General features: G+C 35.2%; 4 protein-coding genes, 2 non-coding genes and 4 pseudogenes across 6 annotated transcripts; 4 read left to right on the forward strand and 6 right to left on the reverse strand.

The window, feature by feature from the left end:
- Positions 1 to 6,449: 6,449 nt before the first annotated feature.
- On the forward strand, positions 6,450 to 11,440 carry LOC120150938 (annotated as a pseudogene).
- Positions 11,441 to 16,353: 4,913 nt separating this feature from the next.
- Positions 16,354 to 18,960, reverse strand: LOC120150846 (annotated as a pseudogene).
- Positions 18,961 to 23,953: 4,993 nt separating this feature from the next.
- LOC120150844 (40S ribosomal protein S4-like) lies at positions 23,954 to 26,106 on the reverse strand. Its single transcript, XM_039163460.1, has 5 exons — positions 26,020 to 26,106; positions 25,309 to 25,386; positions 24,992 to 25,172; positions 24,588 to 24,685; positions 23,954 to 24,454 (listed from the first exon to the last, which is right to left on the reverse strand). The coding sequence occupies exons 1-5, from the start codon at positions 26,020 to 26,022 to the stop codon at positions 24,026 to 24,028; spliced, it is 789 nt and encodes a 262-aa protein (XP_039019391.1). The 5' UTR covers positions 26,023 to 26,106; the 3' UTR covers positions 23,954 to 24,025.
- A 1,685-nt stretch (positions 26,107 to 27,791) lies between these two features.
- On the reverse strand, positions 27,792 to 28,801 carry LOC120150845. Its single transcript, XM_039163461.1, has 2 exons — positions 28,079 to 28,801; positions 27,792 to 27,984 (listed from the first exon to the last, which is right to left on the reverse strand). Exons 1-2 carry the CDS (start codon positions 28,710 to 28,712, stop codon positions 27,926 to 27,928), a joined length of 693 nt encoding a protein of 230 aa, XP_039019392.1. The 5' UTR covers positions 28,713 to 28,801; the 3' UTR covers positions 27,792 to 27,925.
- Positions 28,802 to 29,580: 779 nt separating this feature from the next.
- Positions 29,581 to 32,727, reverse strand: LOC120150843 (protein TIC 56, chloroplastic-like). Its single transcript, XM_039163458.1, has 5 exons — positions 31,945 to 32,727; positions 31,572 to 31,769; positions 30,635 to 30,917; positions 30,297 to 30,459; positions 29,581 to 30,034 (listed from the first exon to the last, which is right to left on the reverse strand). Exons 1-5 carry the CDS (start codon positions 32,642 to 32,644, stop codon positions 29,837 to 29,839), a joined length of 1,542 nt encoding a protein of 513 aa, XP_039019389.1. The 5' UTR covers positions 32,645 to 32,727; the 3' UTR covers positions 29,581 to 29,836.
- A 4,060-nt stretch (positions 32,728 to 36,787) lies between these two features.
- On the forward strand, positions 36,788 to 38,077 carry LOC120150980 (annotated as a pseudogene).
- Positions 38,078 to 38,889: 812 nt separating this feature from the next.
- On the forward strand, positions 38,890 to 38,971 carry TRNAS-CGA. The gene has a single exon. It is a non-coding gene; the product is annotated as a tRNA-Ser (tRNA).
- A 304-nt stretch (positions 38,972 to 39,275) lies between these two features.
- On the forward strand, positions 39,276 to 39,357 carry TRNAS-UGA. Its single transcript has one exon. It is a non-coding gene; the product is annotated as a tRNA-Ser (tRNA).
- Positions 39,358 to 40,004: 647 nt separating this feature from the next.
- LOC120150939 lies at positions 40,005 to 41,808 on the reverse strand (annotated as a pseudogene).
- Positions 41,809 to 42,058: 250 nt separating this feature from the next.
- On the reverse strand, positions 42,059 to 46,076 carry LOC120151084 (importin subunit beta-1-like). The gene is made up of 3 exons (XM_039163626.1): positions 45,799 to 46,076; positions 42,529 to 44,958; positions 42,059 to 42,448 (listed from the first exon to the last, which is right to left on the reverse strand). The coding sequence occupies exons 2-3, from the start codon at positions 44,946 to 44,948 to the stop codon at positions 42,250 to 42,252; spliced, it is 2,619 nt and encodes an 872-aa protein (XP_039019557.1). The 5' UTR covers positions 44,949 to 44,958; positions 45,799 to 46,076; the 3' UTR covers positions 42,059 to 42,249.
- Between the last annotated feature and the right edge of the window lie 11,163 nt (positions 46,077 to 57,239).

Below are 57,239 nucleotides of genomic sequence, written 5' to 3' on the forward strand. Positions count from 1 at the left end.
TGCGGTCTTAGCCCAAAGGGTATTATCCATAATTGTTTCCGGTAGTTGTCTCCTCTCCACTTCAGATACCGGAAGGGTACTAGCCGGTAACTCATACGAGAGCCAACTCTCATCCATCATGTCCGGAACCGGTGGGGGTTTCTCAATACTTCGATATATTACCCCATGTGAATCGGACTCTGGAATGGTGGGAGGGACCTCTTCAACGATGACAGTGGCCCCTTGAACGGTGGGGGGGACTCTTGAGGGAGGATAGGGGCCTCTTGAACGATTGGAGATGACTATTGAGGGATGAAAGGTGAGTCGGGCTTCTTCTTGCGGAGTCTTCGCACCATTGGGGTGAACGGAGACTTAATAGCACATCCACGCCGTCTGATGCGTGAACTCCGTCGTGCAAGGAAAACCCGACGTAAAGCATCCACCTTATCGGGCCGCTAAAAAAAATTAATACATAAATCATTAAATAAACAGACATGATATTAAACAAAGACAAATATGTTTCAAACTAGCATTGTATTCACCCAAGTCATTATTCTATCATAGTTCACAAAATGCTCAGATAACATTTCAGAAGCAAGCACTTATATAAACATTTAAAAGGACAACATATATAAACATTCCAGAAGAAGAATAGTTTACTTTCGCAACACGAAACTTAAAATCGCAACGCGAAAATGACTATCGCAACGCGGAAATGGCTATCGCAATGCGAAATGAAAATCGCAACGACAAAATCGCAATGCGAAATGAAATCGCAACGACAAAATTTCGCATTGCGATTTTGTCGTTGCGATTTCATTTCGCATTGCGATTTTGTCGTTGCGATTTTCATTTCGCATTGCGATTTTGTCGTTGCGATTTTCATTTCGCATTGCGATAGCCATTTCCGCGTTGCGATAGTCATTTTCGTGTTGCGAAAGTAAACTATTCTTCTTCTGCAAATTGAAACTTGAATGGATTGCATTACTTCAACCAAAAGACAAAAACAAAACCAAAAACAAATACTAACAAAAACAGTTTAGTAGTATTGGCAGCAACCGAATGAATTACGAGTATGAAAAATCTTAAACTTACCTCGTTGCGTAGAGTATGAACCTCATTCTGCAACGATGCTACCATCTCACGTAGAGCGAATACCTCACCGCGTAATGTAGACACCTCAACACGCCATGCACCATCGTCTTTGCGTAAAGTATCGACCTCCTCACGCAAGGCATTGACCTCATCACGTAACTCCCCTAACTCATCCCGTTGAGGTGGAGGTGGAGAACAGGGAGATAAACGTCGTGGCATCTTTGCCGGTCGCCTATCTTGCGGTGATGGTGGAGAAGAGGCTCGATGATGTGACAGAATAGGTGATGGCTGTCGTTGTGGAGGTGTATAGTCGGGTCGATCAGATGATGGCTCTGGGTGAGGTGATAGCTCTGGGCGAGGTGATGGCTCCCGAAGTGGAGGCTGCTCGTCAACCGTTCCATCAAAAAAAAACGCTTACTAGCTTGCCACCAATCAGTGGCAAGCTCAGCTTCCGTGGGTGTCGGCCTCTGTAGAGGAGTGTTGGCCTCCTAACAATATAAAAGCTCAAACAAAGTTAAACGTGTACTAGTAATAACTTGTTTATAAACATATGGTAGTATTTATGTTAACTTACATTATTTATTGTCGTATACCGTAGTAAATCTTCCCATTGCAAGGTTCGTTTCCTCTTCCAGGAAATAGCCCTGGGAATATCATTTGAAGTTTTTATTGCATATGTCTTCATGGCGGGAAAGGCCTCAAATATCCAAATCTACAAACAATATAATAACAAACATTAGTAATTGTTAAATAATTACTTATAATTTTGGAAACATTATATAAAAATTCTTACCTTAAAGGCCCAAATAAAGCCTGTCAAAGTGTATTTGGAACCATCGCCATGCAAACTTTTTCGATCATCCAAGGCAGACGATAACTTATTCCATGTAGCTTTCCATAAATACGAGCCCCACGGAAACAGGTTCCACGCATTTAGGTCTTCTACCAATTTGATTAGATCATTTGGAATAGGTTGTCTGGCCTCTCTGCCTAAAAAGCCGGATGCAAAAGAATTAGAAGGCATACTCGGACAACGTCGACGTCATCCAGCCGAGTAAAACCATCTTTCTTATTCAACAATCTTGTCAGGTCTTCTACGTGTAGATTCGGCCTCTCCAGCTCAAGAAAAACCCGGGATAGCCATGATGGGCGGGTAATGTGTCTAGTGTACCGACCTACATCATCGTGTCCGAAGCGTAGACCGGTGATTAAGCAAAACTCCTCCCGCCCAAAACACGTATACGCCGGTGGAAAATCAAACCATATCTCTTCATCACGACGTTGTATAGTCTATGGTAGATCGCTAGTCATGGTTTGAAGAAACAGGTGTGTCAACATCGCATCTCCACCGGGATGTTGTACTTTCAGCCATGGCCCGAAGCATGTATCCTCAAACATTTTTCTTTGTGCAGGTGAAAGCTTCGACGCAATTGTTTTAGCCAGGCTGACTTTATTTCTTAAGGTCAATTGAGCCGAATAAAAGTTCTACAAAAACAATAAACATACTAAGTTAGATATACCAAAAACTACACTGTGAAGATATACCAAAAACAATAATAAACATAAAGAGTAGTAGTTTATTCTTCAAACTTAAATTTGCAACACTGTGAATTTCGTATTTGTCTTTGTTTTTTGGTTGAAGTAATGCAATTCATTCAAGTTTCAATTTGCAGAAGAAGAATAGTTTCTGAAAATGATAATCGAAACACGAAAATGACTATCGCAACGCGAATTTGACTATCGCAACGAGAGAATCGCAACGCGAAACTAAAATCGCGTTGCGATTTGCATTTCGCGTTGCGATTCTCGGTTGATTTAATAAGCAATCTAAGTGAAATGGTTAATCTATTATTGAAATTACCAGTAAACTTATCATCAATTTCAATATGAAAAACCTAATAATAATGCAAAATTTTCAAAAAGAAAAATAATTAAAAAAACTAACCCTCGTTGGTTGATTTGGTTGATTTTCCATTTCTGATTGTGAGGGTAGCTCTGAGAGATGGAGATAGACGGATTTCGCTGGAGATGGGGACGGATTTCGTCGGAGATGGGTGAGAGAGTGAGAGATGGAGATGGGAGTGAGTTGTGATTTTAGGTTTTAGGTTATGAGTTGCGATTACGGGATATACTGTGGACGGTTCAATGTTCCAATATATTAATATTCGTGTTTGGAATTTAAAAATAAAATACTTGGCCAGGATACTAATGGCGCTTTGAAAATCGCATTGCGATTATGTATTATCGCGTTGCGAAAGTCAGAATCGCGTTGCGAAAGTCAGTATCTCGTTGCGATTTTGTATTATCGCATTGCGATAGTAAGTATCACATTGTGATAGTCAGTATTGCATTGCGATTTTCCCAATTCGCGTTGCGATTTACTTATTCGCATTGCGAATTGGGAAAATCGCAACGACACTGTAGACCATCGCAATGCGATTTCCAACTATCGCAACGCGAAATGCAACGCGAATTTGCGATAATGGAGATTGCGTTGCGAATTAGCGATCGCATTGCGATTTTGTTGGTCATTTTGGCAAATCCGGAAAAAATTGGTTAAAATCGTATATTATATGGGAATTTTGGTCACTGAGGCGATTTTCTCCTACTGAAATCATCTTTCAAGCAAATAAGGTCCATCTTCAATTCAGAAAAAATAAGTTTCGGGAGTAATTTGATTGAAAATTTTGATGCAGTTGAAAGTTCTAGTGCTTGTGCATTAGCCGGCAATGTGCCTTCTCCCCAAAATTCTTCAAATTCAATCAATAGGCTTTCTGAGAAAAAAAAATTCAACTTACAATTCTTTGTCTAGCAGTTCTGGCTCACAGACTAATTTGCTTGGAAAGTCATTTGGTGGGCCATTGGCTGATATTTCAAATAACATTGTTACAACTCAAACAAATAACAAACAGAGGTTCACAGCTTCCTCTAAATATCCTTTTCGAGTGCAAAGAGTATATGTAAAGGAATATTTTGCCGTGCCTCCATCAGTCTGCAGCATGGTTCACAGCTTCTCATTACAATTGATTGCTTTTAAGAAATTGGTTAATTTCTCAAAAATGACACCTGTTTATATTCCTGAATTGATTTAGCTGAAGTGTTTATCAGTCGAAGGAAAACAGATCAAATCAGAGAATGCTCATGAGTATTCATTTATTGATAGGGAAGCGGTGGCGGATTGATGAACGTTGCTCTTGTTGAAGAATCAAACCTAGAAAAGATCTAGACTCGATGAAGAACAACAAGGGATGAATGGGGAAGGTGGCAGCAATAGATAGGGTTCTTTAGGGTTTCTTTTTGGTATTGGAAACAAGATAAAAAATAAGATTAAAACAAAATAAAGAAAAGATAAAGGAATTGCAAATAAAATAAGATAACTAAGAAATCAAAAGATCTCACTTATGAAAGTGAACGGTAAAGATGATTGATGACGTGGATGGATATGTGAAAAATCGATGGATAATGTCCTATCGAGCTCTCCTAGTCGCAATGAAAAGGCAAACACGATAATATGGCTCTAACCAACCCTTCTAGTCGCGATGAAAAGGCAAATTGGAGTGTGAAGATTAATCTCCCTCACAAGAACTTGAAAGAACTCAATGAGAAGAAGCTTCGAAGGCACAAAACAATCAACACTTATAAAAACGAACTCGTTGTATTATTAATCAAACAAATCTTGAATTAAAAAGTTGAATGAAGCCTCCTTTATATAGGGGCTGAGTTCTAAAGGCCTTAGATAACTAATGAATAAAATAATAATAAACTAAACATGGCTTAACTCTAATTCCTAATAAAATAATAATAACTAAAGATAATATTTTAACCCAACCTTAATTCCTAATAAAATAATAAATCTAATCCTAAAAGATAATGCATCATCCTATATTAAGTTATATTACAAATAATCAATAAAAATATTGAAAATTCGTAATATTTACAAAATTCCGTATTAATCCCGTATAAGATTTTCTGCATGCACCGTCTTCAGTAAAATGGCTATATCTTGAGTTCCCGATATCGGATTGATGCGATTCAAGAACCGTTGGAAAGATAAGGGACAGACGGTTGTATCTCCAGAAGACATGTTGACCAAATAAGATCAGGATCCCATTCAAAAAGTCGTCGCAAGTCTGCTGCTGTTCTGATCTTCTTTTCCAAAGCTTGGACGAGTGGATCATTTGGAAGAGTTATTACTTCTTCCTTTGATGTGAACCTTGTGATGCATGTATCATCCTCCCTTTCTTCAAAAAGATTCGACCTCGAATCTGAAACATTAAAGGGAGCAACATTAGAATAGTTTAATAATTCATTCACATTATGCTTACCGAATAGATATGCTTTGAATCTTCGAGACTTTGTTCTTCTAATAGGTTCGAGTAGAAACATTAGTCCAAAGAAGCATGTATTATGGACTCTGGTGCATGTATCATTTATGGATGAATCTGGCTTAACTCGAATCGGGGCAGAAGCTTTTTATCACATGTCTCGTTCTGGAGCTTCTATGCAATATATTTCTAAAGAGTAATCACCCTTTACCCTATTCATGCCTGCTTCAAATCTATAGCAGTTAAAACTCATTTCCATGATTTTCATGTTATACAGTAAATTATGAATACAGTGGTGCTGTTGGTTGCTTGCTCGCAGTTGGCTACCTCCGAGTATTGTTTAATGAATAGCAATTCTGAGCTCACTTTATATTTGACCTTTGCTTGTTTATATTGCTATATGCCTATATGTGCAATGTGTTCACCATCTGCATTCTGCAATGCATATTCGTTAAACATTCCTGTTTCCTTGCATGTCTAGGTGGGTTGTAAATCATTACAAGTGGATTTTTTGGAAACTTGCGTGCTATGAGAGGGGCTATTCTTCCAAATGTGCTGGAAAATTTTTGACAATTCACAATGTATTTGAGGAGTTAAAGTACAGGCATCCTATTACAGTCAGTAGCATTTTTGCTCTGAACTTTTTATTTGGCAAGATATATATACAAAGACAATTTATAATCCATCTTTTTAGATATGAGAGGGAAGTAAATCATGGTCACCGTTCTGCAATAAAGAAAATACTCGAAGGGGATGCTTCGCCTTCTTCAATGTTGGTGCTATGTGTTTCAAGAATTCAATCAAGTTCTGAACCGAAGATGGAGACCAATCTAGTGATAACAAATGGAGCTCATAATAGTGGTAATGCAAAAGTGGAACTAACAGATGGGTGGTAGGTAAATTCCAATTTTGTTGCTTATATTACATAGGAAATTTTGGTATGTAAAAGATGTCTACTTACAGGTATTCCATGAATGCTGTTTTGGATCTATTGCTCTCAAAGAAGCTTGCTGCTAGAAAATTGTTTGTGGGTCAGAAGCTGCGGGTAATATGTTCATTTATGTTTCAATTTCCCTTTTCAATTAGAGAGTTCTGGAAAAATTCCTCCGTTCTTATGTGCTAATTTGTCTTTTGAAGATACGGGGAGCAGGACTGTATGGTTGGCTTGGGCCAGTTTCACCCCTTGAGGTTCTTTCCGATTTCAAGTTTTACGAGGAAATTAAATTCTTGAAATGCATTTTTTCATTTCTTCTCCTTTCTTTGAATTTCAGGCATCCAGTGAAATTAATTTAGTTTTGAACATGAATGGGACTTTTAGAGCTCATTGGGCTGATCGACTTGGATTTTGTAAGAATTATTTAAATTTTTTTGCTAATTTAAAGTCTGTTTACTTTTTTTTATAGGAATTGAAGGCCTCGTTAAAAACCTCCTTCATGATTAAAGGAGCTTATAGAGAAGCTCCTTAATCAGCGGGGAGGAAAAGAGTGCCTTAAGATTTCATTAACCATAGAAAAAATACACGATACAACCAGGTAGCCACCCCAAAATAAACAAAACACCAAAAACAACCTCAAACAATCCTATCAGAATCAACCTAATCCAACAAAACAACAACAACAACCTAAAACAATAGACTGGCCAAACTAAAAGCCAAAACGTGGCCCGATAGACTCCCAAACAAAACAAAACAACAATAATAAAAGCCAAGGGAAACAGCTGACTAAAACCATAGAAGCCAACTTCTAACACAAAAGCCACCAAGCTTTCTCAAGATAAGAATACAAAAAAGCATGCACATAGCCACCTTTCCACCACATTAACTCGTCTTGTCGGCTAAGACCATCCAAACTTCCAGCTCCAAACAATAAGCATGATGCAGATCACCTGAAACTTCTACTCCTTCCCCGCCATAGTCTTCCGAAATCATATACACTATTGAGACATTAGACTCACAACCCAATTCTTTCCCAAATTGCAAGTAATCAATCGCATCCTTCTGTTGGGACTGCCCCAATGCTGGAAAGTCAGAATCATATATGAATCTGCCATCAATAACAGACACCTCTTCCTCCCACTGCACCTTATTCTGATGACTCTTGCTTCGGTAACCCCTATACTTTCTTTTGGGAGCTGTAAAATTCTCTTGAAAAATTTGGTTAGATCTATATTTGTTGCCAAAACCCTCCTTAGGTCTCATGTACTGTCTTGCGTTACCCTTTGGATTTTTGTATCCGCAGTTGTAAGAAAGGCCCTCATGAATCCCATCCTCCACCACCCTTAACTCAACTCGACCATCCAACATGGGGAAATCATTATAATAATCCTTCGAGCCCTCAAAAGCACACGCAGGCTCACTACTTTTCCTGTAAGCATCTTCTTTCTCCATCTCCGCGTGAACCAACAAATCCACTTTAACCTTTAGGCTCACATCTTCCAATTCCCTTGACACTAAGCGACCATCCAGGATGAGAAAATTAAATAAATAATCCTTACTCCCCTCATAACCACGTGCAGGCAAACAACTGTCCTTAAAGACATCCACTGCTTCTCTCTCCGCGTGCACCAGCAATGTCTCGTGTTCCCTCACTTCCTCAAGTTGTGAAAGAACCATCCCCTGACCCACAACGGCACTCCTCGAACCCATCATCAAATCCTCGCCTATGTTCCTGTCCTCCACACCCTCACCCGACAAGAAGTTGCCTCTAGCGCTACTCCCCAGACAACAGAAATTTTTTTCTTCTTTCTCAGAACACCTCTCGGCAGACTGCACCTCCGAAGAGTGCACGAATCTTCCTGCATCTTCAGCACCCACCTCCAGCTCAGGAAACTTAACTGGAGAGACACCAACGAGCTCCCCCACCTTGGATAATGGGGATGCGACTGCCTCTTCCAACGAAGATGACTCTACCCACTTAATTAAAAATCTGTACCATCCTACCAAGCTGTCTTTGAGAGTTGAGAGCTTACTCTCGTCAACAGAACCAACAATGGGAGCCTCCGTAGGACTAACATCCTCCACTACACTCTTTCCCTCGACTGAATATGGACCAGAGAACTTCTTCCTCCAGAAATTATCACAAGGATGATATCTCGCCATGAAAACTCTAACTTTGTTACCTTGAATCCAAGATCTATCAACACAGTTGATAGCCTTCCTCGCGTCCTCCAGTCCGGTGAAACGAACAAAACCAAACCTACTTCTTCCCTTGCTTCTTTTACTATTAATGTCTATAGGTAAAGGTTTTGGTTCTCCTCTGGCATTTAGGTGTATCAAGAGTGATGGGGTTCAGTCCCTTTGACTTTAGTTGGAGTTACTCGGATATACCCTGTTCTCTATAGGGAGAGGTAACTTTTAAGCGATTTGTCTGCAGTTTTAGGTAAAAATGGAACTGCATGGGATGCTTTAAGTTTAAATATGTTGTTCTTTTTCCTTCTAGGTTGAGAAATGGGGGATCAATTGTCAGATCTGAGAGGATGGAGAGTAGAATGGCGCAACAGCACAATCAAAGGTGACCATTATATTCAGCGCACGTTTTAAAATGTTAGAATCCGCCTTTTTAATTTGTAATTTCGTATCATAGTGGTGTGGAGCTTAGATGTAATGCATTGAATTGCTGCATTTTATCAATGCATGCACATGGTTTTCAGCAGTAAGCCTTTAGCCAGCGTTTTGGTGATCAACTTCAGTTTTTTTTGCTTTTACCAACTAATAGAGTTCTTTATTAGACTTAGTATTGTTTCCTTGATTTTTTTTTTGATAGAAAGTATTGTTTCCTTGATGAAAACTGTTTTTATAAGAAAGAATTGCTATGCCTTTCAACTTAATAATAATTCTTTCTTCACTAGACATATGGGTTTACTAGACATTTGGTTATTCTGATTCTATCAATGCTTGTGGCATAAAGGTCTATGATGTGCTCTTAAGAATATCAACTGGTTAATGCCACCGGTATGATTCTTCTTAATATCTTTAAGAATATCAACTGGTTAATGCTACCAATGTGAAATAATAGAACCGGTACTCTATCAGGAAATCTTTGAAGTTATGGTTTAAAGGTTGTGTACTTGTGAGTTCTTGTAGATCATGCTTGATCTTTTCCTGCTGCAGGTGTTCAGTTCTTGTAGATCATGTTATATCTGAGTATCAAAGAGGGGTAAATTGCTCTCTTATCCATAATGACAGTGAGAGTGAAGGAGCGAAAATCTTAAAAATTCTCGAGACATCTGCTGAGACAGAAGTCCTTATGGCAGAAATGAGTCCCGAGCTACTAACTTCCTTTGCTACATATAAATCAAAACTTGAGGTGCATTTAAGCTCTTTGCTTGAAAGAAGGATCTTATAATGGATTGATATTTAACCATGCAGATGTGAGTGTAGGCTACCAGACAGAGATGGAGAAATCAATTGAGAAAGCTCTAGAGCAGGCTGGCTTGAATGATCGAGATGTTGTCCCATTCATGAGGATAAGAGTTGTTGGATTAACTAACAGGAATTATCATGAAAAGGGATGACATAAAGAAGGAATAATAACCATTTGGAATCCAACAGAAAAGCAGGTGAATCTGAAACTGTATCTTGCTCTACTTTCTTCTTCATCTCCTTGTTCGTGCGGGCTGTCTCAGTTTCTGCTCTTACAAGCATTTGCTATACAATTTATTGAATAGTTTGATTATGAAGATAAGTATGACTGAAACAGGAAAGTGAGCTAGTTGAGGGGCAGGCATATGCCGTTTCTGGGCTTATACCAATGAACTCAGGTTCAGAAATCCTTTACTTACAAGCCCGAGGATCTACCACCAAATGGAAACCTCTATCTCCCCTGGCAATGGAAAGCTTTGAGTAAGTTTTCATCTGCATTCTGTTTACCACAATTGGTTCCTGGCTTCCAACTCATGTGTGTCCTAACAGGCCATTTTTCTGCCCGCAGAAGTCAATGAAATTGTCAAATTTAGGTGAAAGTTCTCTTTCCAGGTGAATCTCTCTCCTCTACTTCATGTTCAAATACCTAGCTATTTTCTTATGAAGATCTTGGTATCCTCACTCACGTTTCATTTATGTTATTCAGTGAGTTTGACATTGCGGCATATGTTGTTTATGTGGGAGAAGTCTACACAGCTTCTCATCAGAAGAAACAGTGGGTTTTTGTGACAGATGATTCCATTTCTGATTTACAATCAGGACTTTCAAATTCTTTACTTGCTATCAGCTTTTGCTCACCATCAATTGATGATGACTCATTTGCACCAATCAACTCTAACCTTGTAGGATCCATGGTGAGTTGTATTTGTTTTAAAATACAGAATGGGATTTGCTTTTTAAACCGATCAGATTTAAAAAAATGCAAAAAAATGTTGGTAGAAAATTAGAAATGCCAATTGATACACAAGGACTATTCGACCTAACTGCGTACTAGATAAATATTTTGATAACGATGCTTTATCTAACTGAGAACTTCAGGTAAATTAAGTTATGAGGTATGTACTCGTGCAAATCAATTATTAAGCCAATGCATTATTGGTTTGCCTTCTGACTGCAGCATTACAATCTACAAAAACATTCACTCTCCTCGTTTAAAGGCTACAGAAGTCATCATTCTTTCTTCTCCATTTCGACTTGTTTTGTTTAAATAGTGACTCTAATTGCAAAATCTTTGCAGGTAGGCTTCTGCAACCTTATTAAGAAACCAAAGGATCAAATGAATCATCTTTGGGTCGCAGAAGCAACAGAAAATTCTGCATATCATTTAAATTTTAATCCTTCAATTTCTCACCTTAAAAGTGCTGGTGCTTCTGTTCAGGCATGGGCAAAGACCTCTAACTCGGTACGCCCTATCGAATTTAGAAGTTATTTGACAGGCTTTATTCCTTGGTGCTGGTACTTTATTTAACTTTACTACTTGGCTTGTTCATGCAGATTATCAACGAACTCCGGAAAAAGGTTTTATTTGTTACTGGCAACTGTGAAGGCTAGCTAGCATGGGAAGGAGCTGATTTGGAATTTTGGACTGACCAACACCAACAGTAAGCACCCTTGCATATCAAATGGATGCTTAATCTTGGATTGTTTGACATCAAAGATGAAAGATGAGGTAGCTATATGTATTAGTCGTCTCTTTTCAGGGTTAACTTTAAATGCAGAAGGCTAGTTTATTTCCTTTTATCGGTTGTGTTCTCGAGAAATATTGGAAACTGATATGGGGTCCAGTTTATAAACTTTGATATCAGACACGTAGCTTGATTTTGTTAAAAATAGGGTAAAATACACCCTCAGGTCACTCAGTTATTAGTTTGGTTACAAATGGTTTTTTTCTTTCTAAAAGTTACAATTTAGTCATTGAATTAAATTATTATTACAAATAGATTATTGACAGTTAAATATTAGACAGAATGGTGATGTGGCTTGGTATAATAATAGTTTTGGTCCTTATACATTTTACCAATTTGGTTTTCTTTCAAAACAATTCAACAAATTTAACCCTTAATATTTTAAAAATCTATCAATTTAATCTTTGTTCTTCTAAATTGTTCTTCTCCTAGAAATGTTATATTACTTTCCTTTTACTTTCTTGGTATAATAAAAGTTTAACAGTAACTTGTTGCTTTACAATAGAATGTAGTTACCCAATTGCTGATTTGATTCTATGGGCTCGTTTGGTTTGAAAGTATCACAAAAAAGAACTAAATTAATGAACGATTGTATGCAGGTATTTTGTACAACACCCCAGCGAGAAAGCTGAATGCAATCCTTTTCAGTTTTGGGGTTGAAGAACTGAGTTGGCCTGATAGCAATGCAGACAGATCACAATGATGTTATGTTGCAGCAGCCGGTTCAATTTTGGTAGGACTATAAATTGCATTTTCCTTTTCCCATTCTCGAACCAAATCTATGGTTTCCCATAAATACAAATTTGGATGTAAAAGGAGAAAATAGGATAATTTATTTTTGTTAAAATTTGGGCTGTCAATCAACTGGGACTGCCTAGTGTTAGCCTTCAATTTTTGTACTCTTGGTCCATGCATACTCGTTGTAAAGGTACTACTTTGATTCCCTCGTTTTATTTTATTTTGTAGGAGTATTATATTACATATATTTTGATACCATTATATTATATTATGTATATATTTTTATTATATTATTTGTTAGGTAAATGTTTGGACTTTTTAACTATTATTTTATTTGTTTGACTCGATCTAGAAAATTAGTTAGAAATATGATCATGGTCTCTTTCGATCTATTTTTTTAATTAATCACTTGAGTTTGATCTATTGATCGACTAATTCAGATCGGATTTTATAGGAGCCCATTATAGGGCGACCCTTTCAACCTAATTTATTTCATTCAGAAATGCCAATGTTTGAATCCCTAACTTTGCTTAAAGAATCTTGTGTTTTATCTTATTAGATTAATTGATTGTTGGTTCTTCGATCTAATTTAATAAAAAAATTTAAAATAAAAATAATTAAATAAAATGTTGATTTATTCAAATTAATGACATAAAATCAAAGTAAAATTCGATATAATATCAAAATTCCAATATTTTATATGCTGTTTTTTTCTATTTTCCCTTAAACTCTAACTAATATGTACATAAAGATATCTTAAAGCCTTAGTTGCAGAGTGCAAACACAAGCATACTTTTTGACTAATATTTTATTTTTTTTTATTTTCACTTATCTAATAATTTTAAATTTATATAAAATTAAAAGAATTTTATATTATGTAATAAGATTTTATTTATATATATATATATATATATTATAAGATTATTACTTATGTGATTTTTCTGCAAAAATAAAATTTTACATTCTTTATATAAAATTATACGTTTATCTTTAATTACCAAATTACCGAGGATATTTGTCAATCAAAAACCGACGAAGATAACTGTACATGTAATAACCATGAAAGTGTTGCAGCAGAAACTTTCTTGTCACTAGGGCTGGGGCATTCCCATGATGTCGACTTGATGCTATCACTCTCCCTTCCTAATTTGTAAACTATGCATAAGCTTTAAAATATTATAATTGAGTCATTAAAATATTAAAATTATATCAATTTAATAATTCCTTATATTTTTAAAAAGAGGATTAATTTACCCATTTTCCAAATTGATAGAGAGTTGAGATATTTACACCGTCTGCATAATCTTAAGGTTTTTTTAAAGAATAAGTTACCGAATTCTAAGGTTGTTTAAGTATGAGAAAAATAATCTTTATCTTACTCGTGTATAGTTATTTTACGTTAAATTAATCAACATTCAATTGAACCTTAAATTTACCGTAAATACCTCATCATAAACTATTTAACTTTCAAATTATTTCCATCTTAATGCATCACTAGCAAACAATTCTAGTTTTTTTTAGCTTATCCTTCTAAAGCAAGATGGTAAGGTTTTCTTTGGTTGTATTTTCATTAGCGATGATTCTTTCAATTCAGTTTATAATAGGTTTAGAAGAGGACGAGGTTCAAAAAGAACTCCCCCATGAAGAAGAAAAAGTAATGTTCTTTATAGTTTTCGGAAACATTATTGAGAATTTAGTGAATGTTGGATTGGTAGATCATAGTGTTATGAAGAATAAAATTGTTGAACGTGAGTTCGATGAAGCCTATAAAAAGGCTAAAGAAAACAGAAATCCTTTGTCAGTTAAAGTATCCCTCGAAGATGAAAAACAACTTTTTTATGTAACTTTGGAGTACACCCTCGAAATGTTGACAAGCACTGGATTAATAAACAGCGATGTTGTGTACAAGAAACTCTATCCAGGGGAAGAAAAGGCTTTAGCACCCGAATTTGATTCATTGATCACCCAAGCCATTGAAAAGGCTCGAAGTGTTAATAAAGATAATGATGAGAGTTCAAAGGTTAGACATGTACTCTAATCGCAATAAGAGATTCTGGGTTCGAGCAGTTGCAGGATGTGAACATTATCGCTTAAAGGTATTCGTTCGGATTCGTCGTTGAATCTTTATGTAAATGCCTAAATATAATTTTTAGGTTTTCTTGATTTCTTCTTTGCATATGTTGCCTCTCCCTCCCTCTTTAGTGCTTGTCTTATTCTCCCCATCTATAGCTGTGTTCTTCTTCTTCTTCTTCTTCTTTTGTTTTTCTTTTTTTCCTAATATTGTATGCTCCTTATCTTTGGGGTATTTGTTCTTACTCTTTAAAACTTTTTTTCTTCCAGTTTCCCCCCTCATTTTATTATTTATTTGTTCCAATAACTGAAATATAAAGTTCAATGTTTTACATATTCTTTGTCCTATATTTCAGTCTTTTATAATAAAGTTTTATAATATTTTCTACATGATCCAGATATTCAATCGAATAAGAGATGTCACAAATTAACTATAAAACGATTTCAAATTCAATCTTGATAAAATTTAATCAATAAAACTCAATTATCATCATTGGGGGACCAAATTACATCATTTACAATCATACAAACACATTCAACAATATATATTTCTAATCCAAACAAACAATATTCTAAGAAAAACATCAAGAGTCAAGATTCAGTGATATTGATACCTGCAAGAAGGTATCAATACTAATAATATGATATTGATACCTTCTTGCTGGTATTAATATTTTTTCAAAATTCTAAAAAATACATGAAAAATAATGGATATCAATAATTTTCATGTAGATATTGATTCATAATCTTATATGTTGATACTCTATGCAAGTAACCAAGTTAAACAAGGTTACTGAATTTTTTGAGCTAAATAATTTAATAGAGTATCAATACCCTTTATGTAGATGTCGATACTCTACAATTGATGGGCCTAACTTAAACAGTTTGTGAGAGTTGATTAATTTAAACACTTGATATGTACCTTAATGATATGAGAAAACATGCTTGTAACATCAAATTTACCTTTAAAGTATGATTTAATCCCTTGTGTCCTTAGAATGCATTTTTATATAGGTATATTTTCAATTAATTTTTAGTTATTTGAGCAAGTATGCTTCTAAAGGGTACTTAATTCTTCCAAAATGCCTTGGCAAACCCTTGAATAAGTTTCAAATACATTAAAAGGTTTAATTGAACATTATAAAGCTTCATTGTTTCTGGGGATGGATTGAAGGAGGTGGGTGGAGGTAGTCATTCCTCTGAAAATTTCTAATTAGTATATATTTTAGATTTTTTTTTGTATTTTTAGTTGATAATCTATTTTCGACCCGCTAGAGTTTTAGAGGTTCTCCACCTTCTAAAATTTTAAAAAAGTTTGCCCTCTAGCATAAGAACTTGCGTTCGTCCCTGATTGCATCAATTAGATAAATTTAACTATGCAAACAATTTCATGCCGATCATGAGTTTATAATATATGATGCTTATTCATACATATATCATACTTTCATATTCAACCAAATTAACCTATAATGCATATGTATACATATCAGCATGATTCAATCATCATACTTATCATAACAATACATCTATCATGCTTTCTAAGCTAAAACTAACTACCACTTAGTCCATCCCTCATGTCATGCATCTATGATCCTTGATCACACTAGTATGCATCATAAATCATAAATATTAATACATAATTCATATAAACTAAACACATAAGTGCAAACAGAGACCCACAAAACATCAATAGAAGTGTTTTAAGACATCGATAAAGACACAAATATCTTATAACATGTCAACTATACCTAATAAGTTCCACTAATTTACAGAATCAGTTTATTAATTAAATTTAAAGTTCACGAGTTCATCATGTATTCATAGCTGCAGGGACGAACACAAAATTCAACACTAAGGGACAAATTTATAAAAGTTCAGTGGATGAATACAAAACATCAATAGAAGTATTTAAGTTCATGTTTTTTCCAGGGCGGATCTTTTGGGCTTGGAATTTTGAGTTTGATTTTGGGTTCGAGTTTATGTTATGTTTTAGTAATTGAATGGATATCTTCGATTTGAGGTAACCCGTAATTTTAATCATTTCATTCTCATTTTCATTTCCACGTCCAGTCAACCCAACCAAGGGAGCCGATCACAGTTATAATTAACAGACAAAATAAAATTTGATATTTACAAAAGATGGAACAGTAATTCATTCCACACATCAGGCACACCAGGTAAGCACCAGTGTATGCAGTCAGAGTAGCTTGCAGGGTTTCCCAATTGCTGCGGGCTCAGTGTCTCCCAGAATTTCCTATAGATGGAAGGGTGCCCATCTTTTCGATATTCCGAGAGCTGTGTGATGTTGATAACCGATACCTTTGAACCCAAACGGGAAACCAAGTTATCCACCATGCGCATGGTAGCCAAGTCCGGACCACTTCCCCAGTACCCCTCCCGATCGATAGGTCTCGTTCAGTTTCCTTCATTTCCAGCTTCCCACTCTCTTTTCCTAATCATGTCAAAATGTTAGTAAAAAACTCATATCAGATGCCGAGCACCAAATGGGATTCAAAAGCAAATATGATCCTCTGAGATTGCATAGTTTTCATGCAAGTAACAAATGTATACGTTGTCTCAAATCACAGCAGAAGCATACCATAGAGGCTTTATTTCTCACACAACTCTATGCGAGTACAGCCCGACGATAGTCGTGTTAACGTCTCTATGTGAGTACAGCTCGACTATTAATCTTAGAATTCCTCAATCTTTGCTTCAAATGCCTCTATGCTATGATTTATGGCATACAATAAGTTTGCAGGCTTTCACTAGATTACTTATCCGGGCAATAGTCCTTGTAGTGCCTCCATGATGCACTATTAGTCTTAGAATTCATCTATCTTTGCTTCAAATGTCTCTATGCTATGATTTATGGCACCCAATAAGTTTGCAGGCTTTCAATAGGTGATTTATGCAGATGATATAGATAAGCATAGAATAATTCAGTTTAGGGGTAAAGATCCATCCTCACCAGAAATGTGTCGGTGACATCGTAACGAAAAAGACACGTTTCTTGAGGGGAATGACCTTTGATGCTACCCAGTCTGCCCAAGCTCCAATGGCCAGTTCCATTGCTCCTAACCCGTTGAGCTCCTCGCTGGCTCCACTTTCCTCCTCACCACTCCACCTGCAAAAGTTGCAAGCATACTAGGGAATTCAACACATCTTCAAGTTATCTCCACCGTAATTAAACTAGAACCGATCAACCATCATACGTACAACAGCTTAACTGGGCCTTGTCTCCACCATAAGTATGAGTTAAAAACTAATATGTCTGCAATGCTCCCACTGTGCTGAATGCTTGAGTACTGAATCTGGACGGATAATTCGTTCAGCCAGTCTGTGTTTCACCGGATCATAAGAATTTGACTCGACCAGTAGCGGAGCCCAGAGAAATTCCACTGTCGCATTATATTCTGGCAAACGACACAAGAATAGAACAATCACCAACGATGTGCTGCGATATCAGATAACCAAGATCTATCACCTGCATTATATTCATTCTTTCCTAGCTTACCTCTGCTCTGAAAATTGTGAGCTGAGCATTAGGAGTCATTGATCTCTTATTTTCCGGGATCACCGACTGCAACATACACACCATTGAGATCCATTGGTTTCTATTCAGAGAATCTCCCACAAACATTAGTCTCTTCCCTCTCAACTTCTCCCACATTTCGATCGCATTCCATATGCACAAAGGAGGGAAAAATCACATCCCATTCTTCACATTGCATCAGTTGCTTATGTTGTTCTTGTTCGGACTCGGAGTCTACATTTTCTTGAAGTACAAACATGTCCGACACTCCAATACATGGATACAGGGATATGACCTCCGAGTATCCTCCGAAGAAACGAAAAAGCGTAGAAAAATCTACCTAATCCTTTGTCAAATACATAACCTTATCTGAGCTAGTATCCGAGTCCGAGTAACATAGTTAATTGCTGCCTACAATACACCCAGTTCACTAACAAAATACAAGCAACCGAAAGGGCATTTTACCTCTTCAAGTTGCAGCCATGAGGCTGCCATCTCCAGTGCTGATACTGCAAATCGGAACTCCCATGCTTATGACACGCCAACTGCTCCGACATGTACGGACACTCGGACTCTTCGTAAAGCGGGTACGATTGATTATCAAAAACCCACTTTCCGGAGAACAAATCACAGCTCACTTGGCTTACACTCCGCCGCCGACCCGATTCCCCATCCAGGTCGGCCCACCGGATTTTCTTCCCACTGAAGTTCCTAGTAGAGTTGCAGCCACTGAATCTATCCAAAACCTCTAAAACCCCACATAAATAAATACCCAAATCCCAGTTATTCTTCGATCAAAAGAAGAAGAAACAAAAGGTTGAAGATAGATAAAACACACCTGAAGCTCGTCGAGGAAGATTTTGTTTGACATAAGTAAATGGAGTTGGTTGACTGCTGGGAACATGATCCGTGCTTTCATGGATTCGTTGAATGCTGAATTCGTTGTAGAGAACTGAACAAGCTATGAAAACCAAAAGTACAGCGAGTAAAGGGAAGTGTGGTTTCTTTCTGCTCCATTTACTCGACATGGACATGGTTCGCGGCATAGCCATGGGATCAAGCAGATAGCAAGAAGGCTCTGCCACTCAAACAAAGATGTAATTACTCCTTTTGGTTACTAAAAATAAAAGGCTTTAAGTTAGGAGAATTCGAGTTTGATAATCATTACTTTTAATTAAAAAAAAGTTAATGGAATTTGGGTGGTTAATAGTTTCTTAATTAGCTGTAATTAAGGTTGGATTATTCATCTTTGTTCCCACATTGATTGGAGGTTGTGTCGTAATTATTTATTCGGGAATCATATATATATATATACTGATTTATTTTCATAGTTTAATTTCAAGTCTATGCAAAGTTGTTGGGCTAATTTGAATATTTCTACCAAATGATTGTTAGGTATAACTATTTCTTTGTTAATCTAGGTTTTTAAAATTGTTTATATTTTTGAAATTAAGTTTGTGTTAGGGATTATATTGAATATAATCTAAAATTTAATTAAATTAATTTAAATCATTTATACTAAACCTTTAAATTTATTTTTCACCTTTTTCAAACCTTAAATTTTTATTTTTATTTATTTATTTTGATTAATCGGGGTAAATACAATGTATTATATGTTCAAAGATAACTCTCAACTATTTAATATTAAATGCTCATACGCATGATATTCCTAGTACTCGAACCCGAAACCTCAAGAAATAACAATAATTTATTTATTGCCTAACTCACTTGATTCGTACTTATTTATTAAATTATAACAAAGGTAAGAAAAAGTAATATATTTATTTAATTATTTTATATATTTATCAATATTAAGTCATGTATTTTGTCTTTTAGTGTAAAATATAAAAAAAAGTTAAAAAGTGAAAATATTAACAAATTATATAAAATGAAATTTTGTTTAGCAAGTTATATATATATATATATATATATTGCAATTCCTTCATTTACCAAGATCATAGATTTTTTAAATTCATCTAAACTTCTAAAGTTTCATATCCTTAGCTGGTTGCGATCTTTGATATTATCATAATAAGCTCACATAATCAGTTGACAATCATGTCTATTATCTTATCAATCTACGAATAGTAATCATCATGATTCCTAGGTTGGGACTAACCGTAGAAACATATATATAAATTATCATGCAAGATTGAATTTCTCCCCCCACCACATCTTCATCTTCAACTCTCTTCTTCTATCAAGTAACTATTTATACTATCCGTTCAACCCGATAAGATGAACCTGTCAAAACCACCATAATCACATTCTTTACTTAAATGGTTGAAAGTGTACACAAATTAATAAAAGGATAAATTAGTTGATGTAAGCTTAACTGTTGTCATAAATTTTTATCGATTGATTGTAAAATACAAGAAAAAGATCCAAAAGTTCAAATAATTTTTTCTGAAAAGTTCGAGGATTAAAAGTATTTGGAGGTCTTCTATGGAAGCTGCTCTCAACCTAGTGTTGGGGGCAGCCTACTATCTTACCTCCCCTTACCCCATTACATATGGGAACAAGGGACAATCATTTTTCTTGAGCCGGACTAGATTAAGCTGACCAAACCAGCATAACTCGTCCAAGTGATGGACTCTCTTTCCTGTAATCTGATTACATTTGCTTTACGCTTTAGATCGAAATCGAGGCATAGGGCCAAATAAATGCAAGAATAAAATTACTTGCGGCAAAAGTTACTGTTGTTTGGTTGATGGTGTGTCTGGTATATTTGTTTCATCCTCAGCGAAGAAGCTTTAGTAGCTGTCCAGCTCAGTTGGTAGAGCACAAGGTTCTTAACCTTGAGGTCGTGGGGATCGAGTCCCACGGAGGGCATTTCATAATTCGGAGGTCTCTTACGGAAGCTGCCCTCAACCTGATGTTGGGGGTAGCCTACTATCTTACCTCCCCCTTACCCCATATATATGGGAAAAAGGGACAGCCACTGTGGAAACTTGATCCCCTGCCTCGATCTCATCGATGTTGCCGACTGTTGGAGTACCTTTCCGATTAAACAAGATATCCGATCATCTTTGTGTTCTTTCACTTCTGTAACTGAGAAGGTGGATATATAGTTGAAGTGCTTGATATTATTGAAATCAGATTGAAAGCCTCTCTATTTCTCTCTAATTATCGAGGGCAATTGCTCGGTTGGACTTGTAGGCGATCGAATGTTCTCCCCCACGATGGTGGTGCTGCATAATGAAGATATAAATGCTGTGTCTTTTCGTTGTTGTTGTTGTGCCTTGTGCTTCAAGGATGTTCTAGACATATATGTGAAGAATCGTGTGTTTAGGACCATATCCCAGTGAGGACAGTTGTCTAGGTTTGTCTAAGTTTTAACTGCAACGGAGAAAACCGAAAAATGTCACGACCCGTCCACCGGCAAGCTACTCTCATTTCTCCCTAACAAATTATGCTGATATAGTGCCCATAAGTCGATATCGTTCGCTTTGAATGCTCACCGGAACAAAGCCAGGACCTCCTACATATAGGAGTTCATTCGCACAACATCAGTATCACGAAAAGGGCTCCCAAGAAGATGTACTTTCAGGTGATAAGGCGCATAGGTGTTGGTGTGCACCCTAAGAGAACAACACCGGTTAGCGTTCACAACGCCGAGGCGATCACGTCCCAAGAAAATGAGTGACTTGCCGGTAGCCGGATTACGACAAAAGGGTTTTCATAAAAAAAACTTGATAGTTAGCTTGGCTTAAAACATAAACTGAATCTCCAATGAAAGGCCCTTTTGCTTCTTCTGGTTTTGTGAGCAGCTGATGACGGACGAGAAGAATGAATCATATTCCACATCACTTGTATATCTTCGTACTCGGCACAACACTCCAAGTCCTTGTAAAGCCCTAGCAGCCCCCGCCTTTTCTCTGTCATTATTGTCAATATTAGCATCAGAAATAGAATCCAACAGATTTGATTTGCACACTTTTAAGAGCCTAAACAGAAATCATAAGTACATTTACCTTCACCCTTGGGCCTCAGATGCATTTTGACCTTTAAAACTATACGTTTCGTCGGAAAAACAACGGACCGATTAAACCGAAGCCATCCTCTCCACTTCATCTTTAATTCTGCAAGTAGCTCCTTAGCTTCTCTAATTTCCAGCACCCTATATATAGAATACATATATTTGTGTGTGCTTCCATTCCTGAACTTCCCGTTACCCATTAAACTAATGCTGGTAAGCAAAACAACTATATGCATCCGACAGGCAAGAAAAGGACAATTATCAAGACAGAATACTCGAGTCATTGCCAACTTTAAAATTGTGCTGCAAAGTAACAACTGCTATACAATCAAGACATAGTTTTATCCTACGTAAATCACAAATAATTGGAGTAACAAACAAGTAAAGTTGTGAATTTAGATTAGGGTAAGCCACTCCAAAAACTCCCTAAACTTTAAGGTTTGTAATGATTTGTTACTAAACTTTGAAACGCTTTAATTTTAACATGAACTTTAAAAAGGTTTAATTTTGATAGGTACTTTGTTTTGTCTTCGATCTAGTATTGGGCCATTAAAGATTTAACGGTGAGATGAAATGGTCGTTTTCTTTCTGGTTAGTTTGTATACCGATTTTATCATTGAACTTTAAAATAGTGTTTTTAGGTATTAAATTTTAGTTTGTATATCATTTTGGTCCTATCGATAACCATCAACTATTCCAATCACCACTGCCAGTCAACCGTCATCTGTCAAGAGTAATTATTCGCAACAAGACCGATACCAATACATTCACATTTCATTCTTCTTTCTTCTCCTCATATTGGTTTTCCACGAAACTTGTCCAAAATCGATAAAAAGTCGTCAAAATGTTCAACGTTCTAATACTCTAATCTCTTTTGACATCAGTTCGATGAGACTAGTTTCGAAATACGTTGTTCCTCTTCTAGAAAGAATTTTTATCGCCGATTGGACTTTTGAACAAAAACTTTGAATCCCTCAAAATCTCAAAAATAATAGTTTTTATATTTAATTCCGTAAACTTTAAAGAGATTTCAAAAAAAAAAAATTGAATTGACAAAGTGAGAATACATTGAGATGAGTTCATTGATGTCTAGGATAGTCACACAAGAGTAAGAGAAAAGTGATTAAGACTACGACTAAAAATGAGTAAAAAACTCTCTAACTTTTATGAAGGAGATGATGAGTTAGAATTAAAAAGTTATTGTTTTAGCTTTCACGTTAGCACACGACACTATCATATAAGTACCAAACTACCATGTTAAAGGATTAGTATTTACAGTGAAGTCAAAACCAAAGTCAGAGTAAAAATTGAAAGATTTTAAAGTTTGATGATAAAGTCAATATAAATCTTAAAATTTAGTGACATTTAAAATAATTTACCCCTTGGATTAATAATGTATGGAAGGGTGTTTTGGACTTTGGTATTTCCCATGTATGCTTACAACCAAAGATTCCCAATTAAAAAATAGGGAAGGGAAGGAGGTGTTGGGGCCAATGCTCAGACGGTTTGTTGGATTTTCTTTCAATGCTTTGGCGTTTGTGTGGTCACTTTCAACATTTTTAGAGAAACTGTAGGCTTTTAAAAATAAGGGTGATGCCATAATGTATTAGCACTAAACACAACCAGAATCAAGCGAGGAGCTTCAATTAAGCTTTGGATTAAGCAGAGCGAAGAAGATTAGTTGGAAGGATGGTGTCATCATTGGCTCCTCTTGGCAATCGCCATCATTGTATGTTTTGGTTATTCTGCTTGGCATTATCCTAAGAAATAAGAGTGAAGCATGTGCTTTGCAAGCATTTAAGTTGAAGCAGTCTCTTAATTCCCATCCCCAGGGATGGATGAGATAATGGTGGGACGATTGCATTTCTGAAAATTTCAAATCTTTATATAATATAAATAGTACGTCCGTCCTACTTATCAACTTTAGTTTTTATTCCTCGCGTGCATTGTCCATTTTTGTTCTTTGATGAAATATTCTGTCTACGTTAACCACCAAAGCAAGTCTGCAGTTGGATGTAAATATTACTAGAAACTACTGATTAGTGCATCAATATTCAAGAAACATCCAAGTATATAGTAATTTAAAGCATGGGAAGTCAGTAAACAACACCCAACAGAAAGACTTAAAATTAAAACAATTCTAGCATCTCTAGAATAAGCTACTGCAGCAATACATATCTGGATATCTTATGCTGAAGTTTAAGCAGCATTTTGGGCAGCAAGCCTCTTCCTAGCTTCCTCAATGACGGATAACTTGATACCCTTGCCTTTAGGAAGAGACACCCATGGCTTTGTTCCTTTTCCAATAGTGAAAACATTACCGAGACGAGTTGCAAACTCATGCCCGGCAGCATCTTGAACGTGGATCGTCTCAAAGCTACCCTTGTGCTTCTCCCTATTCTTAATTACTCCAACTCGCCCTCTGTTCCTCCCTCCAGTGACCATGACAACATTCCCAACATCAAACTTGATGAAATCAACAATCTTGTTGCTTTCAAGGTCTAGCTTGATGGTGTCATTGGCCTTGATCAAAGGATCCGGGTAACGGATAGTACGCCCGTCATATGTATTTAGGTATGGGATACCTTTCTGGCCAAACTGGACAGACCGAACTTTGCAAAGCTTGAACTGCACAAAGCAAAAAGGAACACAGACGGTACTGTTATAACTAAAACGGTGAAGAATGTTGGAAAACTTGAGTACTATATTACAAATGTGACAAGAACTAACAGCATATAGAACAGAATATGAATATTCAAACCTTAGTTTCATCACCAGTGATAGCATGGAGACGGAAACGTCCTTTGGTGTCATAAAGAAGACGGAAGTCCTCGTTGGTTTTAGGAATGGACACAACATCTGGCAGAAGGTAGTAAAGCATGGTTAGGCAATATCGAAAGGTAATACTTTTAGAAAGGTAGAGAGAAAGGAAACAAATCCTGAAAATGTATCTTTTAAAGCTAACTAGGAACAGAACATTGCTCTACTACAAGATCTCAGCATGTATTCCATAAAATCAAAACAAGATTGTCAAACAACCCGACGTAATGTGAAAAACAAAGTAATCAAACCAAAGTATTGCATTCAACTAAATACTTTGTATAATGAGAATCCAGAAAAATTAAAACTGACAAAATCAGCTCAGGAAGTGAAGAATTTACATACCCATGAAACCAGCAGGATAGGTCTTATCTGTCCTAACCTTTCCATCAACCATAACATGCCTCTGCATGAGAATGGCAATGACTTCTCTATAGGTGAGAGCATACTTCAATCGGTTTCGCAGAATAAGGATTAATGGCAAGCATTCCCTGGATTTGTGGGGACCAGAAGATGGCTTGGGTGCCTACAAAGATGAAAAACGTAAACAAAATTAGAACCTTAATAGACGAATCAAGGTAAACTGTGTCAAAAAAGAGAACTGAAAAGGATAAAGAAAAACAGTAAAATATGGAGATGAAGGGATAAAGATGATCGCATACAAAAGCACCACCAAGCTTGTCAAGCATCCAATGCCTAGGGGCATTGAGCCTCTTCAAATGTTTCTTCAACCCTCTAGCCTGTAACACACCGCCAAAAAAAATGTTCGTAAACAAAACTCAAATGTACAAGATATCAAAAAACATATTGCAAACAAAACTGGACTGTACAAGATACTAAATTGTCAAGCCATTTCAAACATGGACCAACGCAAGATTTTACGTTAAGGGGAAAACTTGTAAAATTCTGTGTTCGGGGGGTGCGAAAAAGAATTTAAAATTTTCAGGGGCGACTGATACCATCTCCATCAGTCCATTCCTTATTTCAAATAATAGGACAATGAATGTAGAGCAGGTAAATTCTCAAGGTTCCATCACGTATCAAACACTAATTAAGCGAGGAATTAGCTAGATCCAAGCTATTAAGACTACTACTACCACAAAAAACACAGACATCCAAATGTCCAATACTATAAAGAACAGTGGGAATCACAGGAAAAACAGAAATCATAAATATTCCAAATCAATAAAGATGGATAACTTTGCATCCGTTTAGAAAGTTAGCTCACGACGTTAAACAACAGTGATAAGCCAAACTAATATGGAATATCCTAAACAACAAAACCATGAAACTCACATAACTTATCAAAGAATGAACAAAGAGTCAAAAAAATAATTAGTGAATCAAAGATGGGAAAAGCAGAGGAAACTGACCATCTTGAATAAGTGAGGCTGCCGTGCTCAAAGTCCGTGTCTTGCTAGTCTCAAAAAACGAAAAACCCTAATAACTGTATGTATTAAAAGGATGAGGGCATTATAGGAATATAGGGTCATCCATCCAGATATGAATTGAACGTCCGCAATCCATGAACGAAACTATGTTTATGGGCCTTAAGCCCAGAAAAAAGTAATTTGCATTTTAGGTACTTAATTGAAAAATAAAGGTTGAAATTATCATTTAAGTGTATAATCGTTAACAGTTGCTGACAAAGTTATCTAATCAATGCATAACACGTAATATATATTTTTTTGAAAAATTCTTTACTTTTTCTAAAATTTTAAAATCATTAATTTTAATAAAACCATAAATACTCTTAAATTACCTAGAATCTCAAAAACTTCACCCTCAAATTTGAAATCCTATATAAGATCATCGAATCAATCACCATTAGTCATTTTTCACACGTTTTTCTGTACTCTAAACTCCTTCACATAATTTTTTTTTCACACAGTCATCACATGTTCGTTGTTGACGGTAAGATTACTTTCTAGTTTGAGTAGTTTTATTGTACGACATTTTTAATATACGATTAAAAAAAGATTTACTGAAAATTTTATTATTTTTTAAATATTTTTTATAAAGTGTTACATAAAACATTATTTTTTTTATCGAAAATGTTATTTTCAGTAACTATTTTTTGGTATTTTACCGAAAATATTAAATATTTTAGATAGTGCACAACATTAATATTTTCGGCAGAAAAAATAATTTTTGACAGCACTTTACCGAAAATCTTAAAAAAATAATAATGTATATGATAGTGACTTTTCTTAGCCGTATATTAAGACTGTCGTACTTGAGACATCCTCATAGTTTGATCTCCTGTCTTCAAGAAGATTTGAGATTTGAGAAGTTAAAAAATTAAGAGTTTTTAATAAGAATTTAGTGTTTAAAAAACTAATATTAATTAAAAAATTAATATCACATGTCAAGCAATTATTAATTAATAATTGTTTATAATCATTAATGGAATGACCTTAAAATGGCAATGAAATGAAATTTTAAAGACCTTAAATGATAACGAAATTAGACAATTATCTCGATGAAAAAACTCTAGCCACTTAAAATAGTCAAAATGTAGAATTTAAACATTTATTTTTTAATTAAATCATATAAATATAAAATATTGATATATCGATAAGATATTTAGTAATTTACAAGAATTAAATCAAATCAAAACACCATATATATGTAATTTCATAAAAGTAAAGTTTATATATTTATATTAGATAAAAGTTCATATATATAATTATGAACACATCAAGTCATTTTAATGATCAAAGAAAATATTGTTTTTGAATTGTTGCGTCTGTAAAATATATATACATTATCAATGATTAAGAAAGATTATAAATAAATATTATATTATAATTACTACGTACTCTTAAAAATTAATATATACTTATCATATTAATCCTTTTTTTATTAAACAACAATTACATTGGGTCTCACAAAATGGATATATTAGAAAAATAATTACGCATCCATACTCGGGAGTGACGGTAAAACGAACCCCAAAAGAAAAATACTTAAAAAACAATATTTAAAACTAGACTCAAACAAGTACAAACTTTAACTATGTTTATAGTAAAAGAGAAGGATTATTAAATAAAGAAAAATAAATATTTAATATATAAAATAAAAAACGAGAAAAAGGATGTTACACAAAAGGAGCAATTGGAATCACTGTTTGACATTCGTGCCAAAAAATACAGTACAAGTCTGAGATAAATTACAGAAAACAAAGAAAATCAAAATGCTAAAGAGAAAGTAGAAGCCAGTAGGAATGAGCAAAGTGGTTGAAGATGTTACAATCAGATTCTAATCATCAACACTTGTTTAATCTTGAACAATGTGAATCAGAATAGTAGCTTCATCACTGCTGGGAGCTGCACTCTCTGTTCATTCACAAATTTATCACTACTCAATATGCAAAAACTTCAAGTTAAAAACCAAAAGAAAAATATCAAAATGATGCTCAAAGAATTCAACCTGGAAGAGATGTGGGCAACTGTGAGACAATGTTATGAATGATACCTCCTCCATTTTCTGTTTTCTCTGATTTGCTTTGATCTTCACCACCTTCTTCTACCTTTTGTTTCTTATTGCTGCTTCCCTCTCCTACTTCGCCCTCGGAGTGGTGAAACAGGTTGGACACGAAATTGTTGATAAACCCTCCGCCGCCGCCGCCGCCCCCTTCTCCCTCTGATCTCAAACCTGGTTCATTTTCACTTGCGGTTGTATGATCGAAAGCTTCAGTTTTTCCTTGGGTACGGGTACTGGTGTTTCCAGTTCTCGGACTTAAAGGACTGACCAGATTGGAGATGATGTGATCAAAAATCCCACCGCTATTCTCGTCATGTTTACCCTCTGCAGCTGCACTGATCGTCTCTTTCTCGGCTTGTTCGCTTCGATTTTCTCCATCACCATCTGTTCCTCCATTAACTAAGTTAGAGAAGAGATGATTAATGAATCCACCACCGCCGTTAGCTCTCTCTTCTCCGTGTTCTTTAGCTGCTTCTGGGGTTTGTCTTTCTTCTCCGGAAACTTCATCATCTTCCCTGGGATTTACTGCTTCGGGCATAGCATCTTCCATCTTTTCACCTTTGTCTGGTTTCTTAAACATCAAATCGGTGGGTATTAATGGAAGAGTTGAGATGCAGCGAAACGGGGAAAGGAAGGAAATGGCAGAATCGTCATTTATTGAGAGGGTAGTGGTAAAAGGATCTTCTTACACGTAATATTGGTAATTGTTTTGTTGGCTTATGTAGCCAAATCGGCCAACAAAAAGTGAACACGTGTCGTATTGTCGGAGACTTATCGTTGTTCAAGGAGTTTTATGATTTCAATACATAAATATATACATGGTCGTTGGAGTAGAATACCGCCTTTGTCAGAAATACAATACACCGACTGCTTTACATAACAATAAAGCGTCGTCGTTTCCCCTGAAGAATTAATTGTACTAAAGACCTTCATACTATAGTTAAGATTTTTAAGTATTTTAATCGTTCAAATAAACTTTGAAACTTCTCATCAATCTACTCATCGGTTGAAGGGTTAAATGCCAATTTAAATCTATAACACCAAACATATTTAAAACAAGTAAATAAAAATTTAAACACTATACATATACTACCATATCTACTTCTAATAATATTCTATTGTTTCAACACGTCAAATCCAAAACGTCCATGCAACACGTGTAAACATATTTGAAACTTGATCCACAAACTTTTAAATATGTTCCATGTCAAATCCGAACAATCATTTAATGTTCAAGCATATGACTAGAATGATGGAAGGATATAAATTAAAAGATATAAATAATTAGATGACTCAATTAAAATATACTAAAGTTCAGAGACCAATTTAGAATCTAAGCATAATTTGAAGATGTATGGTGCAATTAACTCTTCTCAGCATCAAAGAAACAAATATCATATAAAAGCATTATATAGGCAGGCACTTGACATTTCACAAATCCATGGACATCCCTAAACAAGATCTTCATTAATCATCATTGGTATCAATACAAGAAAGTGTATCACATAAAGAGTTAAACAAGACTCACTCTTCCTCATCATTTAAAATAAAAACCCTGCCTGAGTTTTCACAAGAACCAGAAACCATCTCCATTGCAAGATATATGATCAAATTCAACGGGGTTGGCTGCTTATCCATATAGCACCTAGTGGAAGCCAAGTCCAGATCTTACCAATCAGAGTTGACTTCTTTGTGGTAGCTATGCTATGGATAATTCTCTCTTCGACCATATATAGCCTCCACCTCAGCTTTCTTTTGTGCTTCCCTTTCTGCCTTCCGCCGAGCATCCCTCGCATCAGAATCAGCATCTACTTTATCCATTATCGCGTCGAAACCAGGAATCGTCCTTTGCAGTTTGTCATAGACTTGGCTGCTAAGGTTGTAAAAAATTCGGAACAATCTCTGCAGGTGTAAAAGCACAAAGGTTACAACATTAGTGCTTTTTCAATATTAGAAAAGATCATCAAACAGTTTGAAAGCTACTGCTCAAAGATAGTAAGATACGAAAAATCGTAACATGCTATTTTAACAAAAATCATTTTTAACAATTCCTAAGATGATCCTACAATAAAAAGAACTAATATATGTTGAAAGCAAGGTAGATACTTCAGTTATCGAACTTGCAACTTGACCAACATCATACTTGGAAAAGATTACACCCTACCTTGACATCCTTATTCCAGTGTCTTATGTATGGAGGACCAGTGTGGTAGGTGCCAAGAGGTTCTCGATACCACTCTCCACCGTACGTAATATCATCCATTGCTTGCTCAACACTTAAAACTTCCCACGGCCTTAACCCAGGGATAACTTTGGCCAGTTTTCGCCTGCCTCACAAAACCAACTAAAACATTAAAAATTTTCGACATATAAAACAATTTAAAATAGACGCTTCTAATAAGATGATAACCATCGAGAAAACATGCAATTTCAGCAATATAATGTACAGTAATCTTCAAACACCAAACCAGATAACATAGGCTAGAAGAGGAGAAGTAATACCGAAGATCTTTCGAAATGTATTTGTTTGGCATATGATCAGCTTCCAAAACAGTTGTCAGCTCAGAGCCACTAGCCCAAAGAAATAGGGCATGGCTGGGAATTCTAACTCCAGGCCATATGCCATCATTAGCTTTTAGGACGGCCAAATCACGTCTTTTGCTCTCTATAGCTTCTTCTTGAAGCTGCTTATAAGTTTTATCCTCATGTCCTTTAAGAGGAACCCAAGGAGGTATACCTTTCTGAAGTTTATGAAGGAAAGCTGTTGCTGCCGCACCAAGCCTAACTGATTATCAAAATAAGAAAAATAGTAAATCAACAAGAAATCCGAATCGGACCATTCAGAGACAATACTCATCTAAATATAATGCATTTGATAGTATCATCAAGACAAAAGAAATCATCCCCAAAGCAGTAAAAGGAGGCTTTGGCTCTAGATTCCAAATGATTGAAACGGCTAATCTGAAAGTTCAATAGATCACAATATTTAAATGGAATTTCTTGTTTAAGTTTGTGGAATAACTCAAACGATAAAAAATGCCAGGAACAGTAATATATCATGTACAAAAGGCAGGCCTCAACTAAATAATCATCATAGCATTTTAAATGGATTTAATTGTGTTAAAATTACATCCCGTGCTCATTTCAATTTTTTCTGAATCACCATGAACATCACCTAATCATGTGTCACGATAATACACATGAAACCTAGTTCATCAAAGTTGTATTTGACTTAGATAACTAATATCATTTTGGTACTGCATTTTGCAGTTACAACACTCGAAGAACACTAACAAAATATTAACTATATTATATGTTTCGGCCAATGCTGAAACTGTGAAAGACGATTCCCAGCATACACAACCTGGCTAACATGTTTCTACATACAATAAACTGATTTAAGCGAAAAGCATAGGAAAAAAAAGGAAAATAGACAAACCTTCCCAAGTGGCTATGGCACGTTCCATGCCATAAATCATATGAATAGGTGCCCATTCATCCATGTCCTCTCCCCAAATAAAAGTGTTTTTATCAATAATCCCACCACCCCAAGCTGTTTTGAGGGTTATTAACTCACAAGGACCTCGGGTTCGACCCAGGCGATCTTTATAATACCATCCTCCACTCCTCATGATAACTGTATCCACAAATAACCTTTAAATGATTGATTATAAAAACAATGCAGAACATAAGATTAAATCCAACTCTAAAAGTTAAGGAACTCAAATAATTCCGAAACAAATTGTTGTAGAACCAGGCTTAACAACAATGTATGTTTTAAGATAGAAACTAAACCACGAAACCAAACTTACAGTCATAGTAACGCCTCTCGAGCCGCTTATACCCGATGGCTTGAGCAACATCAATGGGTCGACCTGGTGGATAAGGCCTCTGGCGGAACCCCCAGAGGCCAAAGAAGAACTGTCTAGTGAAATCCCAAAACTTATCATCACTCTCTTCCCTTGTTTTGATAGCCTTTCTAGGCATTGGCCTCCCATCCAACCCAATAACGTTCGGAACAGCTTGCCACAGCTTCTTATCTTCCTTCCTAAAAGGCTCTTCATTCTCTTTAAGCTCCATCCTATTGATCTCATCAGCAATTTCTTCGGCTCTAGCCAAGAACTGAACCACGGGACTTTTCCTGAAATCATTCCACCATTTGTCATTCTCCTTAATCTCCTCCTCCGTCGGATTCTCCTTCTTCTCGAAAAAAGGGTCTTCGTTCAGAATCTTATCTACCTCTGGAGTGTGCCTGTAATCAGGGAGGTTCTCGCTCTCCCAAAAGAACTGGTCCAGCATCTGCTTGTAGGGTCCGGGGTTGTCGGAATCCGGGTCGGGTTTCTTGGGTTTTCGCTTGAAGAGGCTGGAGCTGTTTATGGAAGCGAAGTTTGGAGAGGTTGTGGATGTTTTGGGGAAGAATGACTCGGCGAGTGAGTGAAGGTTGATGGGTTGAATCGGATTTTGAGGTTTCCTGAACCAGCTTTCGAAGGGATTGAAGTTGATTGAAGTCATTGAGGAGGTTTGTTTCTAAAGGTTTTGGGTTTTGGTGAGGTTATAGGGAACGGAGTTCGGCTAAGTGGCGACGGAGCTACCAGAGAATGAGTTTTCTATAGTGATAAGGGTAGAGGCGGAAGCGGGTATTACTATTAAGCCGCGTTGAAATTTATGGGCCTTACAAAAAGCTATGGCCTAAACTTTGTTGGGCTATTTGTTCCATGCATCTTAGATAGCAATCATCATTTTACTCAAATTCAACGAATTTTGGTCTGATTTAATTTTTTGGAAATCTGAGTTTAGATTATATTACTTCAATTTTTTAGGATGGAGTTGTGTTAAAGTTTACTTTTAATGTGACACTTCCCCTCCAATTATATGATTAACGAGATTAGTTGATTAGAAAGCGAGGTTTTTCTTTTTCTGAGGTGATAAAGTTGTCTCTTATACTGATTGAATCCTCAATTAAAAGATTGTTGTCAACATGTTACAAGGCTCTAGTCTTCAGCATGTCACCATTCTCCCATAGTGATCGAATAAGAAAAATAAGAGGCTCGTGGAATTGACATAGAGTATAGGAATTATTATATTTCTGGGAGTAAACTCCAGGTGAATACGAAAAGTTGATCATGCCTGAAGTCGTTATCTTAACCACAATGAAGGAGATGTCCAATGAAAAATCTTCTACATGGACTTATAATATAACTTTTTTTTCTATATATTTAGAGGCAATTGTTACAATACTTCTATCTTTATATATATATATATATATATATATATTAATTAAGTTGTTATTTTACTTAATACAAATGAGAAATTTTATATGTGTCATAATAGGTTGGATTGAGAGTAAATCTTTATCTTAAAATTTAGACCGAATTTTAAATAAGATAATTTTTTTTCTAAATTTAGGTTGGGTCGAATTTTGAATAGATATTGTATTCTTCATTGGTCAAGTTGATCAGAAACGTGATCCATCCCCGATGAATCAAATGATATTTTTGTTTCAAGTTTTGCCTCTTCTTCTCCCTATGAATCAAACTTTTCTTTGCCATAATGATTCAGTTCCTATTATTATCAATGATACAAGTCGGATCCTATATGTAGAAATAGAAGGGGGCATAACCCCTTTCTCCATCAAAAGAGGCGATATCATCACAGATACAACGCATAACATAAGGAATTAACCAAATTTCCCCGATGTAGAAGCAATCAAGAAAGCCGCGTAAATAAATATATATGACTATCCATAATCTTATATTTATTAAAGTATCTCAAAACAAACATATTTTTCTCTCTCTCTCTTCTGATTCCTTCTATTTTTAATGAGGATTTGTCAATCCTTACTTTTTATGTTGTTATTCCGCACAAAAATTTGTTAAATTTTGAAGAGTACGTATTTAACAAAATATTCTCAGGTCAAACAATTCTAATTCTTACTCATATTTTTCTACTAAAACCATATTGTGTGCCTACAAGAGTTGATTCGAGACCTTTAGGAGAATCAAACTCTTACCATATTTTATATTTAGTCCTTCGTCAACTGCAGGCAACGTCGATACATCCCAGTGGTTAAGGAGACAGCTTCGAGTCCTGTTGTCGACGTTACTGCTAACAACGCTATTTTTCATTTGCATATACGATAATGCTAATAGTTTTTTGGTTCAAATCTGCAACCAGTCCTTGTACTTTTAACATATGTAATAATTAGTCCTTGTACAGAGTTCAATGTTGTCGATATGTTCGAGTGGTTTAAGGGTTAGACTCGAAATCTTATGGGCAATGCCTGCGCAGGTTCAGATCTTGCTGTCGACGTTACTATGCTTTTTTATTTATTCGATTATACGGTAATGGTAATAATTCTTCGGTTTAATTTGCAACCTGTCCTTCTACTTTTAATAGATTTGATATTTAGTCCTTGACCAGCTATTGAGACTTGACAGCGTCGATATGTCGACGTTTCTATTCTTTTTATTTAAATGCATCTGTCGATTAGTGCACGCTTCTAGCAACTCCAATATTAATGCATCTGTTCAGCCCTCCCTGTTTTTCTACACAAACCACAATGTGGACCTACAAGATTTGAATCAAGGCCTTTTTGAAGGAGAATCGAACTCTTTACCACTCGATCGAACGAATTAGTTTCTTTTACTTATTTCGACCTCTCTGCATTTCTTCCTGGAGGACTATGAAAAATTCTGCCACTTTTATCTGCATAGCATACAGAATCTTTAACTCTCTCTTGGATATGTTGGGCAGTCCAGCTGTGGTTACGGGGATGGACTAAGGGGTTGGTAGAGATGATCGTTCCACTGAAAATTTTAAATTTTCGTATAATTTAAATATTTTTTAATATTTTTAATTGATAATTTATTTTCGTTATCGTAAAATTATTTAATCCCCGAATAGGTGAACAAGTTCTAGCAATAGGCTCAAAAACAACACAGAAAGTGGAAGAATCTTATTATACCAATGTTGGAAAGGGGATTTGGCAAGTGGTGTCAATTATTTAGATGGAAGTGCAGAAGCATAATGGATTTGCTTTCATGCGTGACAATTGCAGTTATAACCAACTCCACGTTACAATTCTAAGCATAGATGGATTGAGGGTGAGTGGAGGCAACCGTATCTTGAAAATTTAAAATTATTATATATTTTAATTGTTTTAATATATTTTCTATTAAAAATATGTCTTCACACTTAGAATTTTATAAGTTCATTCATTCCTAAAATTTTAGAAGCTCACTCACCCTAACATAAAATCTTGTGTCCTATCTTATTCTAACACTCAAAAGCATTGTTTTTGAGAAAGGAATCTGCATTGACATAATGGATTAAAAACATAGTTTCAACATTTTATCCAAAGGATCAATGCCCTTGTCTACCCCTTTACAATGAAATGGACGTGGCAGTGAGGTGGCTTAAAATACACAAGGGGAAAAAAAAGATCAAGGGTAAACTACTTCAAATGTCACTAAACTTTAAGGTTTATATCAATTTGTAGCCGTTAAATTATTAACGGCGTGATGACATTTCTATTTTTTCCTATAAATTTTAGTTTGTGTATCAGTTTTGTCACTAAATTTTAGAACGTTTCATTTTTAGGCATTAAAGTTTAGTTTGCATTTTTGGTCCCTACATACAGTCATCAACTCCTTTGGCAATCACCGTCAATCACCAATCGTCATTCGCGACAAGACCAGTATCAAGATGTTTGCATTTCACTATTTTTCTTCTCTTTAGATTGGTTTTCTAGGAAACATACCCAAAATCGATGAAAATCCATCTAAATGTTCTATGTTCTAATACTCCAATCTCCTTTGGCGGTCGTCCAATAAGACTAGTTTTGAGGTAAGTTGTTCACCTTTTCAAAAGAATGCTTCTCATGGTTCAAATTCTTGAACAAATAGTCAAAACCCCTCAAATCTAAGAGAGACCCAAAACCCTAAAAAATAGTGATTTTTTTATTCAACTTCGTGGATTTTAAAGATGTTTTGAAAAAAAATCTAAAATGACAAAACGATAGATGATGTAACATGTTTATCATTGTCTAGGTGTTCGCAAAAAACACTTGAGAATGACAGTTTCTATCAATGACTAGAATTAGATTAAAAAACTTTAAACTTTGATGAAAAAAATGATGAAATAAAATAAATATTTAATTTTCTGACTTCTAAACGAGTTAGTGCTATAATTAAAGATTAAATCAAAGTTGAGTACTATACTTAAATTAATTTAAAATTCTGTGGTAAAATCGAATTATGTTTCATATAACCAGCTATTAACCTGACTGATTTGCGTTTCCCGGTAACATTGAACCGACAAACCAGCTTGCTGCAGCCTGCACTAACTAGAAGCAACAAACCATTATAGGAATTGCTTGTCGAGTTGAATCATGAAAATTAAGGCAATCCCATGTTCTCACAGATCAAGAAAAGGCACGTTAAGGAAATAGTAATGACTTGTAGAGACTACTGTCTATATTTTACTAAAATGATCTACTTTGATTTTCTTGTCATCAACACGCAACTTATTGCATGTGATTACCTGTATTACATATGCAACAATGTCGGTTGTCGCTGTCAACTAGATCCTACTTGTTATATGGTTTACTGAAAGTGAATGAACACTATAGTCATCATCCCAGTTCTCAACTATAAAAACCCTCGAATGATGAAGATTCAGCATTGTGCAGAAAGCTCTTTTAAAAAATGGCTTATTTTCAGCCATTTATCTTCTTTGTTCTGGCAGCTTTTCCATTCTTGTTTATTTCTCCATCTCATTCCTCTTTAGATCATGATGATGTTGAGATTTTCCCTCCTGCCAATCAAGTTGGTAATGTTACTTTGTCACTGTACTATGAAACTTTATGCCCAGGTTGTGCCTCGTTTATCACAAATGACCTTGTGAAGGTCTTCCAGACTGATCTGTATACCATTGTCAATCTAAGGTTGGTCCCTTGGGGCAATGCCGACATTGTCGGAGATTTAATCCGATGCCAGGTTTGAACTCGATCTTCGGTTGCTCATGTTCTCATGGTTAATGAAGTTAACTGTTTGCAACAATGCGCAGCATGGAGAAGATGAATGCTATAGATAGCTGTGTCATTCACTTGTGGCCTGATGTGGTAAATTCTATTAGCCAAAAGTATTTGGATTTGGATCCGGATTAGTTCTCAACTACTTGAATGTGGTGCAGAAAACACACTTCGCTTTCGTTCGCTGCACGGAAGAACAAAGGTTAAAGGAGGAGCCAGTTGGTAGTAAAGAAGCAATGTGGAAAAATTGCAGTGACCAACTGGGATTGAGAGGGGACATGATAAACAAATGCTATGCTACTGGAATTGGAACGAAGGTTGGCTGCATATTTTAGTATCATTCCTTTGTTTTTTTCTCCTAAATCTTCTATTTTATGGTACACTCTTGACATTGAATGTCTGCAGCTTCTGCTTCAATATGGTAAAGAGACTGCAAGTCTCAATCCACCTCATGAATATGTTCCATGGGTGGTGGTGAATAATCAGCCACTCAAAGATGTGAGTTTCTCACTCTCTTTTTTAGCAAATCCAAAGTAACTTCTGCGACAAGTAACTCTGATATTTATTTCATGGATCAGGACTATGAAAATTTTGTGAAATATGTCTGTGATGCTTATCAAGGTGACCCTAAACCAGAGGCCTGCAATACACAATCATCCAGTGTCGGTTCAACAAATCGGAAGATCGCAACTAAAATCCATCCAGGCTGCTATGCTGAACAAAGTTGAAATAGATCCTTAAAAGAGGCCATAGCTTTTGCTTTGTCCATTGCATCTGCTTCACATTCACCATTCACAAACTATAATAAAACCAGCTGGTAGTTATCATTATATGGGACCTGTTACAGCTTATGTGTCTATATTATCATTGTTCCATTCTATGAATGAGAAATCGACATCCTTTTGCTTATATTATTCGAACGAGTCCCGAAGCCAAACGAGCCTCGAAGCCAAACGAGCCTGTGCAAATTGTCATCACAGAGACCTTATTTTATTGTTGTGTGGGAATAGAAACTAAATATATAAATTGGGTACCAAAACAAAGGAATTGTGGGACATACATATACCATTTATAAGCAACTATATTCCATATCACTAAGACCAAATGCAAACTGAATGTAAATGCAGCTCTTACTGCGGTATGCCTCTGAAACCAATGATCTAAATCCTAAACATTAATACGTTCTGTGGGTGACAGTGAACACTCAACCTCTCTATGATGTTAGCCTCTTACCCTCTGAAAAGTCTGGGGTGCGGCAATATGAAAATTTCATAGCCTACATCTGCAATGCCTATAAAGACAGTTTTGGTAAAGGCCTGCCTGTCACATTCTCTAAATGCAACTGGAGAGAAATCTTCAGTTTCTCCGATCCGCTAAGAGGGACGAATATCCCGAATCAAAGGAACATAGATAGAAGCAGCAGCATAAATGCATGTTGTACTATGATCATGACCATTGGCCTACATATAATGTACTTATGGTTCTTATGATTTATTTATGTGATGAAATCTCCATTCTACACAAGTAAAAGCAATTAGCAGTCATCTTTGCTGGTTCAAATTCAAATTTACTATTGTAATAATCCATTTTCGGATGTTATAAGTTGAATTGTTTTATTTACTTGCATATACGGTAACGGTAATAGTTCTTCTTTGATTAAATTGTGCAACCAGTCCTTCTACAGTTATCAAATTCTAAATTTTGTTCTTAATCATCCCTCATCATTGTCGATATGTCCGAGTGGTTAAGGAGTCAGACTCGAAATCTGATGGGCTACGCCTGCGCAGGTTCGAATCCTGCTGTCGACGCTTTTTCTCCAATTGCATATTCGGTAATGGTAATAGTTCTTCGTTTTAATTTGCAACAATCCTTCTACAATTACCAAATATCATATTTAGTCCTTGATCGGTTTTCAACATTGTCGATATGCCCGAGTGGTTAATTAGTCAGACTCAAAATCAGATGTGTTCTTCCTGCGAAGGTTCGATCCTACTGTTATATGCTTTCTATTTAATTGCACATACGGTAATGATAGTTCTTTTGTTTATTTTGCACACAGTCCTTCTACCTTTAGAAGATCTGAGTTTTAGTCCTTAACTAACCCTCACCGGTGTCGATATGTCCGAGTGGTTAAGGAGACAGACTTGAAATCTGTTGGGCTATGCCTGCGCAGGCTCGAATCCTGTTGTCGACGTTTCAATGATTTTTATTTAATTGCATACACGATAAGTAATAGTTCTTCTTTGGTTTAATTATACACTCAGTCCTTCTACTTTTGCCATTTTTAGCTTATGTGAAAAGGAGACAGACTCGATTCATGCCGTCAACACAAGTATTTCATTTTTTTACAGTAATTATAATTCGTAATAGTTTTTCTTTGGTCGCATTACTCTCACGGTCCACCTATTGCTTTTCTCTCAGATTTTATTTTCTCATGAAAATATATAGATAAATGCCATTTTTTCAAAGTCCCTCAATTTTTAGTATTTTTTGAAAAGAAAAAAAGAGTCAGGTGACGGTATATAAGAGTGTCACGTGTCTATCACATCATCAGTTAAAGGTGTTAATCTTTAAAATATTTCGAAAGACAGGTAAAGAGAGTACATTAAACAATTAAAAAGCAGAGGTATCATATTAACAAATTTATAAATTACAAGGGACATTCAAGTCATTACCCCGATAAACAAATAATAAATTAAAAGGGTACATTAAACTATTAATTAAGAAACAGAAATGATCTTATAGTTTTCACTTGTTTCATCGTTTTCATATCTATACAGTTTATACATAAATGATCCCTCCATAATTCGTATTTTACATCTATGTATTTAAAAATTAGCTTTAATTTCTCCATCAAGAGACTTTGACCAATATATTTCCTCTCCAAGGCCAATTCATGCCCAGAATTCCCTCCAATTCTGACCTCATGAATTTTCCTTCTCTCTCACCATTTCTTTAGCTTCCATTACTCTTTCTCTTCTCACCTTCAAACCTTCCAATGTTGTCCCCGCCTCGAAATCGATGAAATGGCAAGTTTCATTCATCTGTTCCCATTTTTGGAACCAAGCTTGGCCATTGATATTAGGCCCTACAAACAGACACTCCATTGCCATTCTTGCTTGGACCAAGTGCTTTCCGATGTCGGATTCCATCGATTCGATAATAGCTCGATAATGTATTAATTGTCCATTGAAGAATGCCCCGAAACCTGAACTATCTTTCAGTTTTTCGCAAGCATCTCCATCACCGAGTATTATAATTTCCCTGTTTGCTGCTAATATTTGTTTAGCTATGTCTAGAAACTTGTTGACAAGCTTCCTGTTCTTGCTTTTGCCCATGTGTGGGAGTCCCACCATGCAATTGAAGGCCAACCGTTCTCGACTTCTGCCTCGATTCTTTGTTCCCTCAAGCTCGTTTGCCAAATCTTCGATTCCGAACTTCAGGCCAAAAGTCCCTGCGAGGTTGCAGAGTTGGACTTTTGTGTCCTGAAAACTCCATGGAGAGTGACATAGGTGTTCCTCTCCCCATCTTATTGATGTCAGTCTCAATGTCTTGTGTTGCATTGCCATTGCCTCGAACAACAGAGGCCATTGAATCCCTACTCCGATGTCAAAATCCACTATGCGTAGCACGTCTGCATCGCCCGGCATGGCTTCGAGGATTGCCAAGTTAGCAGCAAAATGAGCAAACCTCCCATGTGGAAATATCTGATAGAGAGTCTTGAAGGCTACCTCAAAGTTCTTGATAGACTCTTGCATTAGATAATCTCTTTGATTTTGAACATCTTGAGATGATAAATTGAATACGATCAGTTCCAAAGCTTCACTCTTGCATTAGATAATCTCTTTGATTTTGAACATCTAGACATGATAAATCGAATGCGATCAGTTCCAAAGTTTCGCCTACCGGACGACCTTTCTCGTTCACGCACCTTAAGATCACCTCTGCAAGCTCTGTCTGGTTCTCTTTAGCTTCTCCATATGCACTGAGTAGATGAAATAGGGTCAACTGGTTATCAATTCCCATCATGGCTTCTCCTACGCAGGACATAACTAGCCATGATAGCGCTGTTGTTGTATGAACAGATGCCTCACTCGACAGACGACGACTTCAAACATCTTGCATTTCAGAGGAACATGGTTGTGACTGTGACAAGGGAAAACTTCCTTCACAAACCCCATCATCAGTCAACGCAGAATCAATCCTCACCAAGGGGACTGAAAATCCTTGCCATGATACTGTGACCCGAAGCTGATCATACGGAGAACATCATAGAGAAACAGGAATCCTCACCTGTTGCTAATGAAGAACAACCATCAAAATGAACATCCATGTTAAGGCCAAAGGGTTCCGAATCCACCAGACTGTTGAATGGCCAAGAGGGGGTAAAGTTCTATTGCATCTTTCAGATGAATTTTCAGAGGGTCAACAGAACTTTGATTTGCTTTGAGTTTCAATTTCAAGTTTAGTTCGAGTATATATAAAATAGAAGATAGAGATGCAGTAAGGTCATTTTGGCATATGATTAATAATATAATATAGAAAGAATGATCGAGGAAAAGGAATTCCAAATCTGCAATCAAATCTGAATAAAGGTTACCTGTTGGGTCGTCTTCCTTACTTGGCAGCTTCTTAGTGTTGCCATTTCATGGAAATTCTTTATTTAATCAATATTTTTATGAAATTTTTAATGAAGAGATTTAGTTGGATAAACTACTCATTCAATAGGAAAGATTTATATGTATACACAAGGCTTCCGGCAAATTCCTTGTCACCATCAACATATAATATAAGAATATATGGAAGAACAAGCAAAAGGCTAACTCAACAAACCACCGATTTAGAGGATGCATTAGATAAACTGTTTGACACCATCTTCACATAAATGCCTCAAACCAATCACATTAGGATTAAGAAAACCCTTGACAAATTCAAAACCCGAATTCGTAATAATAAATGCACAACTACATGCAGCCTCCTTTCGAATCCCCGCCTTTTTCAAAATCTTTACCAGAACTAGAACGAAAGACGCTTTGTAGCAAACGACACCAAGATAACGACTTTACCTAAAGGACTAAAATTCAGCTCATAAAACCATGACTCGTTGAATCATACCCTGAGTCCATCCTGCCGTCTCCTTGAGTTGCTCATCATCGGATTGGAGGCATTCACCAAGAAATTCATCATAAAATGCGGATTCTTTCAGCATAAGCTTTATGTTGGAGCCAAGAGCATCTGCTAGATCACCCATAACAGCTACCGCGGCTTTTGTCACACTTTCATCCCTGCAATACATTTGGGGGGGGAGGAATTAAGTATGAGGCTAAAAGTACTAAAGGGGAAATAATACAGAAAATAAAACTACCTTTGACTGTCTCTAGAGACCAATTCTATGAACTTCAAAAGATGTTGAGCATACGGCACCATCACCTCAGGTTTAACAGTCTTAAAACCTTGAAGGATACCGGAATAAGCTTCAAAAATGCAGCGTCTAAGCTGGTTGCCATAATCCACCATCTCCTCATCAGAAGTTTCCATCTTTGCACAGATTTCGGCTGCTCCCTGCATCATGGGTAAAACATAGGGGACATACTTCTCAAAGTGCTCTCCTATTGCAAGAGCAATGTCCCCAAAGCAAGAGAATATGGGAGGCTTTACAGACCGATGAAGTTCTGAACTAGCAAGATCCTTTAGAAGAAGACCCATTATGCCATCACAATAAGGTAAGACCTTGTCATCTAAGGCACGGCAGATGTCACCAACAACCCCAACTGTGATCCCACAGACCTGGTATTCCTCAAAATTCTGCAATCCCATCTCAAGATACTGAAAGAACTCAGGCATATATTTCTCAAACTGAGATCCAGTTGCATAAGCAAGAGCACCTATTGCAAGCATTGCTTCCTCATGAACAGTAGAGCTACGGCAACCAAACACCTTTAGGAACAGAAGCATGATCTGATCGGCAGCCTGAAGTATGATGGGTTTGGTTTCATCTGTGCTGCTAAGTTTCTGGATGATAACCTGCAAAACACCACAAAGAGAAGCTTGCAAGTCCCCTTGCTTTTCCCTATCTTCTGATGAAACAATCTGGATTTCCATAGTCTGGCCCAACTTATTCATAATGACCGGCAATAGCTGTGCTATGATGGAAGATGTTTCTGCAATGTTGGAACATCTAACAACTTCATTCAAGGTTTCATAAGCAGAAGACCTGAGCTTAGAGTCACCCCCATCTGTCCGATCAGCAGTTGCAATTAGACAACTGATTATCTCAGTGAGATATGGTGAAAGAAGAGAGGAGCTTGGTCCTGCATCCTCATAGCCTTGGGCAAGGTAATAGATAGCCCCACAAACTTTCTCAGCTACATTGGGAGCATCCTTAATGCTCTCCAACAACACACCCAAAACTCGCTTGAGATTCTCAGGAGAAATGACAGAAAAATCGTTAGCAGGACTGTGCAGTAACTCAAAAATACGACTAAGCGTCCAAGCTGTAGTGTCCTTCACATGGTTGTTCCCATCCTTCATAGCATTAAGCAAAAACTCCAAACCCGCCTGTACCAGAGGGGAGAGCTTCTCAACAGATGGGCCTTCAAGAATAGATCCAAATGCATAAGTGGCAGCCTCTCTGCAACGCCAATCTGGCTTCACAATGTTAGATTCCACAAATGGCATCACAAGAGGCACTATAGCATCCCCAACTGTTCTGGCAACAAGACCCAAACAAGTCCCACCTGCCATTGAGATGTTCCAGATTGTATCATCCTGGTCTTGATCCTCTTCCTGCTTCAGCAAAGTTTCCAACAACAAAGGAATAAGAGACGATAAAGCCTTCTCTATGAAACAAGAATGGGGAGGTCCAGAATCACCACTTTCAGGACTCTCAAACTCCTGAAGTTCAATCTCTTCATCACAGATCGAGCTCCAGAATTCAATTGCTTGGAGTGCTACGGTCTCTTCATCACCTTTTACAGCATTTGATGTAAGCTGAAATAGGGTTTGCATGTAAGGCTCGAGCACCTCATAATATGCTGATGCTATTGCAACAAGACACTCAAAAGCAGCCTGCCTGATTTCCACCTCTGTAGACATGGCAGTGTCACAAACAACCTTCATGATATAATTCCGTTCCATCTCATTCTCAAAGTTGGTCTGTGCAAATTCTAAAGCATTATACAGAGCCTTGGTTGCTGCAAGCCGAACTTCAGGGCCATGGTCAGCTAGATTCATTCCTTGGACAACAGCAGTGAGAACAGCATTGACTTCATCTTGAACGAGGTCCTGATGAGATATCTCTTCACAAACATATCCCAGTGTTTCCAAGGTAGCTTGTTTCAGGGAAGCAGGTTTGTCTTGCTGGGTCATATTGTTAAGCAATGACCCAATCAGTTCAGGCCACTGCTTCCGAGGAATCTCAATTGAAGCTATTTTTGCAATAACTTGAGCAGAAGTGTGTCTCGCCTCAGGAACAGATGAGCCAAGAGTTTTCAAGAGAAAGTCTTTGATTTGAGACTTAATTGAAACATCGATTGCCATCCATTGTTGAACAAGTTGTTCTTTCCTAATAGCATCTTTGGCATCTAACGAATTCTTAAGCACAATACCAGCTAATCTACGGGACTCAACAGGTTTCTCATCATTTGAAAGCTCGACTGACAATGAAAGAAGGAAAAGAGGCATGTTCTGTTCTTGGAACTGCCTCAGATTAGTTTCTGCCTCAGTCCGGACTTTTGCGTCTGCTGATTGAGCAGCCAGCAGAAATTGAGTGATCTCCATAGCCATTTTAACTACACTGCAATTGGAAACAAAAAGCACTAATCAGCATTGGTGACTAGGACACAAATCCATCAATAGAGATTGCAGCAGATTGTAATTGAACAATATCAAACAGTCAGACAGTAATAATCATGGTAGGAGACTTGGAGCAGATTTTGAAGGAGCAAACTTATCAAAACCACACAAATTATCCAAAAAACATAAATCAACATTTACCAAGCTGAACATGGAGTAGAATACCATTGCCAATGATAGGTAAACACTGACAAATATGCTGAAAGAGTGAAGCTATACTTTCCACTAAAACAAAATTAAATCCCTATGCTTAAATAAGAATATCCAAATTTCAAGTGCATGCAGTAACTTCTCCGTTCAAAGTTAATTTTCCCAATCACTAGCCCAATCGATGATATTGTCATATTATTTGATTTTGAAGTTCAACCTAAACAAAGAAATAAAAGCATTGCAATTTAATGTTTCAAGGGTCTATCCTACATAAACCCAAAAATTCTTCAATCCCCCTTCGCACAATCACAGAAATCTAACAGTTATTGCTAAGCAAAGGGGGGAAACCTTAGAACATAGCACAAACGCTTTAATCTTACTCCTTTACAAATCGGAGAACCAACCAAAGAGAACAAAAGAGCACACGTAGGTGACGATACTCAAGCAAAAATAACAAGCAACCCGATATCTAGAGATTTGAAATAGGAGAAATGAAGCGAAACTAATTTTTTTTCAAAGCTGAACCAAAACACTAAAAAAACCACTGAAGTACAAGTAAAAAAACCATAGATCTGAAACTAAAACATATATGAAAAAGAAACAGACGAACTTGAAGTAGAGATTGATATACCTCAAACAAGTCTCCGATGAAGCAGGGGGATTTCGAAATAAACACACACAGAGGGCAGAGAGAACTTAGGGTTTTTCTCTCTCACACACGAAAACACTCTGCCCAGTGTTTTCCTATGCTGTTTTCCTGCCGATACAAAAGCCAAACAAAGAATTGAAAAAAAGAAGCAAAATGAAACGAGAGAGGGAGAGAGAAGGAATCAATATGGGATTCGATGATTTCAGGTATTTATATATAAATCAATTTCGAATGCTGGAGGAAGCGGGATGTGAAAATACACACACTGAGTGGGAACGGGCAGCTGGGCTTTTCTCCTGCCCTTCGCCCCCCAAAAACCCTAGATTTTTTAAATCTCACACGTGCGACTCTCTTCCCACGTGCCGTTTACATGACTTCTGGGAATCTCTTTGGGCCCATGGGCTTCGGCCGGGTGTAACCCGTTTATATTTTGCTTCACTGACTTTTTTTTAGAGTAAACTACATATTTAGTACCTAAACTATTACTTCTATTTCGTTTATATACTCAAACTTTATTATTTTTCAAACTCATACTTAATGTTTTGTTTAAGTTTCAATTTGATACTCTGCTGTTAAAAATTAACAAAATTGTTGATGAGATATTTTTATTTATTCCAATGATGAGGTGGCATTACCTTATATGACATGTCAATATCACCGTTAAATTTTTAACGATAGGATATCAAAATGAAACATAAACTAAACGTTGTGTATAATTAAAAAAAATTAAGTACCAAAACGGATCGAAAAATAATAGTTTAGATACTAAACTTTACCCTTTTTAATTAACAGTAATTTGTGTATATCTTGGGAAGTACAGTCAAATTTAAAAATTAAATTTGCGATAAATTGAATATATAAACACATATTTTAAAATTAGAAAAAAATAAATCATAATTTTTAATCACAAAATTATAATAAAAATAATAAAAAAATATTTTCATAAATTATTTTTATAAAATCTAAATTATTATTGTAATAGTAACTAAAAATAGATTAAAATAAAATTTTAAAATTTATATATATATATATATATCATAAGGTGAATATTTTACATTGGATTATGTACAGATTTTAATATTTTATTCAAAATACATTCGTAAGATTAAGTCAGGGTATATTTTAAAATACTATATAAAATAAATTAAACAAATATTATATTATATTATCTCATTATCGTTTTAAATAATATTTTATTTTTCGTAAAAGATCAATTAATTTAAAGCTTCATTCATTTTATAGATCAAACTTATTAATGTTAACATTTTTTTTCTTGATGATTTTCTTTGAATGTTATTCGATTAATAATTTTTTTCATTTGTTCTTAAAAGAACAATAATATTTTTTAAAGGTACTAATTTTGAACACGGCAGGATGTTTTACTCTTCTTCATGAATACCTGACATTTAAACTTGACTTTGTCTAAATATAAACTTGACATTTAAAAATTAGATTCATAAGCGTTCAATATTTCAAAACGACTAATAACGAGTCCGTATTTTTACGATCTTTTCAAGATTTAATATTTTAAAGCCACCAAAAATATTTCGGACAGTATTTTAATTATTTTTCAATTATATTTGTGATGTGTTTTTATTTTTTATATTTATATAATATATTAGTGTTATTCGATTTAGATTTTTTCTAAAAAAAAATTACTGGTGACATGTCTCAATTTATTAAATAATTTACATAATTTAAAATAATGATTTGATTTCAAATTGTTTACATGTTTGTGTTTGTAGGGCCGGATAAATGCACAATTTTCAAAAAATATATCCACTCAAATTACCCATTTTTATTTAAAAATGATATACATTAAAAATATATTTTTATAGAATAATTATATAATTAAATTTAAACAAACATATATTTTTAAAATTATTTGAATTATATCCGAACCAATCTGACCTAAAACAGTTTACCCTAAATTTATCTTTTAAACAATTTTTATTTCCCATGGTGAAGGACATATTCTAGTGTGTAGAAAACCCAAAACTATATTGATAATTAGATTGAGTGCATATATAAGTAGGGATATATTCGTATTTAATTCGGTTGTTCAATAAAACATGAATCATATTGTACTTTACGAATTTTTAAAATTTAAAATCGAAACTGAAATCGAATGACATAAAAATTGTAATTTTATTCGGTTTGATTTTGTAATTGGTTGTTCACTATTTTTCATACTCAACATAAGAAGAAAGAAAACTTAAAGCATAAATCAAGTACAAATATACAAATTTAAAATCATAGAAATATTATTGGTTTTAAGATTTTATTTATTTAAGTTTGTGTTATAACAAATTCAATATGAATTTATTTTGAATAATTATTTTCTTAAATCAAGTGTAAAAAATAAATTTAAATTCACAAATAGTTTTCATATGAAAAAATTGAAATTGAACCGAATTGTATAATTATATTTTTAAATCAAACTGCAAGATGAAAAATCTGAACCATGTAGTTTAGATTTGATCAGTTTTTGGATTTTCTCAATTCTGTTGCTCAACCATATTTATAAGCCCAATAATTTTCACCAACATGACAAGTTTTCTTTTAGTTACTCGAACCCAAAATCTCGAGAGAATAACACTCATTTTATCCAGTACATTCAATAAATTTTGCATATATATATATATACATATACATACATGAGAATAAGATGCTAAATACACTAGATGTAACACCCCTGACCCATACTCGACCCAGATACGAATCTGAGGTGTACATTGACTTTTCAACTCTTTGACTCTTTGAAAATCTGACTAAAATTTGAAAATAAAACAAATACTGAATATTTTTATAAAACATATCCAAGCAACTACAATTTGAAATATTTATAGTACATGCCAACCAAAATTTTAAATACCAAAATCACATACTCTACAATCCAATCTGATATGATCTTCAAAAGATATATTGTCCTACCCTTGCTTTCTCTACTGGATCCTCTGATATTTTTTAACCTACTTGTGAAAACACTCACACGTTAAGTCATTTAGTTAGTAAGGCATAAATGAGTATAATAAAACATTAAAACATTCATGTAAATATTTTCAGATGAAACATTTTAATACAAAAACACCATACCTTTCATAACATATAACATATACTATTAAGCATTGTTTAATTCATATCTATTTGTTTAATTAGCCCAACGTATATAACTGAGAACTCAAGATATGTGAGTACATTGATGTTGTGCGCTATAATTGTAACATCCCAAAAACCGGGCTAGTGACTAAAACGTAAGCTTTTGAAACTTTGTGATCAATTTCAGAAAATTGAAAAGTTTAAAGACTTAATTGAAGTATCTTGGTGTTGGATTTAATAGCAAAGTTAGAAAGTAGAAAGGGTATAATGGTCATTTGATAAGAATATGATTAAAAATTATATTGGTGGAGATATATATACACGTGGGGATTGAGGAGGAAAAGAAAAAGAAAAATCTAGAGAGCTTTGGGTTTAGCTATCTCCTTCTTATTCTCTTCCTGTGACTCCATGAGTAAGGTAAGTTGGTTCCAAGTTGATTATTCCTTTAATTTTAAAGTTGGTTTTTATTCTTGGAGTGTTAAGAAAGCTTAAGGAAAGCTTAAGATTTCTTAAAACCAAAGGATGAAGAAGTTATGATTGATTAAGAGTAAGGAGTTTTTAAGTGAATTGTTGAGAAAGAGTTAGTAAATGGGTTTTGAAATGAAATTTGACTTGTCATCAGTCAGTATAAGAAATTTAAAGTGTTAAAAATGAATTTAGAACATGTTGAATAATTGGTGTGATTTTTGTTTCCAAGTGTTCTATGAGGATTTTGGATGTTTAAGTGTGTTTAAGTGAGATAAGTTAGTTTTAATAAGTATATTTAAGTTTAATGACTTGAAAGGAGTTAAAAGAGTGGAAGTTAAGTAAGTTTTGGAAAATTTTCGGGTAATATAAGTAAGTTCTGGGCAAGGGGGTATCGGTATCGGTAATATTCATCCAGTACCGATACTTCAGAATGAAAATAGGTAATTTTGGGTTTGGGGTATCTATATTGTAAGAACAATATCGATACCATAAGGTAAATGTGGACTGAATCTTTAAGTATCGATACCGAAGGAATATTATCGATACTATTGAGCAGGTATCGGTACCATTTTGAAGATGAATTCCATAATTGAAATTGGGTATCGATATTGAAGTATAATATTGATACCATAGTATAGAAGTACCGGTACTGTACCTATGGTACCGCTATTACTCATATGGAAATTGTGTATTAAGTACCTTGTATAGCTTATGTTATATACGATTGATTAATAGTGACTCAAATTAAGACATTCATATCGACTATATGTATCGTATAGATATCGAACAAAAGCAAGTATCAGATGGGTCAACGAGATAAGATCGATCAAGATAGAGATAAGTGTATTGCATGGACTAGTGAGGCTAAGGTGAGTGCATATTATTATAGTATATGATTATATGGAAATTAGACTTGCGATAAGTCTATTTCCATATTCTGATTTTATGAATGTATGAATATAAGTATAATTGGTAGCTGTTAGTATGTGAATATGTATTGTTATGTTCATTGATATGTGATATGATTTATGTGATGATGTGACCCTGTGATATAAGTTATATGATCATGAACTATGTAAATAACAATGATTTATGTAATAACAATAGAAAGTGATATAAGCTATGTGGTATAGATATAAATGATTATATGAACATGTAATATAAGTTATGTGATGAGGATCTATGTGTTTATATGTCTGAGAAGATATAAGAACAAGATGTAAGCCATGTGATATGAACTACGTAGCTATGTGTTATCGACCTCAATGATTAAGTGAACATGTGACACGTGAATATGAATCATATAAAATGGTCTAAGTTTAAGTGAACTATGTGACATAGGTTATATTGTGTGATAATGATCTAGGTGAATATATGATAACAAGGTATAAGTTATATGAATTAGATCTATGTGAACTGATATAATTTACTTATGTGATTAAATAAAGAGTGAGATAAGTTAAGTAACATTAGCATATATGATAATATGAGAATATGATATAAGCTAGAAGATACTAACATAAATGATTATATGAATATGTAAGATGAGTTATATGGTAAATATATATGAAACCATATGAGAATACATGCCTAGGTAACAAACTATGTGAAGCTGAACTAAGTGAATATATGAAACTAGTATATAATTAATGTAATATAGGTGATTATGTAAAACTGTGAGATAAACTATATTGCATTGATATACGAACTATATTAAAATGTGTAAATGAGTACATGCTTAAGTTATATGGGTTGATATGTGAACATAAGAGAATAAAGGATAAGTTATATGATACAAGTTATGTGATTACATATATATGTGAATATACCTTGCTTGCATTACATGTTATGTGGTATGAACATATGTGCTACATGAAAATTATTTATGAGACCATACAAGAATGTTACATGATCTACGTGATAATAAGCTATAAGATTACATGCCTATGTGATATAAGTTTTGTGAATTGTGATAAATTGTAAAACCCATGTTATGTGATATGAGAGCTAGGGTATAATTGGCATACCAAAAGCCGAGGGTTCAACGAGGTCATTCGGAACATATATGTGGTCCTTCGGGACAATTCTATGAGGTCCTTCAGGATAATTTTATATGGCACTCAGTGCAATTTATACGAGCTGTGGTGACAACATTTGTTCACAACCTCAATGCACTTACATATCTTTAGTTCTCAGAAGTGTACCATGAGCTATTAAATAAAGATAACATAAATAATTGTATGTGATGTGGTGTGTTTTGTTTTGTGAAATGTATGATATGACGCTCACAAATGTTAAGTACAAGATTATATGATTAAATGAATAAATGATAATATTGATAATGATGATATACGTACATTTATCCATTTTGTTATATGAAATGCTCTATGGTTTTGTGTAACATTATTGTAAGAAATGTTTATGCATTGTTAAGTACTTAAGTTTCTATTATACGTTTTATATGCTTCACTAAGTCTGTGACTTAGCATGTGAGTGTTTCACACATAGGTTCTGAGAAGCAAGGTTAAGCAAGTCAGGTCAGCTCCTCCTTTTCAAAGATCAGATCAGAAAAGAATTTAAATAGTATGTATTTGGTTATCATGAATGTATTTGACATGTAATTAAAGATTTTAATCGAACATGATCTGATTGAGTTTGTAAACTTTTTGGTTAAATTTATATAAATAATGTTGTTTTATTTAATATAAGTTGAAATTTTTATGATTTTGCACAATTATATGATTTGAAAGATTAATGTGACATCTCAGACTCGTACCCGAGTCGGATACGGGTTGGGGTGTTACAATAATTACAGTCACTACTGCTTATAAAATTTGCACCGAAGTACGACATAGATTTGTCCCGAATGACCGCATAGAAATTTGTCCTGAATGACCACATAGAATTTGTCTCGAAGGATCGCGTAGAACCTTCGACTCTTGGCATGCCAACAATACCTCTAATTCTCATAATATATACTTTGGGCTTTAACCATATAATTATTTTATTATTATTACATTATTCCAAGTATCTTTTATTCACATAGAACACATTCACCTAGAGCAGTTTCACGTAGAACACGTTCATATATGTTGGGATTTTCGGAAGCTCGAATAGACAACCGAAACGGTTTGTAAAGAGGGGTCGGAATGGTTTTGTGTTTAGGGAGTAAGGAGATTCAAAGATAGAGAATTGCACAACGATTTATAGTGGTTCGACTTTCTCAACCAAAGTCTACATCCACTACCTCCTCACCAAGGATTTTCAAACAAATTCACTAATTTGTTCTTTCTTTTGAGGATAAAGAGTAACCTTACAAACTCCCTAGTTTTTCCGGGCTAAACTAGAACCTTTCCCTAGCTTTTACACGGGATTAGCTAGAACATTTCCCCTTTACAAAAGGATAAAAGAAGTAAACAAATAAACCTCTCAAAGGTAGGTGTTTACAAGATTGATCTCACAAGAACAAAATATTTACAAGAGAAAGATGAAATAAGAATGAAAAACTCTTCTCTTGTGTTTGATTGCTTGGATAGTTATTCTCTTACTTCTTCAAGTGTCCTTAGCTTGTATTTATAGCTTGGAATGTGTTTGATGTTGTATATAGCCGTTGGGGATGTTTTGGAGCCGTTTGGGGATGATTTTTCTACTCAAAAAGGCTACCCATAACATGATGCATCGGTGCACTATCAAGGTGCATCGATACCCCTTCATTAAATTCAAATAAACTAGTCGTTACTATCCATTGCAGCCTTGATGCATGGATGCATGGCATGATGCATCAATGCACTAAGTGCATTCGATGTTTTAGTGCATGGATGCATTAGTGCAGGTACATGGATGCACTGCAGGGATGCATGGATGCACTGCAGGGATGCATGGATGCACTGCGACACCATTTAGCATTTTGGCTCAAATCCGATTTTAATGGACTTTGAATTATTTTTGAAACCTTTTAAAACTTTGAATAAATTCAATTAAGTCCAAAAACATTTTGTAAATTCAATTCAAGTCCAAAAACCATTTTTCCTTAAATTGTTATATCAAAACATAGTTCAACAATCTCCCCCTTTTTGATATAACAAAACATTTGAAAAATTGTTTTTGCCAAAACTCCCCCTTAATAAATTGTTTAATGAAAAAGATATCAATTGTTAACAATTGTTGGAAAATAAATGAAAATGTTAAGCTCCCCCTTTTTCATATAGAAATTGAATTTTTCAAACCAAACTTCTCCCCATTTTTGTTATATCAAAAGTAATTCGATCTTTGAAGTTCAAAATAACTTTGGAGAGTAAGTGGTAAATTTGACATTTAAAAATCATTTGAAAAATCAAAGCTCCCCCTCAATAAATGCATTCCAATCAAAATTTAGCTTTAAGAACTTGACACTTAAAAAGAAATTGAATTTCTACATAGAATAACAAATGTGTTAGTAACACATGAAATTCAATATATCCAAGACTAAAATACTTTATGAAATACCAATTGTTGAAATTTGATATCAATACCATTTGTTAAAATTAAGTGCATATGCATAAAATTTTCCAAAAATGTTATGCATTTTGAAAATTTTGATATAAATTGTTAGAGAGTTATCATTTTCATTTAAACCACATGTATAAACATTCAAATTTAGGTCAAAAATTTAAAATTTGTAAAATCAAAGTATTTGAAATTTTGATATCAATTGTTAGAGAGATATCATTTGCATTAAAACCAATTTTGACCAAAATTTTATTATGATGAACTAAGAATTATGTAAAATCATTAAATCATTAAAATGTTCATCATATCAATTGTTTTTAACATACATGAGATTAAAACAAAACATAATCATTTAAATCCAAAACTCATGCATGCTTAAAAATAAATGAGCAACCAAATAACCAAAATTAAAAGCATTAAGCTTAGAGGTTACCCATTCCTTTTTCACGTGTGGCTAGAGCATCTTGAATATCATCACTTTCATCACCATTGCTCCCACACACCTACAAGAGACATTTAAGTAGCTTTTGGTATCCAAATTGCTTTGGATCCTTGAACATTAGTTTCAATGTCCCTTGTTCCCTTAGGAACCCATACTTGTCTAATTTTAAAATGTTTTCCTTTCTTTAAAGGACAAGTATGTTCCAAATGACCATAAAAATGACAATGTGAGCATTTTTCCATTTTTAAACATAATAGGTTATTTTTAGAAATTAATTCTTTTTCTTTTGTTAAGCCTTCAAGCTTAACTCCTAACTCAAAATTTTCTTTTTCTAAATCATTTATTTTGATTTTTGAAAGCTCTAAATTATTATTCAAAATTTTATTTTGGTTTTCAAAATCAACTTTTGCTTTCAAAATCAAATTATCTTTAATTTTGAATTTTGAATTTTGAAATTAATTTCGTATATTTGGAATTCATGGTCTCAAATCCCAAATACAACTTATTATAAGCATCTTGTAACTCATCAAAAGTAAATGAATTAAATTCATTTGAGTTAGAAGATACCTCGAATTCTTCTTGAGTGGTCATGAGGCATAGGTTGACTACTTCATCTTCATCACTCCAATATGCAACAAATGCCTTCTTCTCATTTTTCTTTAGAATAGGACATACATACTTGACATGCTCCTTTCTTTGACAATTGAAACATATCGGGGGACTCTTCTTCTTGGTTGATTCATGTTTCACTTCCTTGGAAATCATGAATCTCTTGAGTTCCTTCAAGAGCTTGACCATTTCTTCTTCTTGTTCATCATCGTCTTCATCCACCTCATCACTTGAATCTTGATAGCTTTCATTGGTGGATTTGAAGGCAATGCCTACCTCCTTCTTCTTCTTCTTTTTCTTCTCTTCCCTTTCTTCATCTTCCTTCACCATCATCTCATGAGTGAGAAGGGGACCAATTAGCTCATCGAGAGTGAGAGACTTTAAGTTTCTTGCTTCGATAATGGATGTCTTCTTCGATTGCCACTCCTTTGGAAGAGAGTAGATTATCTTCCTCACAAGCTTCTCATTGGGGATTACTTCTCCATATCCCTTGAGACCGTTGATAATCACAGAAAATCTATCCGTCATAGCTTTGATGTCTTCATCGGGTTTCATCTTAAAGTTCTCGTAGCTATGGTTGAGAAGACTTTTATTTTATTCCCTCACTTCGTCGGTTCCTTCATGAGTGACATAGAGCTTATCCCAAATCTCTTTAGCACTGGAATATGATGGGATTCTTCCATATTCATTTGGGCCTAAAGCACATAATAGAATATGTATAGCCTTAGAGTTAAGCTGGAAATTTTTTTGCTCTTATCTACTCCAATCGTTGTACTTCCCGGGTGGAGATGAATAACCGTACACGATTGAGTTCCAAGCTCCTAGATTGTAGGATTGAATAAAGTACATCATCTTATTCTTCCAATGTGCATAATTTGCTCTATTGAAGAATGGTGGCTTATTGACCGGTTGTGAATCCATAATAGGATATTCTTCAAGATAATAAGCACCGGAGGAAAAAGTCATTTCTTTGTCGGTTGCGTTGGAAATTGGTAGAGCTTCTTCGATGATCGTCTCAAGGTGGTTAAACCTTATTAACGAGTTAGGCTCTGATGCCAATTGTTGGGATTTTCGGAAGCTCAAATGGACAACCAGAACGGTTTGCAAAGAGGGGTCGGAACGGTTTTATGTTTAGGGAGTAAGGAGATTGAAAGATAGAGAATTACACCGCGATTTATAGTGGTTCGACTTTCTCAACCAAAGTCTACGTCCACTACCTTAGCTCCTCACCAAGGATTTTCCAACAAATTCACTAATTTGTTTTTTCTTTTGAGGATAAAGAGTAACCTTACAAACTCCCTAGTTTTTCCGGGCTAAACTAGAACATTTCCCTAGCTTTTACACGGGATTAGCTAGAATATTTCCCCTTTACAAAATGATAAAAGAAGTAAACAAATAAACCTCTCAAAGGTAGGTGTTTACAAGATTGAGCTCACAAGAACAAAATATTTACAAGAGAAAGATAAAATAAGAATGAAAAACTCTTCTCTTGTGTTTGATTGCTTGGATAGTTGTTCTCTTACTTCTTCAAGTGTCCTTAGCTTGTATTTATATCTTGGAATGTGTTTGATGTTGTATATAGCCGTTGGGGATGTTTTGGAGCTATTTGGGGATGATTTTTCTACTCAAAAAGGCTACCCATAACATGATGCATCGGTGCACTATCAAGGTGCATCGATACCCCTTCATTAAATTCAAATAAACTAGTCGTTACTAGCCGTTGCAGCCTTGATGCATGGATGCATGGCAGGATGCATCGATGCACTAAGTGCATTCGATGTTTGAGTGCATGGATGCATTGCATGATGCATCGATGCATTAGTGCAGGTGCATGAATGCACTGCAGGGATGCATGGATGCACTGCAGGGATGCACTTTGACACCCTTTAGCATTTTGTCTCAAATTTGATTTTAATGTACTTTAAATTATTTTTGAAACCTTTTAAAACTTTGAATAAATTCAATTAAGTCCAAAAACATTTTGTAAATTCAATTCAAGTCCAAAAACCATTTTGCCTTAAATTGTTATATCAAAACATAGTTCAACAATATATAAAAAGTTCACATAAAACATATATTCATAGTACTTCACATATCATTACTCTATTTATCCTTTATTCACATTGGACATATACTCATGGTGGTTCATATAGTATTATTCAAATTATCATTTCTTTCCATAGAACATGTTCACATAATTCATATACTTATAATATTTTACATAGAATATATATATACTCATAGTAATAAAATCAAAACATTACTTTTAAAAACATGATTTAGCTAACACCATAAAATAATACGAATCATTTTGTTA

The sequence above is a fragment of the Hibiscus syriacus genome, unplaced genomic scaffold (assembly GCF_006381635.1).
Source record: "Hibiscus syriacus cultivar Baekdansim isolate YM2019G1 unplaced genomic scaffold, ASM638163v2 tig00111027_pilon, whole genome shotgun sequence".
Taxonomy (NCBI): Eukaryota; Viridiplantae; Streptophyta; class Magnoliopsida; order Malvales; family Malvaceae; genus Hibiscus; species Hibiscus syriacus.

Excerpts from the sequence above, each read along its gene's own strand:
- LOC120150844 (XM_039163460.1), bottom strand. Across the intron at positions 25,173-25,308 it reads ACAAGCTTGGTGGTGCTTTT|GCACCCAAGCCATCTTCTGG; the intron begins GTATGCGATCAT and ends TCATCTTTGTAG. Across the intron at positions 24,455-24,587 it reads TCACTGGTGATGAAACTAAG|TTCAAGCTTTGCAAAGTTCG; the intron begins GTTTGAATATTC and ends TGCTTTGTGCAG.
- LOC120150845 (XM_039163461.1), bottom strand. The coding sequence starts at position 28,712 with ATGTTTAAGAAACCAGACAAAGGTGAAAAGATGGAAGATGCTATGCCC. Across the intron at positions 27,985-28,078 it reads GTTGCCCACATCTCTTCCAG|AGAGTGCAGCTCCCAGCAGT; the intron begins GTTGAATTCTTT and ends GTGAATGAACAG.
- LOC120150843 (XM_039163458.1), bottom strand. The coding sequence starts at position 32,644 with ATGACTTCAATCAACTTCAATCCCTTCGAAAGCTGGTTCAGGAAACCT. Across the intron at positions 31,770-31,944 it reads CGAGAGGCGTTACTATGACT|TTATCATGAGGAGTGGAGGA; the intron begins GTAAGTTTGGTT and ends TTGTGGATACAG. Across the intron at positions 30,035-30,296 it reads ACTGGAATAAGGATGTCAAG|AGATTGTTCCGAATTTTTTA; the intron begins GTAGGGTGTAAT and ends TTACACCTGCAG.
- LOC120151084 (XM_039163626.1), bottom strand. The coding sequence starts at position 44,948 with ATGGCTATGGAGATCACTCAATTTCTGCTGGCTGCTCAATCAGCAGAC. Across the intron at positions 42,449-42,528 it reads GTCTCTAGAGACAGTCAAAG|GGATGAAAGTGTGACAAAAG; the intron begins GTAGTTTTATTT and ends AATGTATTGCAG.